This window comes from Ambystoma mexicanum, chromosome 4p (genome assembly GCF_040938575.1).
Source record: "Ambystoma mexicanum isolate Mex_15411 chromosome 4p, UKY_AmexF1_1, whole genome shotgun sequence".
In the NCBI taxonomy this organism is placed as follows: domain Eukaryota; kingdom Metazoa; phylum Chordata; class Amphibia; order Caudata; family Ambystomatidae; genus Ambystoma; species Ambystoma mexicanum.
This window is the reverse complement of record NC_090927.1, coordinates 1017112971-1017185059: the sequence shown is the minus strand read 5'-3', so window position 1 is coordinate 1017185059 and position 72089 is coordinate 1017112971.

Here is a 72089-nt window from a genome sequence, read left to right as displayed (position 1 = left end):
GACTAAAAAGAATAGTTTCCAACACAGACAATTTAGAAAGAGAATATGATACTATGGCAACGAGGTTCAAAGACCGTGGATGGAACATACTTGAGAGGGCAGTTGTAAGTATAAAAACACACAAAAGAGAAGACCTCCTGAAACCGGGACTTAGAGAGGATAAAACTCAGATTATATACACCTTATGTTTCTCAACGCAAAACCTTCAGGTCTGTAGAGTCATTAAGAAAAATTGGAATCTAATAAAACTTGATCCCACTCCTGTCCATTTCCAGCTCCACCAATGATGGGGTATTAAAGGGGAAGACATTTTAGAGTCTCTCTCATTAGAGCACAGTGACCCAAACATTCAACACAAAGGGTACTTCGAAAATAGAAGGTAGACACATATCCCTGTCTAAATTGCCAGCATTGTTCTAGCATTATTAAGGGGGAATATATCAGACACCCCAATACCGGAAAAAAGATTAAACTGCATGACTTTGCAACATGCAATAGCAAAAATGTCATCTATGTGCTATGATGTCCTTGCAGAAAATACTAGGTGGGACAGCCAATACGGAACGCAAAAGACAGATGGACGGAACACAAGCCCAATGTGAGAACGGCAAATGATAAATCACCAATATTTAGACATTTTCGAGACAACCATCATACCATTGTACAGATGAGATGGGTTGTCCTTGAACCCGCTTCCAAGAGGAGGACACATGGCAAATAAACTTGTACAGCATGAACTGCATTTGATTTATCATCTGGAGGCAATTCCATTTGGGTCCATACCTTTAGTCTTTAGTCTTCAAATATTGCCATAACTCATAGCCAGGTCTTTTGAATAGAGTTGCGCACTTTATAGTGACAATAGTTACACTATAGTTTATGCTTGGTTACTACTTATTATACACATTGAGGATGGCATTGAATGTTATATTGTACACTCTTTTGAGGTAGTTTGGTATCCTTTTATGGTACCATTTCGTTTGTCTGATGCATTATGAGACAGTGAGATGCCGGAATGAATACCCTTCATAATAAATGGTGATAGAACCCATTTTGTAATCTAAAGGATTGTCACTGATGTAGAGAACTAGACTGTACACTCTCCGGAGTAAGAAGTATTTTCTAGTTATCTCTAAAACAGGGATTGATGTTTTTAGATTCATGTAATTAGGGAGGTCATTTCCTCAGTACACCAATTTATAACATTATAATTCTACTCTTCTTTAAGTGGCTAATTTATTATCATTTTATGGATCAAAGGGCCATATGATATTCCCTGACATTCAGGGTGTTAGCTCAATGTGGCATTTCACAACATAGTTTTAGTTTTTTTCTGAGATGGTGAGGCACATATAATAGTCAATAGGATCAAAGCATGTGGTTTGTTACCAGATACATTCACATGTATTTCCCTTACTTTCATCCTTAGTTAGGGTAATATCTGCATATAAATAGCCCTTGAATATAACATCAAGCTCTTTCAAGTCGAACATTGGGGTTTCCCCCATAATTGGGCTTTCTATGGAATCGTACAGATTTTTCACATTTATTTCTCTTTTTCTGTAATGATTCATGTTGGACATGCATAAGCAGGTATTACACCTTATTATTAAGATCTGCGGTCCACACATCTAATGACCCGCGTGTTGTTTATTTGAATGACATCACTGCATCACAACGGCATGACATCATCACGGCCAAAAGATACACTGCGTTACTAAGCGGCCATTTTGTTTCATGAGGTAAACAGACGGCAGAGCATTCACTCGGCAGTCGTTCTACTACAGTGACTAGCGTTTCTGGCTACTCTTTTTTGGGAAGCTTTTAGTTCTTCCTTGAACTATCTTATTTTACGGGTATTGCACACAGCTCCTGTTTTAGGATCCTAGGAACACAATTAAGCCCGAATATCTATTTTTCACTCTCCAGGACACACATGAACTGAGTCCTTCAGGGGCATTTCTAGTATTTCTAGCATGGAACAACAGAATAGTCATTAAGCAATGAATGTTCTTGCCATGTCCAATCAGTACGTGAATGACATGGTTAGACCCAGGAAAAAAAACAAAAACATGTTGCACTTTTTATTTCATATATAGTCCTAAGGTCTACTCTGAGTTCCCTTGAGGCCATCAATTAATTCAATTATACACTTTGGATCTACAGTCTCCTTTCCATGAGGCACAATTAATATTTCCAACTTACTTAGTAGGGCATTTACATGCTGCTTTGAGTGAACTGACATTTCAGGATATTATCATCGTCATTTTTAGGTTGCCAGAATGGTATGCTAATAACACACGTCGTTTGGTACACTGTAAGATTCTTCTAGAAAACTGAGTCCATTGGGAACATGGACATTTTTAAGGTACATATCCAGATAAGGCTTGAAGGCAAGCCCCTGCTTATGCTCACACCAGAATGACTACAACCCTCTAGGGAAAGAAGCCAAGAGATAGCTTACAAGGATAACAAGGTTTAATTGTATAGAATACAAAATATCAGCAAAGGACTCTGCTGCTCAAGAACGTTCTGGTCTGACCTAGTACAAGCAGGGACTTAAAAGTCAGTAACGTATCATCAACATACAGAAGAAATTAGCGCCACTGATTGGCAAGACCCTATACATGGGCCTGCTCCATAGGGGATTACAGGCTGCAATTGGGTCAGCTGGGCTCGTCTCTCTGTGGAGTGAAGGTCAGGTTTTTCATAAGTTACATTTTCACAAAATTGCTATGATACACTAAGCCTTCTACTACATCACTGTGGCATGCACCTGCAAGGCTCAGGACTGGTGCCAGGGGGAAGAGAGGAAGAAATACATTCATACTGACCCACACATTCTGTGCTTTGTTGATACCGCTCCTCTCGCACCCAAGGCTTCCTCCCTCGTTTTGATGTATAATTTATCCCTCCCTGTACTTCATGAGGTTGTTCACTATCTTAGAATGCAGGGGTGTGGGGATCGGGTCAGTGGTGTGGCCATAGCTCTGGGTAGGCTGGGTGGGGGTTGAGGTCTGCTGGCAGTTTGGCTGTGATGAATGGGTACGAGAGGAGCGGTATATGAGAAGCCTGGTGTTGTCTCACGGACGTGCAGGGCACATTCCTCCCAGTGATACTGAGTAATTGCAACAATCGAGGGACAAGAGGCCGCTTCTGTGAAAATTGGTTATGCAGGCTCATCCCGTCTTAATGATCTAGGCCTAGTCGAGTCCTTCCATAGAGCTAAGAGTTGTGCCGCGCGACCCTGTCAGACTATGCATCCTCCATAATTACAAAATGGCATTTCTTTCTATGCATACGCTATGGTTATGCATCTATCATTCCCACTATATTATATGCATGCTGAATTTCATAGGATGGTCCTCTCCCCCCTTGTACACTACATGATTTCATATGGGATTTGCCTCACCTTAAAGCACATAGGGGGGTGGGATAGACTAATTTCCATCCCAACAGTCTAAATGCATAATTTCTGTAATATGCATACTATCATAACTATGTCATATTTGTTGTGTAATCTGTATTTACATTTACACGTTGATAGTAAGAGATACTAATCACATTTAATTAAGGTCTACTATCTGCTAGATATTTCTTAGAGCAATTTAAGTTGTTGTATTTGATCATGTTTTCACAAATACTGATTGAAGATAATTTTGTTCTTTATGACATGTAGATAAAACATCTAATCAAGACCCATGACGAAGAGAAGATTTTCTCGAAACGTGTTGTGTCACAACATGAATAAAGGCATATATTTTTGTAAAAAACACTTATGTCTACATATGAATTGATATTGAATGGTTAATAGTTACATAGTCTATTGAAGTCTATATGTTGGCAGCAGCGAAGGGCAGCACATAACCAACACTTGTTGATAGATTTGGGAGCAGTGTGGGAACAGCCTACACTGGGGTGAACACCCACCTCAGTATCTCAGGCATCTTGATTACAAACAGGTCATCAGGATCTAACAGTGGACCATCAGTTACACAGATGATTCATGGCTATCTGTGGAAGGCTATACCTGCTGAAAGGTATAACGACCCATCACCGCACTGAACAGCAAGCATTCTGTCCGACCAGTGGCAATTGTAAGAGCTGCAAGAGGTTCTGTAGAGTTGATAAACTGCCCCCCAGCAGGTCTTTTTCCCAGGAGAGTTTTTGGTGCAGCTGGGACTATTGTGTCTAACTATAGCAGAAGAATTATAGTGCTGCATGTAGAGCTGTTGACAATTATAAAAATGAATGAGTACTTGATAGCAGAAGGCTATAGGACACCTCAGAAGATGATGACGATTATTTGTTATTGGCCAGTAGCAAATGTCAGACACAGAAAACTTGAGTTCAGCTGTTTTGTGGGGTGTGTGGATGGAAATAGAGAGCTGCACTAGTGTGACTGAGTAACGTGGGATGACCAGTTGCTGCGTTACACATTCCATTGCATTTACTACACTGCAAGTAATGTTTCAAAATCCGGATCACATACTAGACAAACATTTTCACGTTCTACAGTGCGCAGCCACACCTCAATGTTCTTTGACATTTTCCAAGAGTGCAGCCATCCTCTAGGGGTCTCGAGTTTTTCTCCCAGGACACAGCCACCCACTAAGGTTCTTGGGTATTGTCACAGGGCGCAGCCACCTATTAAAGATCTCATGCTCTCTCACTGAGCATGTTCTCCAGCTTTTCCACAGACTGCTGCCACTCTCACAGGTGGGGGAAGTCTATTATGAAGCCTGTCCCTTCCCTATGACTCCTGTATTCCTTCTCCCTAACACAATGCCCTAGAGCACAGAAATGTAGTGGAGCTCCAAGTATTGCCTAATTCTTTCATCATTACTGTACAGTACAACACCATAGCACTCATTGACAGCCTGTAATAATGGCAGGAGGTGCTTCTATATGACATGAGCCTATTTAGGGGAATCTGTCCAAAGATGCATGCTTTCAGTGGTGGTGCACCACTGCCAACCATTTGTGGTGGTGTTACATGCTAAAAGGGCCAGCTGACCACAGTTTCCACTGCCACTGCCCATTGAACAGGCTGGATGGGTGCAGTGTTTGGCCAAGCATGGCAATGTTGCTTTCATGCTGCACCTTAGCCATGGGATTTTCTAGGATTCTTCTCCTCCTCCTCTCTTTTGGAGGGGGTGGTGGCAGTGACAGCATGGTCCATAGCCTCTGAGGGTATTTGCACTTGGTATTCCCTCCTGTGTCACAGGGACACATGGTTTGTCATTGACATGCTCCCTACAACCCGTCTCCTTTTAGACCCCCACTTTACCCACTTTTCACAGCCAAACATCATGCAGAAGATCTCATGTTCCTCTCCCCAGTTGGTCTTTCCAGTTAGCAGGGATAAATAGTCCCAAACCCAAAACCCTTTGTGTGTGGGGTGGGGGGAGGGTTGAGGACATAGCTCCCACCTGGCCTTTGCCCTCAGAAAGAGGCTCATCCATGCAAACCTTTTCCTCTGCCTGCCACTTCTCCTCATCCCCCCTCTCCAGTAGGTTCTCCCACTGCGGTGGTACCTCCACAGGCTGGTTTTACCCTGAGTACCCTCTAGACAGTCCTGCCTCTCCTCTGCAGCAACACACTCATTATGTTGGATTGGAGACAACTTCCTCCCCCATACCTAATACGGAATCAGGATGCAATCCAAATACCTCTCCAAAGGTGCCCGCTGTCATCCCTTCCTCCTGCGTGATGGACAAGCTGCCTACTCTTCCTCCGACTCACTGGGAGCATTCATTTAAGACCCTCGCTGACCTGCCTCTGTGCTTGTCTCTGCCAAGGTCTTCTCTCCCATTCCTAAAGCCTCTCTTAAGCCTCAATCTCCCCCCACTGGTACAGAGATGTGTACCAGTATCCACAAAGAACATGATTGTTCCCCTCCTCATATATCATGGGAGAATGATCCTCCACTTGCATGGAGCTCTGCAGCTCCTCTCATCTTCCTCCTCCCTCTTCTGTCCCCCAGACTTCTTCCGTTCCCCTCACAAGTTGCATATGGCATGCCACTGAAATAGCCACAAAGACGGAGAGAAATCTGAAACAAGAACAAGTCAACCTGGGAACCATGAACACCCTGAGAAAGAACTCTACAACCAAGTGGACAAACAAGTGGACACACCAGGCAACAAATGAGGGAACAAATAAAACAATCCTACAGCTACAAGCTAGAACTCAAATCTACAACTACAACCTACAATCTACAATTACAATCTACAACTGCATTCTACAACTACAGTGTTAGGCAGAATTACATGCAGTATCCTTTGGGAACACTACGCACAATTTAGACTACAGTTGTAAGTACAATCTCACCTTTGGTGCAAGCCTGTACTACACATTTATGTGGTGGTAGTGGCTCAGCAACCAGACTTTTCGCAAGTGGGATGTGAGCAGTACAAGATGTTACACAAAGGACCTGCAATCACAGTAGTTCAAACAAACACTTTTCAAGGCTTCTTGGTAAAAGAATATACATTTATTTACACAGTCAGTTGGAAAACATTCCACTAGTATGAAAGCAGCTCAATATCAAACTATGATACCCTACAGTACACAACCGTTCAGTTTCTGAACAAGTTAGGACCCCCTGAAGTGGGAGCAAAATTTCACTTCAGTAACTTTCAAAAGGGGTAGAAAGACAAAGGTTAAAAGAATGAAAGCACAATTACTTTCCTAGCCAGGCAAATAGTTTCAGTTCACTACAACAGGCAATTTGAGTCAATAGACTTGGGCCAAAGTCAATGGTTCAGTGTCTTGGGTAGGATAGCACATTTCTGGTAGTAAACGGTTAAATCTTTGCCAATGTTCGAAGAAGTAGTTTGCCAGAAAAAGAGTTATATGTCAGATTAGGAGCGAACAAGACTCCAAAGTTGGGAAAGTTTCACAATCTTTATCCACAGCAGAAAAGATTTCCACACTGCATTTGCACAGTACCTTAGGTACGAAGAAAAGCTGTAGCTGAGGCAGTTGTTCCTGGCAGTTCCTGCAGATCTCGCTGTTCCTGAGCTTCAGTCTTGGGGACAAGAAGGAGGACATCGGGAGCATCCTGCACTGCCCAGGGAAGAGGCCACAAGCTTGGCTAAACGTCGGTTTTAAGTGGTGAGTGCCTTAAAGTCTGTAAACTGGTATCCTTCTCACTGGCTATCCAGTTTTCGACAGCACTCTGATGACAATTCGACCAGTATGGAGATGGTGTCCAGGTGGCTTACGAGTTGGTTGTTCCCACCAGCTCAAGGAAAGAAGTCGTCCTTGAAGGGGCTTCTCTGTCGATGGAGTTTCAGGCAATTCAGACCTGCAGAAGGGTTTCACCGGGCAAACCAATGGTCCACAAGGCGCAGCAGTCGTCTTCCTTCAGCTTGTCTTCCATTCTTTCATTCCAGTGGTAGACTCTGCCTTCCAGTCCTGGATACCCGCTTTTTAAACAGTTTTCTCCCATTCATTACAGCCTAGCTATCACTCACCCAGCAGGTTGGCTGTCCTTGTCGGACAGTCAGCCCGCCAATCACACCAGAGTGGTTTCAGGTCTCCTAGGAGTCTACGCACAGGGAGTTGTGTGCACCTCCCTCACATCCTGTCAAACCCAGACACTCAGGCACCAGATGAGGGCTTCAGCACTGAAGCCCGCCAAAGGGAATCAAAGAAAGGGACGAAACCTGGTTTGGCGCGCAGAGTTAAACTCAAGAAGGACCTTTCCTAAAAGAAACGGCAATAAAAGATGACCGGAGTCTGTTTTTACTGAGGAGTCAGGGGCGCCATAGTGAAAAACATGGCTGACCCGATTTTTAGCTACCCGTGTTCGCGGTCGGGAAATATCATGGTAGTTAATTCTAAAACCACTGCCACCAGCCATTTCAAGAGGAAAGGGTAACATTTGACTGTTACATGAGTGTTTAGACACAGGGGATGCCAGGCAAACCCTCCAGCACTCTATAGGAAGATAGTGTATGCTGGGTCTATGAATTTAAAAAGACTAGCGAAGTCAATTTAACTTTACATGCTCTGGGAGACGGTAGTCAGTCCCAGAGAAGGTATTTAAACCTTGGAGAGTCTGAAAGACACCCATGTGGCACTTCACTGAAGGTGCTGTGTGACACACAAGAAAAAGATGATGCCTATGGAGTTGTTTAAAACTCCATATCCAAAGAACACAACAGTAAAACACATTGAAAATGAAAAGTTCAAAGTCCAAACATATAGCAAAAGAGCTGGAGGGCTCTAAGGTAGTGTGAATTTTGCACTTGGGTGAGCATTTTGCCTAACATACAGCATACAACTAAAACCTAAAAGTACTAGAATGCAAGACAATAAAACAATAAATGGCAAATAAACAGATTGGAAAGTGTGTTTTAGTATGTTTTTGTGTTTATGGGTCAACAAACAGATGAGAAAATGTTTTTTAATATTTTATACAGGGTTGCAAACGTAGAACGGCATAAGCAAAAAAGACAAACATAATCAATTTTTTGGAGTAAAGGGATGCCAACACAAGATGCTAACACACAGTGAACAAATACTTAGAGAAAGAGAAACATAAAAAAATATTCAAAACACACTAAATTACAAGATAATACAAAAAAGGCCCACAATAAATACAAAGCACCTCTTCAGATTCCCCAAAACTATCAAACGCTCTTTTTACATCATCAATGTGTGAGTGTACTCTGTGTTATTCCTTCTCTTATATCTTGGCAAAACCCACAAAGGAACAGGAAGTGAGCAGGGACTTATGTAATTGGAGGAACTCTAATTGGCTGAACAGCCTTGGAGAATCACCCAAAAATGGCCTTTATTGACTAGAAGAACTCAATGAATAAACCCATTATTCGTCACAAGATTGCACACTTGAGATTGCATGACGAATCATCACGTGAGACCTGCAAGCCTGCTATTACTTCATCGGGGATTCATCCACACCCACAAACTCACCCCATTCTCCCAGTAGCGCCAAATCTTTTCCAAAAGATTCATCTGCTTCTGCAGGGCAGATTTATAGAAGGTCTTCCAGGCATAGCCATAACATTTTAGATAAATTATGTTCCATAAAGAATCCCACCCAATCGATCCACCAAATCCAGTGCTTAGGAGAGGACTCTTTACTTCTAGTCTGGTGAGTGAGCGGTGGTTTTCAACACGTACTGACATTCCCCCACTTTCACTCCCCATCGCCCCCACCTGTGGGAAGCAGGAAAATGCTGGAGCCATTTGGTAGGATGTCCCACTCACAATCACTAAAGGGGACAGTGCGTGTACCAGGAACACCCCTTCATTTCCCATACAACTCCACACCTCCAGGATCCTACAACATTGTTACATCGCCAGACTTTTCTTCGTGGAGTTTTTTGCCAAATTGTTTTAGCAAAAAAGCCTTTTTGAAAAGTATGGGCGAATGCTTAAGGGGACATATTGGGTAGGGCTGCGTGGATAATAGGGACAAGACAGTAGGGAAGGTGTAGCTTGGGAGAAACCCCCCAAATAAAAAAATGCAAAATAAAACATGCCAATCAAAGAACCCCAGGATCACTTCGAGAGATGTTAACATTGGACTCCATCAGCTGAGGACAAACGTGTAATACGGCGACTAATGTAAGAGAAAGGGCACGCTACACGGCCATAGCTCAGGACAGTTCTACAGTGGCTGGAGAATCCTATTTACGGACTCCATGTCAATAACTATTATACAAAGCAAAATAATTGAATGCAACTATAGAGAATTTGCTACCGCTAAATATATGTAATTTAGTTAGTGGAAACCGTGTGAATTCAAAATGTATGTCACATAAGAACCTTGCTTTAGATACATACAAATACAACGCCAAAAAAATGTGCCAACACTAAAAAGAAGCAGTGGTGGTCAGAACATTTCAGAAACGTCTTTTCGACACATGGGGCCAGATTCCACTAGGGTAGAATTTGCCCTGAAATAATATGTTTTGGACTACAGCAATATTTGCCCTAGTGCTGATCACAATGATCCACGTGTATTATTCCACTAGATAACTTCTGTATCATGTCTTTTCCTAGCAGTTTTGTTTACAATACTAATACAATATTTCCATTGATCTTATTTCGGATTAGTAAAATACTGTTCTGTATTCCGTTCTGTTCACAACGGTTCGTGCATCACACACGGGGTACATGTAGTGTAGGCTTGCGGTGTGTAATGAAGGGCACTGCATGCCACCATGCTAACATCTTTTGAATGCATACACATACAGGTGTCAGTCCTGCACGAAATCACTGCCACTGGAAATAGAAACATTTAATAGAATTGCTATCTGAAGGTTTTCTGAACTGCATTTCTAGCAGTCCAGGAAGGCACCATTACTCCCCGAAATCTCCGCTCTGCCGCGCCTTTAATGCCAGGTGGCTCAGAGTCTCCTTTGAATGATGTGGAGCCGCAGAGACTGTGCAGAGGACGGAAAGTGGCACTTCCCCTGATAACGCCAACTGGGCTGCATGCTGGCATACTGCCCCCCTCCTCCACATTTTCGTCCTCTGCCAAGTTTGGAGCAAAATCCTATTGTAAATCATCAGTACCATGTAGCACACCCCACCAGCGCTCTTTCATGTCGGCTTTTAAATGCTTTATAACCCTTTAAGCTATTCCACAAGTGCTCATGATGTGACTGCAAACTCAGGCTTAGTGCAGAGCGTGCACTGAGGGGAATTACTGATTACTTTGGAGTGTCCAAACGAATAATGAGGACATCCACAAATGGAGGAGTGAGGGGGGTGCATGGGAGGTCAGAAGTAGCACAGGCTGCAGTAGGGTTAGCTGTGCAAGAGAGGCCCCCGCAGGGGAATGCAGGGTATGTGTGGGTGTGTGTGTACTACACGGTGAATGTGTGTGTGTGCATGTGTGTCAGTGTGCGAGTGTCTGCTTGTGTGCGTGCGTGCACGCATCATGCTGGGGCCTGTAGACAGCATGCATGTGTGGGCAGGATCACGGGGAGGTGCGAGGTAGTGAGGGAAATGTGCTAGTTAGTGAGGGCCACATGTGTTCGCTGGAAGTTGCATGAAGATGAGCAGGCAGTTACTATTGGGAATGTGTATGGTTGTCGAGGGATCCATCACACATTATGGCAAACATGAACATGTATTATCTGTTAATGGTCAGCACAAATATACACAACTATGTGCCCCCTACATTGCATCAAGCAATTGTGTGACACATAAAGAACGCTGTCCACCGTTGTCGGCCGCGAGTGGTGCGCAGGCTTATAACCCATGATGACTCATATTATCCTTAAAAGTATCTGATGGGTACACCCCTTACTCTATACAATACCCGAAAAGTAATGAGCTTTTTGCTTTTGAAGCAGATTAGAGGTGCTTCAAAGTTTGGAAAATGTCTTTTGTTAGCAAGTGACCCTCTCTTATAGTGAATGCACGTGTATATGTCTTTGGAGTGAATCCTGGGGCAAGATGAGCAGCAGCATCTCCCATGGACATTGCCTTCTATCACCTCTAGGCCACAGACATCACACCAGGGGTGTTACTAGGTCTAGAAAAGACCTGGGGCTATGCAACTGTCGGGACTCAGGGCGAGCTAGCCTTTCAGTTGTTGTAGCCCCTGAACTTCTATCCAGGGCTACAAGCAAAAAACCTGGGGAAATAGACTGCCTATCCCCCTGCCTAGCAACACCTCTTTATCACACACTTCCCAAAGATGATTATAATCTTGTCTACCAATTTTGCTCTTACACCAAGAGGATTCTAATGATGTATGTCTGTCCTTTTTGTGTTATATATGGGATACAGTAGCACCAATTGTACATTACAAGAATTTTGCAAATCACTGAAGAGTTCTGAGACCATATAGACACAAAGCCTCAGGCCCAGTGCCCATTTAAAGTGCCAGAAACTTAGAGTGACTAACACAATTTGTTTTACGTACAGTTTTGGGTACTTTGTTCCTTGATATACATACAGGGATGTCAGCCCCCATCCGATCGATATTCAGGTCTAATTTATTTATTTATTTGTTTTAATTTTTATAATGCACCACACGCCTGTAGGCCCCAGAGTGCACAAAGATGTACAGACAAAAGACAAGAGACAAGTGTGTCATCACTTTTTTACATTTTCTTTCTTTTATTTTTTTCTATTCAAACTTTTGCCCATACTGTCGTTCCACTTTGTATTTCCTTTCCCTTTTATTTCTATCTCAGCAATTTCTTCTCTATCCATTAACAATTTCTCTTATATTTTGCTACAATTTTCTCCTCTTTCCTTCCTCTTTCAAATTGTCTCTTTTTTCTCCCCTCCTTTAATTTTCTTGAGCACATGTTGTCTCTGCAGTTTTTAGCTTTTTAATTTATTTTATGTTCTCTACTTTCTACCCCTTTTTCAAGCTCAATGATTTTTCATACAGATCTTCCTTTCTGAATGCACTTTCTCCCTCCTTTTCACATTCTATTTACTTTTGGCGATTAGGTGCGTGCCACCTTCAAAGTCCAAACTATTTGCATAAGAGGACAGAAAGGAGGGAGATAAGATTTGAAGAAGAATCCAGCCTGTGGGTCTTCATTGAGTTTATAATTAACCCAGCTGTTCTTCCCATGAAATTCCAGGATTGTCAGTTGGAGCTATGTAGCCTGAACAGAATGTGACTTAAGAAGACGTACAATAAAGCTGCTTACAAGGAAACATACCATGGTGTGTCAAAAATGTTACTGCATAGTAATAACAGTACACAATCCTCTTACTACATTCAAGAGACACCAGAAACTTACCAAATGCATCAAGCAAAAGGCTTCCAAATGAGTGTATAGCAAAATGTTTAGAATCGTGCTGTTTCCACTACATTTCCTTACATGCTGCATCATTCTCTCAGAATGAACGCATAAGATTCAAGATACCATCAACACACTGAACACATTTTCCATTTCCATATTATATTTGAAAATTGAATCTGCAAGTATATGGGATGGAGTTGCTCATACACTAAAAGCTGGAAACCACTTTATCAATATGTCTAATGAACCTCTTAAAACATCAAAAGACAAAGATGAAATATTGGAGTCAAGCATTACAAATATCTTGGCAAGTATGCATGGCACAACAGAATACTGCTTCTAAGGTCACACGCACATTCACTGTATGCTTAGGAACCTAGATCCCCACATGGTTTCTTACCCTTAGTTGTGCAGAATACACATGGGAAGATTAACATGGCTTCCTATGCACTGCAAATTTTAAAAAAAGGGAATAGACTTTAAACAAAAGCACAGGAGAACAGTGTTCACTATATTTAGTAAATGTTTCACGTTACTTTCACCACTGTTGAATTACGAAGACGCATTTCATCAGCAACAAAATGTTTCCTCCACTTGGAGAGGTAGAACACTACTTTTGGAGAAAAGAATATCTGTCTAGAGGAGCACCACATATTCACACCCTTTTGTGAATAATAAACACACCCAAATTTGGCCATGACACTGATGACACTGTGCTAATGACCTACAAACACAATCTTGCATTTGTAATGATATACGTGCAGCACATATTGCCAATGGCAATATAGAAACAAAGGCAAATAAAATACTAAATTTCATTGTGGGTTCCATGCACCTTTTAACACCAAAAGTTAGGGAAATAGTTTCATGTCTGGTGTTAGACAGAGCATCAACAGCAAGTCTCTGAAAAATGCACATATAGCATTATAAAAGAGATGACGCCTCCAAGTACATGATTGATTGCAGTCCCATCATTGCATCCATATGGCATACTAATATAGACATTCAGCAATTTTCAGACAATTCAACTGTAGGCACAAGATATGGTGAGAAAACCTGAGCTAACAAATCTCTGAGATTATATTTCATAACCCTTTCTCAAAATGTTCTCACATATGTAATGCAGATTGGATGAAGCTTCAGACTGTTTATCAGGTACAACCTTGAATGGAAAATCTAAAAAGACACTGTGGCTAAACCTTTGTCCAGTTTAATCTTTAAAAGGAGTGCTTAAATCATACCAAGAAATGTAATCGCTTGTTGAAAATAAGCCCAACAGCTAAGAGAGCTTAGAAACTAATCTCATTGACACATAGGGGAAGACTCCCTAAACATTGTTTGGCCCAGGTAATGAGATATGCAGGGTGAGGCTCAAATCTTGACAGTGTAATTTCTCTCACATTAATTTGTCTTTAAGTGTGACAGTCGTGGTTTAAACCACAGTGTCACACTTGTATTTCCATATCCCAAACAAGGATGGCATTTTCCTTTAGAATTTCAGGGAGACCAGCCTTTAAGGACAAAACCACAACACCCAAAGCAACAATAGGGTCATAAAAAAGAGAACACAGGGCTTGCTCTGAAGCTGCACCCCAAGCTCTCTTTTCCTGAACATGATGTAACTAAGCCTACAGCGTGAACAGAGCCACAGATGATGGGCCAGGTATACTTTTTAGCCACAACCTGCTCATTTTCACTTTCAGCTCCCCTGCTTTCTGCTTCTATAGGCATAACCTATACCTATTAACTACCACCATTGGAGTGGGTAATAGTTTCCACATATTCAGTATGTATATATACATATAAATAAAACAAATACATTCTCTACAAAGGCCCCACCCTACTATGAGACACATATACAGATTTCCTGTGGAATGCAGACACTGGCTGTCCTGATTGTCCTGTCCAGACTGACACCTTCACTGCACCAAACATACATGAATTCCCCCCGCCCCCAACTACTATAGTGCCAGATGCTTCTCATGGTGGAGTGAGAGATCATCGGCAGAACAACATCTGAAGTTTCTTGGGCCACCTAAAGATCACATGTTTTCTTTCAGAACACAAACTATGGTGTTTCCCAAAGATCATGCACAGCTAGTTTTCGGTTAATTCAACATACATATCAATAATCAAATTAGAAAACATCAATACATACTTAGAAAAGCATGTATTCAATTCACAAACTCATATATTCTTTGTGAGCATTTAATGAAAAAATCAAGTCTGTGGTTAGACTGTTTGGAATGTATGACCAGTTGTTAGAATACAAGTATTCTTATGTACAGTTACTTCGGCTCAAGTTTGATACAAAATGTCATTTTCACAAATTGTTTATAATGTAGCCAACATGTCTTTTGACTGGTGTGTTTTTTTTCAAGGTTATTTAATTTCATATGCTCATTTTATGATGTCTTTATTTGAAATGTTGTGTATCCTTTTTTGTTTATAAGGCTTGGGTTGCTTGCATGATTCTCCTTGTAGATGAGTTGATTGTAGGTTCATCACATGTAAGAAAAACAATTTGAAGTCTTTTTAGCATGACACGTGGTACACCAATTAAGCAAATCACAGGAAGGATGGAACACCACCCAAACTAAACTTCAAATTTGCCTGATATCCAAACTCTGGCTGATATACTGGACATATACAAACCTCACAGAAAACGAAGGGGACTTTTCTAACTCCCCACTCATGGAGATGTGCATAAGCATGGAAAAAGAGATTGCTAGGCTAAACAGGGAACTGAAAATGGGAGTGTGTCGCCTCGCCGTTCTCCTCTCAATGAATTGGAACTAAGTAAAATTAATGCTGCATTAAAGGCTGGCAGGAAACCCTTGAATGGTAATTATACAACAATCAGGGTATTAAGCGGACTGGATCAAAACACTTTCCCCAAAATCTCTGAAGATCATACTTTTGGATGTGCTTTGATTGTGGCGTTAAATATGGAATGTATAGTGAGGCTCTATCAAAACCTAAGATATGAAGTTAGAGCTCACTCGATTCAATTTACGGTGATGCTTTCCTTTGTCAAAGTTGTGTCCCATCAACAATTACAGAAAAAAACCTCAGATATTATAACCAGGCTATCATATGGCTCACCATCGGAACTAATTACAAAGTTGGATAAAGGAATTGTTGGCCCCTCGAATCCCCATGGAATCACAATAGCAAGCCTAGATAAAAGACATAAGGAGAGGCAGAAAAAATGGAACCCTCAATGCCTCGTTCATCAATATGAAGAAATAAAAGAAATATCAAGCACATACAAAAAGGCAAGAAGAAAGCATTTTGTAAGGTTTTACGATCTTTGGTGCAAAGTATGAACGCTTAAGGGCCCCATAAGAGGCAATTCAGCAGTGAAGCGGGGAGCACCAGAGGAAGCCTCAAAACATAAATTCAAGAAAAAAAATCCCAATCAGGGACATTTTACTCTTTTTTGATCAAAAGAAAGAGCAACCACATAGCAATCTAGTTAATAATAGTGAGGGCATGGTAGAACTCGCAGATAGCCAAGAATTAAGGAGAGGAGTGGACTGTGAGGAGTCCACCCTCCATATACCATTAGGTGTGTAGACAAACGTGTACCCTGATATAGAAAACTTATCAGTGGATACTCTCACCATAGCATTTTGTACTTCCCTACGTGCATCTATGCATAACCAAGGAGAAGCTACCCTGAGAGAATGAATAATTTCGAACATATGTTTGATGATAGAGTCCACACGGAAGGAGGACGCAGATATCCCTCTTAATCAGAGTCACATTCTATCCCTTTTTTTCAGGGATTCCCACTCTGAAGATGATCATTTCAGTAGATATCAGGCAGGTGGGATTTGCATCAGACTCCAGAATCAATAAAGTGTTTTTAAACTTTTAATCCAGGATGTTCCCTCTTTTGGTATGGGATGCACGGGAGTTTCATGTTCATAGAGGAATATATGTTAATATAGCCCCAGCCATAATGGGAAATTAAATGAGATCCAGTTGTACAAATGCAATACCGATTATCAAAGCAAAGAGATACCCCAGGGCCAGGGACCTCTCCTATCCCCTGACATGACTGTCATAAAGAATCTGAGTAGGAGGGCTTGTTTGTGAAGAAAAGTATGGGTTCCAACATACAGACTAAAAAGATGACTTTTGGTCCTGCACCCACTCTCCACACTATCCCCACTTTGTCTTGCAGCCCAGTGCTAGAAAACATCCAGGTTTTGAAAACGGAGAACTTACAAATGATGAGCTAGATCACTAGGGGCTATAATAGGTTCTTGTCCACTAATATGATGGATCAACAGGCTAAAATGGATATTGTGCTATTTCAGGATTTCTGGTTGTGTGATCCGCCAGTAATAGATGGCCTCAATGTTCTATTAAAGAATGCCACAGAGTGGAAGTTGGGCAACCCTATGGGAGACATTCTGACGGCTGTCAAAAATACCATAAACAGAACATACATGGAATGTCCCCTGATTTATGCTATTGTGGTGTCTAACAAAAATGGAATGAAAGAAGGTGATCTTTTTTTATACATCTTTATTGTAACCCCAAAACACAATAAGAGGACTTATTGAAGGCCAGCTCGGTGGATGCTCTAACTTGGTAGCGGACCAAGGGGTGCTCATAAAATCTTATGCGCAGGGGACTATAATAGTTCTTGTCCCGAAATTCTATCAGATGGCTGCACCAGTTCCACCTCAAGAATGAGTAGTAATTTAAACAGTATGGCCAGCAAAAGCCTTCTGAAGGATATGAGCGGAATTATTTTCAAATTGGAATATAATTAACATGAATGGTAATCTATAGGGTAATACCCCTAGTCAGACAACTTGGTTTCAGGGCTTATCACATTTCTTGATTGATTACATCTATGTTTCTTCCACACTGTATGAAGCTTGTGTTTGAGTACAGATTAAAAAAGAAAATACTCAGTGATCATGCTGAATTGGTTCTCACCATGACAGACTCATCATTTCATTTGACCCACGCATCTAAGAGTCAGGTGCTCAATTTGATCTCAAACATTCAAGGCACTTGACTGAAATCTAAACATGGAATGCTGTTATACGAAACTCCACTATTAAAAGGTGTTGGGACACATGGGGCCTCATTACGACCCAGGCAGTAGAGGGTTAATGGCGTCGGTAGAGCTGCTGGTGCTGTTAACCCTCTACCACCTCATTACGAGGTCTGCTCGCGGGTCCCGCTAAGGACGTCTGCTAAAACCAGGCATCCATAGCGGGACCCGCTAGCATCCTCCCAATTCCCATTGAGCCCTAGGGGGGCTGAAATGGGAATGGGGATGTACTGGGTCCAGGTCCCGGGAAAGGGAATTACCGGGCCCTCCAAGGTCAGAATAGCCCAGTAATTCCCCATAACAGGAACCCGGACCCGGTACCCGGTACCCGGTATGGGGGTAGCCATGCCGCTACAAGCGGCATGGCTACTTCCATACTCGTAATGAGGTCCATAGTCACTGAAAACAAAGCGCAAAAAATGGCAGCCCACGCTATTTTAATTAAACTGTTTATGTGGCAGTGCAACATGTTGCCCAAAATCATAAGTAGAGTGCAACCTTTCATCGAAAAGCACAATGAATGCTTTCGATATTGTTATTGAGAACAAGAAATGAGATCTAAGAACTTCGAATATGGGCTAGATAATGTCAAAGGTGTAACCATTAGGAAATGCCTCAGTCAAAATTATAAGAACTAGCACAAAAGGTATAATATCCAGTTAATCATAGGAGATGGGCAACAACCATTCATGTGTGTGCAGAATAACTACTTGAAAGGTCTCTGGTGCTTTTCGCATGATGATCCAAAAAGCTCAAATTTAAAACAATCTAATTCCATCGATAGCAATACTTGGACAAGACATTTTAAAAACATGTATGCTGGCACTTAAACTGCAGATAAGCCTGCGTCTTACTATTCACTGCCTTCTTGGCAGCCAAACTTTGACAGAGAGGACTTACAACGTCTCTTAGCAAATCAAGTGCCTGTGGGACAGATGGACTCTCGAATTCCTCCCGAAAAGAGGACGTCGATCTGTGGTCCAATATCTTATAGATGTTCCTCAAACAGGTAATCACTTCCAGCATACTCCCAAACTCCCACAATTTACCCTTCAACCTGTGTTAGAATGCTACAAAGCAAAAGTTATCCCGGCTGTATTATATGGATTAGAAATTATTGAAACAAAGAATCTGTCATGACTGCTGATTTTGGAAGGTCGAATTTGGCAGAGAGTCCTGTGATTGCCACCTTCAATACCAATATCGGCTATTAGAGCAGAATTAAGACTGAGATCGCTCGTATCTATTGTTCAATGCAATAAGTTAAATTTGTATTAAAAATGTTAATAGCCTCAGCTTAATAGTAACAATTTCTTTGTAGAATCTGGAAGAATGGCTAAAGAAACCAAGATGTTGTTTATGAAATCTTTTATGACTTCATTTGAGAGATATCTTAAAGTGAATGATGTAGAACCAAACAATTTTTTATAGAATGTTATCACGGTAAAAAAATAAATGAAACAATGGGATGCAAGTGAGAACACAATGCCATTATGTTCATACGCTCACCTGATATAATTTAACAAATACCGCCCCATGAACCAACCCATGGCATATCTGAGAACATTTCTGTGTAATATTAATAGAAACTGGTATCGAAGATTCCGGTTAAACATCTTGAACATGCTTGAATTTACTGGTACTATAAAAAATATTGAAAAATCTCAGATGATGTGCTGGGTGTGCAAAATTAGCACCCGGCGAGGGACAATCAGATTGCTACAAACTATCTGATTGGCCCTCACTGGGTGGTTACTTGGACAGGTAAGACTTACCTGAAGCACTCCGTTCTTTTTATTTCTCCACCGGCCACCATGGAAAGGTAGAAGTGACTACATGTAGTCCCTTCTCCCTGATCCTTTGTGTCAATTTTCTTTTCTCGAGTTGAGAAACGGTTTCATTGCTGTTTCTCAACTTGAGAAAAAAAATGTGTTAGTACCCCGATATGACATGCTGGGGTACTAATAGTATTAGAACCCTCAAAGGGGGTATTACTGGTCTGTTAATGCACCCGGGGCTACATTAAAGCCCTCCCTATGCTCTTTATTTGTTTTGTTCATTCCAGAGTATCCCTGTATGTGAGCAAAGAGAACCCTGGACTGGGGTTTTTAGAGGACTGGTAATGCCCCTGGGGCTACGTTAAAACCCTTGCTATGCTCAGGCTTGTAACTATTGCCTCAGGGGCGCCTGTAATGCCCCCACTCCTCGGGTTCTATTGTTTTAGTAATACTAAATACAATTCTGGGCTAGGGGCCCGATTCATGGAATTAATTGCGCAGGAAATAGTGAGTTTGCATGCCAAATGCGCCCAAAATCGCATTTGCCAGTTCATGGAATAGAATGCGCAGGAATTTTCCATGACTTGCGTGAAGTTGGCGCAGACTTGGCACGTCTTGGCGAGCCGGCGAGTGCCTTGCGCGAGATACCATGAAGAGCATGGGCGTAGCTTGCGCAGAATGCTGGGAAGGGGGCGGAACACAGAAAATGGGGAAGAACATCCAAAAAAGTGGGCATTACAAGGGACGGACTGCAGGCAGTCGCTCCCATGCCCACAATTGTGCCAAATTACATGTATTCATGGAACCACAGGCGCAGCCTCTCGGCATAGAAATGGCCACGCAAATCCCTTGATCTGTATGCCACCCGAAGGCAGGCGTAATGACACTTGCACATAGGAATTGCAGTATGGAGGTGAGTTTGCATATCGGATTTAGGGGTGTGTGTAGGCCCACCGGGGTTCCCGTCTAACTTAGGCGTGTGCATACGCAGTGTAGCAAGGTGCAGAAATGGTTTACGGAGGTCTGCACGCAGATTGTTTGAGTTTAACCCAAGTTATGAAGTATCATATACATGTTGTTGGGGTGCTGGCAACAGTTACGGGTGACTCTGTGCATTGTCTCTGTGATGCATTCCTGCTTGCGGGGGACCCTGCACACTGTTTGCGGGGTGCGTATATTTGCGCCTGGGGGTGCATGCTAAGGTAGCTGTTCCGGATGTTTATGATTTGTGTGGGGCATGTTTGGGGCGTACCCAGCTGAACTTGCTAATATGGTTACTATGCGCTGTAAATTCCATGAATATGCGGACGTGCGTTTTTTATTCTGCCCGCAGGCCCGCGCAGTGTTGTTCGCGGCACGCGGCAATTGCGGGGGAAATGCGCACTTTCCCATGAATCAGGGCCCTAGATGTATGTAGGAAAAACAGTTTTCACTTACTCTTGCACTTACATGTTTTTTCCAATAAATATTCAGGACTCTGGGCAAACCCCCACTAGCCACTTAATTTGATCTTAGAGGCATTTGATACTTGGTTAGATGATTATGTATTATATTTCTTCATATATGGCTCCACTTTTATCATTGTACTCTAGGCACTTAGCACTTATTTAATCGACTTCCTATACAGAATACTAAGATATAAACAAGATTCTATTTTGTTATGAGGGTACCAGACAAACTAATAAATAAATGTAAATGTAAAATGGTAGTTTCTTTATATATATATATATATATATTTGTTGTGAATGAGTTGTATTATTATGTACTAATTATGCATTATTTATTCTACATTTTGACATTTTTTTCAATAATCCACTGGATAGATTAACACCAAAGTTGCAAAAGCAACATTTTAAGGACCAGGCCGCCACACCTGTGCAAGTTTGGTGAAAAACCATCCAACAGTTACGGCTGTAGATCCGACAGAAATGTTTTTCCTGTTTAAGTCAATCAGGATTTCAAACATGTTTGTGGACAGTTTTGTGCAGATTCGTTAAAAAATACCCAAAAAGTTAGCAGCCCCCAAAAAGTGCTCTTCCTATGGGAAAGCCAGCCTACCCATATCAACGTGGGAGTGATGACTGATCCCTTAAAAAGAACTTTAGAGTCAGATGAACAAACATGGCATTGGTTGTAGAGGGGATTCCAAAACCTGGGCACACTGACCCATGGAATGCTAACCTCTTGCTTCCAATTGAGGACACAGCCTTCTACAAAACTCATCAAACTACCAATTTATCAGTCTTATTGATGCCCGCAATGAACATCCTTTTTGACCTCATATTGTCTATGGATATTTTTGTACTATGTGTCAATGGGTAAATGAAAGGAACAAAACAAAATAAAATAAAATATTCACAGCCAATTGAAAAAGATATTGAACACAGTGCATCTGAAACACACTCACATGTCTGCTCTCTTCCTGGAGGGAAGCATCCTAACTTCTTTGCAAGACCAATGCCGTAAATAAACTGGGCAGTGCAGTTTCAATCTAATGCCACAGTGTGGAAAGAGTGGGGAGATGGTGATAGAGTTTCTTAAGACTTATTGGCAATGGAAAAAAGAAATACATTCAAAATGGGTCACTCGCCAAGACAAAGTGTCTTGTAACATGGCAAAGGGTGCATTGCACATCAAACAATATTACATATGCTGATGACAAGTATTTCATATCCCTTTCATACAAATGAAGGCAGCAAGGAATACCCACGCTTTTAGTATCTTTATAAGAGCCAGTACAATGGCACATGTTGATAGGCTAATAGAGATTTTCTTGCCAACAGGTAACCAAAATGCCCTTCTTCAGGACTCTGTCCCTACAATTTTATTATAGTTTATCTGAACAATAAATTAAGAAAATATAATGACAAAAGTACATTTAATTACACATTCCAAATTCTATATAACACAAACCAATTGGATCACACAATTTTCGAAAGGTTTTTAGAATACAAAGATAAGACTATAGGGTTCATCCAACTCTTAGTCTGTCATACATTTCTCAGCTCTTAAAAAATTTGTAACACACTCAAAACAACTCTTCACACTTAGTACAGCTTAGTAATTTTGAGTCCCCTTTTTGCCGACACGTTTCTGATAAATGTTATTGTCCATTTTCAGGGATTTAAAATTGTCCATCTCTGTGTGTTTCTAAACTAGAATTCTCTTCTGTGTACCTACACAAATAGTATTGTATTACTCTAATGTATTCTTCTCTGTTTCACAATTCCATGAAATAAAAATATATATCAGTAACCTCTTGTGTTTCACAAGAGTCACCCTTAACTTGTACCTAAAACAAGAAAGATTCTAGTGCTAAATCTAATCGCTATCTGAGATCTACTAATTGATCTTTTAATATGCAATTAATTCTGAGGAATTAAAGAAAAAAAGCTCACTTAGCTCTTCAGAGTCAAATTCCACTTGGTACTGTAGGGTTTTCACTCCACCTCAAGGAGATATAACCACCTCTGCAACTATATTAGAAAATATGATATCACCTTTCAGTTCCCCAATGGGTCAGGATTTCTCTAGTCACCTCTAGACCAGTAAGACAGATCTTCATCCAAAGGTGAGAAATTGCAGACAGCGTGGCAGCAGACCAATGTTACCGGTCGGGTGCCACACATCCACTAAGGTAGCGGGATAGTCACCCTCATGTTTACTGTACGCTCACCGTAAGAGTGTTAACACCCAAAATGGCATGCGTATTGAAATTGGATACTTGTTACGATGTCTGCAAATTCTCCGCTTTGGAGGAAGATATTCCAATGTTTTAACTTTCTCTTTCATCTGTTATCTGGAAATTGCATTGTTGTTTTCCCTATCTGCTTATGAAGCGAGAATGTTAAGAATTCTGTCAATACCAGTAGTTATTGACTGCACTGTAAACATTTTGATTGACTGAGAGGAGGTCAATAAGGATTTCCATGTGCAAATATCAAATATATTTCTACTTCTTCCATTGATGGAAACAGATTTTGGGCAAAGGATTAAGCACATACATTGTGTTAGGCAATATTTCAGGTCTATTGACTACATCATTTTGGTTGTTCCTTTTGTAATGTACACATGAGCATGCAAGCTTTCTGTCCACTATACGTGCTCATTTAAACATTGGACATTCTACTACAATCAATACCACTGGGTGCATCTGGAGAAATACCCTGCTGCTAAAAACAAACACTATTATAGTTCAGTAATAACTGAACATTTGAACAGACAGTAGATACTTGTTATATGTCGAGCTCATCTTGAATGTACAAGACCGAAAGTAGTATACCTGGACAGAGATTTCATGTTGTTCCTGTCCTAGTTCTTAGGCTCACATTATATTCTGTTCCAATACATGAAGTCCTCCTTTCATAATGTTTACAGGTACGCACACAACCACATAGGCTAATAACTCCAAAATGCATAACACATGAATTTAGAGCTTTTTTCAGCAATTGTTTTAGAAACAAGAGTGTGCGTCCAAAATCGCATTTGCCAGTTCATGGAATAGAATGCGCAGGAAATTTCCATGACTTGCGTGAAGTTGGCACAGACTTGGCACGTCTTGGCGAGCCGTCGAGTGCCTTGTGCGAGATACCATGAAGAGCATGGGCGTAGCTTGCGCAGAGTGTTGGGAAGGGGGCGGAACACAGAAAATGGGGAAGAACATGCAAAAAAGTGGGCATTACAAGGGACGGACTGCAGGCAGTCGCTCCCATGCCCACAATTGTGCCAAATTACATGTATTCATGGAACCACCCGCGCAGCCTCTCGGCATAGAAATGGCCACGCAAATCCCTTGATCTGTATGCCACCCGAAGGCAGGCGTAATGACACTTGCACATAGGAATTGCAGTATGGAGGTGAGTTTGCATGTCGGATTTAGGGGTGTGTGTACACCCACCGGGGTTCCCGTCTAACTTAGGGGTGTGCATACGCAGTGTAGCAAGGTGCAGAAATGGTTTACGGAGGTCTGCACGCAGATTGTTTGAGTTTAACCCAAGTTATGAAGTATCATATACATGTTGTTGGGGTGCTGGCAACAGTTACGGGTGACTCTGTGCATTGTCTCTGTGATGCATTCCTGCTTGCGGGGGACCCTGCACACTGTTTGCGGGGTGCGTTTATTTGCGCCTGGGGGTGCATGCTAAGGTAGCTGTTCCGGATGTTTATGCTTTGTGTGGGGCATGTTTGGGGCGTACCCAGCTCAACTTGCGAATATGGTTACTATGCGCTGTAAATTCCATGAATATGCGGACGTGCGTTTTTTATTCTGCCCGCAGGCCCGCGCAGTGTTGTTCGCGGCACGCGGCAATTGCGGGGGAAATGCGCACTTTCCCATGAATCAGCGCCCTAGATGTATGTAGGAAAAACAGTTTTCACTTACTCTTGCACTTACATGTTTTTTCCAATAAATATTCAGGACTCTGGGCAAACCCCCACTAGCCACTTAATTTGATCTTAGAGGCATTTGATACTTGGTTAGATGATTATGTATTATATTTCTTCATATATGGCTCCACTTTTATCATTGTACTCTAGGCACTTAGCACTTATTTAATCGACTTCCTATACAGAATACTAAGATATAAACAAGATTCTATTTTGTTATGAGTGTACCAGACAAACTAATAAATAAATGTAAATGTAAAATGGTAGTTTCTTTATATATATATATATATTTGTTGTGAATGAGTTGTATTATTATGTACTAATTATGCATTATTTATTCTACATGTTGGCATTTTTTCAATAATCCACTGGATAGATTAACACCAAAGTTGCAAAAGCAACATTTTAAGGACCAGGCTGCCACACCTGTGCAAGTTTGGTGAAAAACCATCCAACAGTCACGGCTGTAGATCCGACAGAAATGTTTTTCCTGTTTAAGTCAATCAGGATTTCAAACATGTTTGTGGACAGTTTTGTGCAGATTCGTTAAAAATACCCAAAAAGTTAGCAGCCCCCAAAAAGTGCTCTTCCTATGGGAAAGCCAGCCTAACCATATCAACGTGGGAGTGATGACTGATCCCTTAAAAAGAACTTTAGAGTCAGATGAACAAACATGGCATTGGTTGTAGAGGGGATTCCAAAACCTGGGCACACTGACCCATGGAATGGTAACCTCTTGCTTCCAATTGAGGACACAGCCTTCTACAAAACTCATCAAACTACCAATTTATCAGTCTTATTGATGCCCGCAATGAACATCCTTTTTGACCTCATATTGTCTATGGATATTTTTGTACTATGTGTCAATGGGTAAATGAAAGGAACAAAACAAAATAAAATAAAATATTCACAGCCAATTGAAAAAGATATTGAACACAGTGCATCTGAAACACACTCACATGTCTGCTCTCTTCCTGGAGGGAAGCATCCTAACTTCTTTGCAAGACCAATGCCGTAAATAAACTGGGCAGTGCAGTTTCAATCTAATGCCACAGTGTGGAAAGAGTGGGGAGATGCTGATAGAGTCTCTTTAGACTTATTGGCAATGGAAAAAAGAAATACATTCAAAATGGGTCACTCGCCAAGACAAAGTGTCTTGTAACATGGCAAAGGGTGCATTGCACATCAAACAATATTAAATATGCTGATGACAAGTATTTCATATCCCTTTCATACAAATGAAGGCAGCAAGGAATACCAACGCTTTTAGTATCTTTATAAGAGCCAGTACAATGTCACATGTTGATAGGCTAATAGAGATTTTCTTGCCAACAGGTAACCAAAATGCCCTTCTTCAGGACTCTGTCCCTACAATATTATTATAGTTTATCTGAACAATAAATTAAGAAAATATAATGACAAAAGTACATTTAATTACACATTCCAAATTCTATATAACACAAACCAATTGGATCACACAATTTTCGAAAGGTTTTTAGAATACAAAGATAAGACTATAGGGTTCATCCAACTCTTAGTCTGTCATACATTTCTCAGCTCTTAAAAAATTTGTAACACACTCAAAACAACTCTTCACACTTAGTACAGCTTAGTAATTTTGAGTCCCCTTTTTGCCGACACGTTTCTGATAAATGTTATTGTCCATTTTCAGGGATTTAAAATTGTCCATCTCTGTGTGTTTCTAAACTAGAATTCTCTTCAGTGTACCTACACAAATAGTATTGTATTACTCTAATGTATTCTTCTCTGTTTCACAATTCCATGAAATAAAAATATATATCACTAACCTCTTGTGTTTCACAAGAGTCACCCTTAATGTGTACCTAAAACAAGAAAGATTCTAGTGCTAAATCTAATCGCTATCTGAGATCTACTAATTGATCTTTTAATATGCAATTCATTCTGAGGAATTAAAGAAAAAAAGCTCACTTAGCTCTTCAGAGTCAAATTCCACTTGGTACTGTAGGGTTTTCACTCCACCTCAAGGAGATATAACCACCTCTGCAACTATATTAGAAAAGATGATATCACCTTTCAGTTCCCCAATGGGTCAGGATTTCTCTAGTCACCTCTAGACCAGTAAGACAGATCTCCATCCAAAGGTGAGAAATTGCAGACAGTGTGGCAGCAGACCAATGTTACCGGTCGGGTGCCACACATCCGCTAAGGTAACGGGAAAGTCGCCCTCATGTTTACTGTACGCTCACCGTAAGAGTGTTAACACCCAAAATGGCATGCATATTGAAATTGGATACTTGTTACGATGTCTGCAAATTCTCCGTTTTGGAGGAAGATATTCCAATGTTTTAACTTTCTCTTTCATCTGTTATCTGGAAATTGCATTGTTGTTTTCCCTATCTGCTTATGAAGCGAGAATGTTAAGAATTCTGTCAATACCAGTAGTTGTTGACTGCACTGTAAACATTTTGATTGACTGAGAGGAGGTCAATAAGGATTTCCATGTGCAAATATCAAATATATTTCCACTTCTTCCATTGATGGAAACAGATTTTGGGCAAAGGATTAAGCACATACATTGTGTTAGGCAATATTTCAGGTCTATTGACTACATCATTTTGGTTGTTCCTTTTGTAATGTACACATGAGCATGCAAGCTTTCTGTCCACTATAAGTGCTCTTTTAAACATTGGACATTCTACTACAAGCAATACCACTGGGTGCATCTGGAGAAATACCCTGCTGCTAAAAACAAACACTATTATAGTTCAGTAATAACTGAACATTTGAACAGACAGTAGATACTTGTTATATGTCGAGCTCATCTTGAATGTACAAGACCGAAAGTAGTATACCTGGACAGAGATTTCATGTTGTTCCTGTCCTGGTTCTTAGGCTCACATTATATTCTGTTCCAATACATGAAGTCCTCCTTTCATAATGTTTACAGGTACGCACACGACCACATAGGCTACTAACTTCAAAATGCATAACACATGAATTTAGAGCTTTTTTCAGCAATTGTTTTAGAAACAAGAGTGTGCATCAAGTAATTATGTTAATTGAGAAAAGTGGATAGTGACATTTTCAAGGTTGAAACACCCTGGCTTTTTTGATTTTTATTAGTATATGAAATAATTGCAGCACAGGGGTGACATTTATGATATGCCCCCTGCACCCAAACTACGCTGATTATGCGTACCCCATGCTGGTGGCAGAGTAAACACTAAGAATAAGCTATGCCTGAGTTTAGGCATAGTTCATGGCATTACTTGTGGTCATACCAGCCATGTCCCAATTGATATTGCATATGTCTCAGCTCCTGTGAGTCAGCTCTTCTGTGGAAGGGAAACTGTATTTGGGTGAGACTGTCTGATACTGCAACACAGCAGGACACAGACGCTGACGACCCAGCCTCTCTTTGATCCTCTTTGTGAAGGCCAGTAACCCAAACCCCAAAGACAGCCATAAAGCAGGCAGCTGACCTCTGGCAAAGTACCAAAAGAGCACACCCATTCAGGAGGAGTAGCCTTACACCAGGGAGCTGCTTATCTAAATTTATTTGTTGTGAGTAGGACGGGAAGAGGGTGCAAACAGGGTATTCAGGGGTGCTGTGGATACGGGAAGATGCCTTCCACCTTCTTGTTTCTCACTATCTCTCTTTTCTTTCCTTGTCTCCTCCACTTCCTCTGGAGTATAGCATTGTTGGTGCAAGATCAACAGGACAACGTCCACTCAAGCCAGGAGCAAGAATTGGCCCCCTAAAGCATGTCCAATACACCTGAGGACGTGTGCCTTTAAAAGAAGGGGTCTTGCACCCCTCCAGAAGAAGAATTCCCTTAGTTCCTAAAGGATCATTAAGGCATTTAAGGCTGAAGTAACATTTTGTACATTCTCATGTGAACTTTCTTAGAGTCAGGTGCACTGTCCAAAATCCTCTGCCAGAGGTCAAGAAGGAGCCGTCCAAGACAGAAGGAAGATATATCCCCTAACCTCTCCCAGGGAACATTGGGAGTGACCACTGCAGTGGACCAGGACCAAACCACTCTGCAACTTATCTTCTGTGCCAGAAGAGCAGACCTTGACCTGGAGCATCCTGTACTCAAGTCCTTTGCAAAGGCCTCATGGCAACCGTAGGGCCAGACCAGCCGAACTACTCGCTCTGTGTTCTCCACCTCTTGAACTATAGCAAAGGTGCAGGTGCTGATATGTGTGCTCCTCCAAACAGCCAAACTATTGCACTGCATCTAAACCAGCTGAAGACTATATTGTATCCTAGCGAAGCATGACACCTGCTAGCAGCTTTAGTCTCCTCAACGCCGGAACCCAAACCAAATTTCTGGAGGGTCACTTGTCAACTCTACCCTTGGGTTACAACCACAGCACAGCTAGCCTGAGAACTGCCGCCTCATTGATGCACCCTTGATCATCACTTCAACAACAGTCGCCCACCGACTCGAAACACTGGAATGTCACTCACCGACCTCTCCCAGCGGCCAAAGCCCGACTCGGCCTGGCCAACTGGAAAGCATTCTTGGGATTGCCCCAGCCTGTATGATTGAATGGCCACCGTTCAACAGCAGAAAGCCCCCACATTTGATTCTACTCAATACCCGCTCTTTGCCAGAGCCACCACAAAACTACGTGCCTGATCTGAGCCTCATCAGATTGCATCAACGTTCAAAAGCGGGTCGATGCATCAGCCCACTAAAAACTAAATCCTGGAACTGTGAAATTGAACTGCCCCTACGGTCTCCTGAGACCCCAGTGACTGGTTAGGCTATTATTATTATTATTATTATTATTATTATTATTATTATTATTATTATTATTATTATTATTATTATTATTATTATTATTATTATTATTATTATTATATGTATTGAGCGCACACCTTGGAACGGCACACTTTACAGAGGTATACAACAGTACAGATGCATAACAGAGTGCTTTTTAGAGGTAATGACAAAACAGATATACCACGGAGGTAGGATACAGAGGGGCACAGATGAGGGATACAGCTGTACAGAGTGGCAGGGAGGAGAGGGGCGGAAGGCGTCTAGCAAGTCAGGTGGCGTGGGTGCGACGTTATGGCCTAGGTGTTGAACAGTTGGGTTTTCAGTACTTTTCTGAATTGTAGGAGTGTGGGTCGAGTCTGGTGCTTACGGGGAGGATGTTCCACAGTCTACTTATGTTTTATCATCTGTACAATTATAAAACGTCTTGCATTTTCTTCAGTGCTCTCCGTAGGTGCAATCTCCATTCTGCACATGAAATGTTGCTCAATTCTTCACTTTGCCATCAGATTCTATAAGGTCTATTCACCTTCTTCCTTGTCATCTCTTCTTGGTGCGTCATTTCTGCTTCATGTGATGTCACCAGTCTTCTCTTTCATTCATCTTCACACTTCTTCAGGGACCTCCCCTAAGAGACTTTCATCTCTCTGTGGATACATTGTGTAGGGTATTCTCATTCGATACCCTGTTTCAAGGATTCTTCACAGTATAGGCATCATTACTGGCATCACACATTTTTGGGGGTAGGCAGAGAAAGCTTGTTTTCTGGTCCTTTCCTTTTTGCAGTGGTGGATTTCAATTCTGCATGTGTCCTGGCATCTAGTGGTGTGCTGTCTGTGACTTGAGGGGGGCTGCCTTATATTGGATGCAGCAAGACTTGAAGGTCAATGGTGCAGGCAGTGGGAGCTAGTGAAGGTCAATAAGGGCCAGGGTGATGTGGCTGTATCTGCATAGACCCGAGATGAGGTGTGTAGCCGAGTGTACAACACTTCTCAGGGGCACAAGGGAGGATGACGGGAGGCCATTGAGGAGGGCATTACCCCCACCCGGGGGGGGTAGAACCAGTGCTTGAATGGTGGATCTAAAGCAGTCCAAAGGGAGAAATGGGTTGACCTTTCACAGAAGGGAGATCTGATACCAAGCTATCTGAGTGTTCTTATCTATGTATGTCTTGAAGGAGAGGTTTTTGTCAATGTGGAACCCGAGGGACTTGGGGCAGGAGGTGAGCTTGGGCGTGAAGCCCTCAGGGTTCATGGTTGATATCCAGGTCTGTATGTCTGGGTGTTTGGTGTTGTTGGTGAGAAGTAGGAATTCAGTCTTGGAGGGTTTAAGCTTCAAGTATGCACTGGACATCAAAGACTGGATCAGAGAGAGGCAGGTTTTGAGCCGGAGGATGCCCTTAATGAAGTCGATCTTGAGGTATAGCTGTGTGTCATCTGCGTATTGGTGGATGTGGAAGTTGTGTGTGGTTGAAGGGCTCTCGGTAGCTCCATGTATAGATTGAATATCATTACTATATACTGTGAAGAATCCTTGAAACAGGGTATCGAATGAGAATACCCTACATAATGTATCCACAGAGAGATGGCAGTCTCTTAGGGGAGGTCCCTGAAGAAGTGTGAAGATGAGTGAAAGAGACGACTGGTGACGTCACATGAAGCAGAAATGACGCACCAAGAAGAGATGACAAGGAAGAAGGTGAGTAGACCTTATAGAATCTGATGGCAAAGTGAAGAATTGAGCAACATTTCATGTGCAGAATGGAGATTGCATGTATGGAGAGCACTGAAGAAAATGCAAGCCGTTTTATAATTGTTCAGATGCTAAAACACAAGTAGACTTAGTAATCATTAAGACTAGCTATACGTAGTGAATAGACTGCAGGCGGTGCTGCCAATATATATGTGTATATATATATATATATATATATATATATATATATATATATACATAGAATCTGGATGTTCCACATCACAATTTAACATACTAAGACCCAATCAGCGAGAGAGCTGAAAGTGTGGCACAGTAGACGAAAACAGCTGACGATGAGTGAAGAAATGAGAAAGCTTGTCTGGCCCGGCGTCAAGGGTTGGGGCAGCCAAGACACTGGTTATATATTCAAGAAGATACAATAAACGTGAAAAGCGAGGTGAGCTCCTGTTGAGGTGCAATGGAAAAACACTAGGAGTGCCAGGTTTTATTCATTTAATAGTGTTATATATGAAAGAAAGGGCTCAAACACGGTCTCCTGTCACATGACCTAGTCGAAAATAGACTTTGGGCAAGCTACATCGAGACTTAAAGATAAGACCATGCTCACACTCCCTTCTAGTCTCAGGAGTGGTGATACTTTGCAAGGGCGAGTTCAAAGTTCGAATGGCAGCCAGTAGGAGTGATGATGGATGATGGGCTAATTGGGTGTGGAGGCAAGATCAAGTCCAACCCACCAGGCCCTGGAGTACCAGCTTGCGTGCTGCTAGCGAGTGGAATATTCCAGAAGGGTACAAGTGTGCCAACCAATCATAGAGGGACACATAGCAAAAAGCCCTATAATTTGAGACCCAATGAAACATCCTGCATTTTTACTATATAACTGTGTTTTTTCATGTAACACATTGAGAGACATACTGTGAGATGTCTGTGATGTCAGTCATATTATTGGTGTAAGAGTAAATTCTGCATCCCCATCCATCCCATATAGCGCTAACTCACTTAAAGGGCCTGCGGGTTCACTGGTAGGGAGGATTGTTAAAAGACCCATCGAATAGTAGGTTTCCAGTGCTTTGGACAATCGAACACCCTCTGCCATCTAGCCGGAAGATCACAAGGTTTCCTGTAGAGAGTGGCCGACATAGAAAACTTGCACGAAGATTGATTTGGGTGGGACAGGTCCCTCTTTGACGAAATCCCTCCTGGTTTCCACAGGCACCGAGCAGACAGAAGGTGGCGGTGGTTGATTGGAGGAGGCGAGATGATACCGAAGGCCTTGAGCTGAAGAGCGAATGGTGAGTAGACTAAGGGGAATGGCAAAATAAGGGGATGGGATTGTGGTAACATAGAAAAGTAACGGGGGTTGTCTAATATAAATGAAGAGCATTTAGTATATAACGAGGAGCATTTAAATGAGGAGCATTTTGTAAGCCCGATTTCCTACCTGAAGACAGGTCTAGAAGGAGTAATTGCAAAACCCCAAGTGGGGAATAAAAATAGGCGGCACACAAACAGGTTTATGATAGGGAATGACTCAAACTCCAATCAGAGTACTTTAGGGGCTAGGAGAAAAGGAGTACCATGGTTTATATGTGAAAAGTTGACTAGTCTGTCTGTTTGTATTTTATAATTGAAAAGAGGTGTTAGCGACAAGAATAGGCTGTGAGATTAAAGAAGAGATAAAAAGTTGTTATCTATTTTCGAGTCATTGTCGGCACCGACTGAAAAAAGTAGATTGAGATAATTGAGAAGTAGCGGCTTTGAGTGGCGAAGGTCGGAGCGTGCTAATATTTGTTGTTTTTCTGTAACGTATCTGTGTAATCAACGGTAAGTATTGGCAGTCAATTGACACAATGGGGGATATTACTCCACTGATGCACCTGTTCAAAACACTGCCAAAACATATGCCTAAGCTCAAACAGTGTAGTGTGGAATGGGTAAAGGGCACAGCAGACAAAATGTTCATTCCATGGCCACAAGGGGGATCGCTATCACAAGCGGTATTGCAATACATGACCACATACTTGCACGCTTCGTACACAGGGAAGAAATTGGAGAAGAGGTTAGCTATTTTAGATCTCTGGAAAATATACCTTGAGAAGCAGGAGGACCCGCCGCCTGAGGAGTGGATGCTTACTCAGTGTAGGGAGGAAGGTGTTGAGCCTTCTGCTCCCCTTAACTCGCCCAAAGTGAATGATGGCAGTACAGAAGATGTAGGATTTTATCCGTTAAAGGAACTAAAAGCAGCGACAGGATAATAGTAATCCAATGTAGAAACCGCCTGGTTACAGCAGTTACGATAGTCCAGAAGGGACTAGAAGAAAGGAAGAGATCTTCAAGGTCTTACAGGACAAGGAGGAGAAAAGTAAATGATCGAATGTGACCACCGACATAGAACGAGAGATTAAGAGATGGAAAGGAGAAATGGATAGAGCTGATGAGGTAAGGCTCATAGAGAACGAATGGATGGGTGGACAGCTATTACTCAAGCTCAATGGGAAATGTACCGAGGAAGTTAGGCAAAGGGAAGATCAAGACAAACAGGATAAAAAAGACAGGGTACGAGAGAAAAGACTGAAAAAAGATGACCACAAGATAAAGAATAGACAAAAACGAGAACAGATGGATCGGAAGAACGGCAAAGAAAGGAATAAAGGGCAGAGGAGCAATGAAAGTATGACAACAGAGAGCAATCGAAGAATGAAATAGGCAAGAAAGGAAGAGAGAAGGGGAGAAAGCGCAGAAATTAAGGGATAAAGGAGGGAGAGCTACTTTTCAGCTAAATCTATAGAAGCTTTTGATGTTATTCCATATGAACACCGGTTATTCAATCAGACTTCGGCAGTATTCGCGACAATCTTCATGCTAGGGATACAGACGATGGTGAATGCGAAGTAGTTACAGATCACTCGCTGGGAGCTCCTGCAGACAATCAACACTACCATAAAGGGATTCAATGCTATCAAAGAAGAGTTGAGAGCCATAAGACTGATGACCCTGCAGAATAGATATGTTCTGGACATGATCAAGGCAAATGATGATGAGAATGGGACCTTAACAGAGGCCATAACACTGCTAACAAACTTGCATATCAAGATGGAAGATGAAACAGAAGATATTGCAGGTGATAGCTGTTTTGCATCAACCTTCTCATGGGTTCTGCAATGGATGGCGAATATTTTTAAGTTTCTTGCAGCATTGTTGATAATGATCATGTTTGGATTCTGTGTGATCAGAATAATAATCACACAGAGCAAGAAGACGGCAAAGAAAGCAGTAGGAATGAAGATCATGATCAATGTCTTGAGCAAGACGTAGATCCTCCTCATCGGCACACCTCCACCATCCTTTCTGCTCACTCTCTGGCCGGCCTCCCTTGGCCCTCCTGCTACCCCCATCTGTGAGGCTAAGAACCTTGAGTCATCTTTGACTCCACACTTTCCTTCTCCGCCCACATCTCTAAGGTCTCTCAAAAGTCAAACTTCCTATTGCACCTCCTCAGAGGTACTCGGCCTTTCCTCTCCCACCTCAGAAGCTCAATGTCTCCCAAGCTCGGGTTCTCTCTAGGCTGGACTATTGTAACAGCCTCTTTCTAAATCTACCTGTCTCTACTCTCCGCCCTCTGCAACTAATCCAAAACAGGACTGCGAGACGTGTCCTTGGCCTCAAGCCCTGGGATCGTATCTCTCCAGCTCTGAAATCTATCCATTGGCTCCGAGTGGATGCAAGGATTAAATTCAAAACCCTCTGCATTGTCCACAATGCTTTCTGGGGTCTGGGTCCAAAATACCTTCAGCTATCCCTCTGCAAATACCTCCCCTCTGGAGCTCTTCGCTCCTCTACCTCTAACTCCCTCAGGGTCAGTCATTTTTCAAAGAAACAAGCTGTGGGTAGATTTCTGTCTTCAGCTGGTGCCTCCCTCTGGAACAGCCTCCCTGCCACTCCAAAACTTGATGAGAACCATCTCTGGTTCTGGAAGCACCTCACGACTCTTCTCTTTGCTTCTGCCTTCTCTTCCCCTCTCCCCTGCTGATCTGCTCTCTCTTGGCACTGTGCACCTGGCCACCCTCTGTCCCGTGGGCCGAGGTACCTGCTCACCCTGCTACCCCCCTGCACTGCCTCCTGGCCACCCCTTGCACTGGAGACTTGTATCTGTACCCATACAGTCCCCCACACCCTATGTTTCTTCTTCTCTGCACTTATCAGACTTACCCAGTCTGCTGCCGTAAACACATCACTTGCCACATGCTCGCTGCACTACGACTGTTTATTGCCTCTATTATCTATTTATTTGTATTTATTTATTATTATGTATCTGTTCTCCACTGCTCCACACTTTAGACTCTCACCTTCCATGCACGTTTCCCCTTTCCCATGCACTTGCACGTTCTCAATGTCACTGGGCCTAGTAAGATTGTTGTTGTGTTCTCCCCTGTTCCTCTCCCTTGCCTTGTCACACTCTGAATCACTTGTTTACAAGTGTGATGCAAATAAAATATCATATCATATCAAAGAGCTGACAGATGAAGAAATCATAAGTATATAGAAGCAAGCATTCTAGCACCTGAGGGAATGAAGTTCCTGTATCCAAGAAACCATACGAGGTATGTGGGAAGATGGATCTACTGCAGCCCGAATGGACAATATAACCGTATGATCTGGAGTGTTGATGAACATGTAAAATCAGCAGGATCTCTGAAAGGAGTAATGAAGATATGGGGCCTCATTACGACTTTGGAGGCAGCCATGCCCTTACTAAGGGCATGGCTTCCTCCACAACCGTGTCCGGGTCTGGGTTCCCATTCCCATTCCCATTCGAGCCCCCATTCGTAATGGGCCCGTTGTTAGCTCGCTGGTCCCCTCACGGTAAAACCAGATGTCCAGAGCGGGTCGCGCGAGGGAACCTCTTAATATTGCGGAATGGGTTTAACGGCGCCGGCACCATTAGCGGCACCGTTAAACCCATTCCTCAATAGTTATAATGAGGCCCATGGACTCCAAAGAAGCACTTTTTCAGAAGAGGATGTCTAGATATGGAAACTGGTGAGAGAGTAGTCGATTGATCAACCGGAGGGGGGAGTGTATAGAAGGACCCAAGTGCCTCTATTGGAAGTCTCACCCCCATTTTGCCTATATGTTGCCAGCCAGAAAATGCGACATGCACAACGCCAGTAATGATGCCTATTCCACAAAGAATCCTTGAAACAAGGTATCCATTGAGAAAACCATACATAATGCATCCACGGAGAGATGGCAGTTTCTTACGGGAGGTCCCCAAAGAAGTGTGCTGATGAATGAAAGGGAAGACTGGTGATGTCAAATGAAGCAGAGATGATGCACCAAGAAGAGATGCCAAGGAAGAAGGTGAATAGACCTTATAGAATCCGATGGTGAAGTGAAGAATTGAGCAACATTTTATGTGCAGAATGAAGACTGCACATGCAGGGAACACTGAAGAAAATGCAAGCCGTTTTATAATTGTACAGATGCTGAAACACAAGTAGACTAAGTAATTATGAAGGCTGGCTATACGTAGTGAATAGACTGCAGGCGGTGCCGTCAAAAAACATTTAAAAAAAAAAATATATATATATTACGGCTGAGGAAACAGCTAAAATTCAAAAGAGACAGATTGGACTATGAGCAGGGAAGAATATACACCTTTGCGAGAAGGTTTGATGGCCCTATCAAAGCAAGATTGGAGCAAAAATTTCCCAACATAGAACAAACTGAAATGCAAGCGGAAGATCCGAGTAGTTCTGAAGTGGAGCTATCAGACACTGAAGGAGCATATTCAAAAAAATTGAATATTTTAGACGAGCTCAAACTACTCCACATGGACAGCAGAATGGACAAAAGAGGACGGGGCCAACAAGCCAGTCGAGGAAGAGGACGAAGAGGAAGAGCAGGAAAAGTACAACCAGGCGAGGTAGTCGTGCCAAATGGGGACGACCCAACTGGAAGGGCAACAAGATCTGGGACCAGACCACGAGGGAGACCAAGGGGCAAGAAAATGAACAGTTGAAAATGTATAACATTTCGACAAGGACCCTTACTCAAATTGAAGAGTCAGTCCTGCTACTAGGTCTGTCATACAGCCCCACCCATGCTTATGACTATACATCTGCCAGGATAGATCTTTTCAAATTTACACGCAAACTGAAATTGACCAAATTTTATGCCACACAAGTTGGGGATATCAGACATAAAAAGGATCAAGATAAAGAAACTGCATCAATTTTGTCAGAGAGAGATTTGGGTACCCTGCTATGTTTAGATGAACTACAAGGGAATACTGATATATGCACTGGATATACAGATACTGCAGACAATGATACATTGGCCGAACAGTTTGGAATCAACGCTAATGTGAGCTGTTTCAGCAACTTTAGACCCAAATCGGTCTTTTGTCCGAACATTGAATGTAGTCCAATTGATATCTTTGAAAAACTGGTAATTAAGGATTTGAAAGAATTGTCAACTCTCAATTCTGATGCCATGAAATTTAAGAATCTGAAAACATCACAAGTCAGCGCCTTGGAAACACTGCGTAAAGACCATAATATTGTTATTCGACCATCGGATAAAGGGGGTAGCATAGTTATCATGGACAGTATCAACTATAACAAGGAAGCCATCAGACAACTGAGCAATACATCATGCTATGAAAAAGTTGACAGATCTATCCTTAATACCACTAATCAGGAATTCCACACTCTGTTACATATTTGGAAAGAGCAGGATTTAATAAATGAGGATGAGTATTTCTATTTGAAGAACGTCCATCCCACTACTCCTCTCATTTATTTTAATCCCAAAATTCACAAGAGTCTTATAGATCCCCCTGGACGTCCTATTGTATCCTCGATAGGCACCCTTTTGGAGAACACCTTGAGATTTTTAGACCATTTTCTCCAACCTTTTGTATTGAGTTTGAACTCATATATTCGAGACACTTCTGACTTGCTAACAAAGCTTAATGATGTTAATTGGGAATCTAATTTTCTTTTGGTTTCCCTAGATGTAGTCTCTCTTTACACTTCGATACATCATCAGTATGGGTTAAATGCATGTAAGCACTTTTTAGCAAGTAGATCTGTGAGCTATCGCCAACACAATCTCATGCTATTAGACATGTTGAGATTCTGCTTGGAACACAATTACTTCCTGTATGATAATGCTATCTATAGACAAATACAAGGCACGGCCATGGGGTCATGCATGGCACCAACCTATGCAAATATGTATATGGGATGGTGGGAAACGACAGTGGCATGGAGTGAGGAGATGGAAGAATTCACCAAACACATAGTGATGTGGTATCGTTTCATTGATGATTTGTTTCTAATATGGGACGGTACTGAAAATGAATTAGAAAAATACATCTCTATTTTGAATTGCAACCCATATAATCTGGAATTGACTAGTACTGTCAGCAGAAAAGAATTGGTCTTCTTAGATGTATTGTTTAAAATAGAGGAAAACATGATAAAATCTACACTCTATTGAAAGGATACTAGTTCCAACTCTACCCTCCATGCCAACAGTCATCATCCCACATCACTCAAAAAATCCATACCATATGGAGAATTCTTGAGAGCCAAACGTGTCTGTAGTCAGGAGAAAGATTTCCAGGAAGAAGCCAAAAATATCGGCAGAAGGTTCGTAAGCAGAGGATACTCTAAAAATACAGTGACAGAATGCTTTGAAAAAGCAGACACACTTTCTAGAAGTATTCTGTTCAAACCCAAAATTAAACCTAAAGATGAGAAAATCAAGTTCATAACAGGCTTCAACCAACAAGCCCAACAAATAAGAGTCATAATGCAAAACATTGGAACATTCTGACCACTGATAGAGATCTGTGTAGAGTCTTAGAGATAAGACCGAGTGTTACTTTCCGCAGAGCCCCCACACTAAATAACATCTTGGCACCAAGTATGGTAGTGACTAAGAATGAATCGTCAAGTTGGCTCTTAGGAGAGAACAAAATGGGTTTCAGAAAATGTTGTAAATGTAAAATGTGTAATTTTGTATCTAAGAGACCATTTATTGGTGTTGATGGCAAACAATGGAAACACAAACATAGAATAACATGTCAAACGAAGTTCGTTGTGTATGCCATTACCTGTAGTTGTGGCCTGAATTATATAGGATCCACAATAGGCCCACTCAAACTGCGCATCTTGCAACATTATAGGGCTATAAAAAATGGAGATCAAACCTATCCACTGGCAACACATTTTGCTGAACAACACAGCAATAAGCTAAAAGAAATGGGTTTCCAGGGACTAGCCCATATACCACAACATAAAAGACTTGGCAATAGAGAACTCAAGTTACGTCAACTAGAAGCCAAGCTCATATGCAAATATGATACTCTGAAACCCAATGGTCTAAATATAGACTCAGAGATTTATGTGTTCCTATATGAATGAGGAATTAAACATTGATATCCAGGTGCTAATCTATATTAACCAACACACCTTGATATGTCCATTCATTCTGCATATATGATTATCACAAGTTTACAAACTATTATCTATAGTTATGATACCGATCTAGGTAGACCCTCCCTCTTATTGGCTGTGTGCATTAGATGAATCAACACACTTCGATATTCATTTAAATTTATGGATATCTGGATGTTTTACAGCCATACTTTTGCACTGAATAGGAACTCAGGTCTCAGCTTTTGTCTTATATTGTATTTTAATGCATTAGTCACTTTGTTCGATATGGTGACTTTTCACCAATCGTGATATTGTTTTAATTTGTCATTGAGAATCAGACTGTCTATACCACAGATGCTCGCCCCGTGTAGTGAACACCATTGTTGTTTTTATATGGCCATACACTGGTATTGCCATGTTGCATTTATAGTGTGCATATATAGGGGGCCTTCACTTGAAGGCTTATTTTACTATACGGAAGCGGGCATTGTGGTTTCAGGGCAGTAGCAGCACACATTCGTTTTAGGGCATTTTATGCCACTAGCGGGAAGAGAGCAGCACCGTGAAGACATTTTTTCTATCACGGTGCAGCATTAAATTAAATAGGCGCACTAGCGCTTTTACTTGTGGTCACTTCTATTAACATTGTAAAGCAAGTGAAGGTGAAGGGCTGTTATGGCTTATCGTCAGCTGGCATATACCCAGTATAGTAATGGGGAATTAGGCAACTCACAAATGTGGGCAACTATGTATTTACACACTGAACAATGGCGGATTTGTTGCAATCAGAACCATAGAGTTCTAAACAATTAACTGTTAAGGTTTTTTTTCATGTTATGTAACTGTCAACTTTTTTTACGTTATGTAAGCTGCACAGCTGTGCAGACCCAATCACCTTCAGTGCAAGGGTATAAAAACACAAGGAAACAAACGGTTGGAATCATACTAGCCTGAGGAAGCTCGCGAGTCGAGCGGAACGCGTGGCGTTTTCCACCCGCTGTGGGTGAGTGCTGCATGACACCTGGTCTGCTTAGGTATTGTTATGTATGCTTTTTATACTATGTTCACTCTTTTTGGATAAATAAAATGAAATTTTGAACACAATTTGAAGTCTTGTGTGCTTGGGCATTTTTTGGTAGGTGTTTGTGGGAGAGCTTTCTCCTCCCCAGCACCTTTACCCTTCTTTTTAACATATATATATATATGTATGACGAGCATACAGGACGCCTGGGTAGCAGCCCGGCTACTCCAAGCCAAGGATTTATTCTGTGAAGAGCAGGAATCTATCCCCACACCACCCGCTAGAGGGATAAATAAAAAAGCCAGCAGTAATGTGAGCAAGGAAGTGCTCCTGCTGAGGGAATACGAGAGACTCCGACGAAGGGAAATTTCTAAATGGTGGGAGGAGCACTCTCTTCAAAATTATTTAGACACTGAGAGAATACCACGAGGCCTACGCATTATGACTACAATGTCCTTTGATGACCAAAAAACAATAATTCTTGAGGAATGGGGAGAAGCAAGCAAAGGTTGTTCTGGCAAGTTTCTGACAATCTTAGTAAAGTATGCCAAATTGGATCGTGAACAAGCACTGAAAGAATTAGGTATTCTAGAGCTTGATCTTACTAAAGTCCCCACAACAGAGGAAGGCAAATCTTTACGCAAAAAAATTGATGAAGGTTTAATTGTATATGAAGATGAAATCAAACAGCGTAAACACAGGAAATTTTTACGAGATAAAACAGACTATGAGATGGGTCGTGTTTTTACATTTGCTAAACGTTTTGACTCTCTCCGCAAAACCAATGCTACACAGTCAATGTCTGTCCCATCGGGTGACCTGGCCGCGACCACCTCTGAATCAGATATCTCTGCATCTGAGACTGACGAACCCATTCCCAAAATGAATTTTCTAGATGAAATGAGACTTTTATGTCAGGATGGGAAAAATCAAAAAAGAGGTAGAGGCCGTGGTAAGCCTAAAGGACGAGGAAGAGGACAAAAATTGCAGGCAAAAAAGTAATTCGCCGAGGCCGACGTGGGAACCGGTCAAAAGGCGCAGCAACAGGGCAGAGCAACACGCTCTGGGGCCAGAAACCAACCATAGATAATATGAAGATTCACCAAATTATCAACCTGTCGTCTCATGTCCTCACAAAATCTCAGACCTCGTTATTATCATTGGGTCTTAATTTCTGTCCCACTGTGAACTATGATTACGCCCAAGTACGCATAGACTTTGACAAGTTTATGCGTAAAATCAAGCTAAAAAAATTCTTTGCCAACACTGATGCCCCCATGAAACGTTCAATACCTCGTATGGGTGGCACCGATCTTTTAATTTCAGACATTCCTTCACTCATGGATTTGGCATGTCTTGAAGATGATCAATATGATCCATCTAATATTGATTTTTCTGATTTTGACATCAATCCCAATTGGGATATACGGACCAAGCTAAAAAGTAAATCGAGATTCAACCCTCAATTTCCTGTGGGCGGCTGTATTGAGGCTTTCCATGACTTATGCATCGAGGATTTCAGAAAACTTCGTCATAAGGCTGGTACCAGCAAACAGAATCTCACTATTGCCCAACGCCAGGCCTTGAATGAACTCCAGTTGCTATCTAATATTGTTATCAAGCCAGCCGACAAGGGCTCAAATGTCGTCATCCAGGACAGAACTAAATATGTTATTGAAGCCAACCGACAATTACATGACCGCCAATGTTATACTAAAATGTTGAAAGACCCATCAGAAGAAATCAGGACAGATTTGATTGCTCTGTGTACCAGGTGGATGAATGAAGGTCTACTGGAGGATGATCTGGTTAAATTTCTTACTCCTACATGCTATACTATTCCTACCATTTATTTCCTCCCTAAAACGCACAAATGCCTTATTAATCCCCCAGGTAGGCCTATTGTTACTCTCTGTGGCTCATTATTGGAACATCTAGCCCAATTCATTGATGAAACATTGATCAAATTTGTCACGGGATTACCTTCCTATCTGAGGGATACTAAGGATTTTCTACAACATGTTACTAATACACCTTGGGAGGAAGGTATACTTTTGGCCACTTTAGATGTAGTTTCGTTGTACACATCTATCAGCCACACTGTTGGTATATCTGCATGTAAACACTTCTTGGACACTCGTTCTTTAAACTACCTTGGACATAGCACCATGATCTTGGATATGCTTTCATTCTGTCTACACAACAATGCGATGGGTAGCACCTTTGCACCATCCTATGCTAATCTCACAATGGGGTGGTGGGAGGCTACTTTCCTTTCTGACCTATTACTATCTTTCTTTCCGACACAGATTATTTCTTGGTGGCGGTTTATCGACGATGTCTTTATCATTTGGAAGGGCACCGAAACTGATTGGCTTTCATTTGTTAAAAGTATCAATAATAACCAGGTCAATCTCAGCTTTACTGAATGCCATAGCCGTACTAAAATTGTCTATCTGGATGTAACCGTTATGATGGATGACTCAGGTATTAGTACGGCATTACATAAGAAATCTACCAATACTGGCTTGCCACTCCATGCCAATAGCTGTCATCCTACACCTTGCAAAAAATCGATCCCTTATGGGGAATTTATTCGATATCGTCGCAATTGCTCCAACATTGCATGTTTTGATTATTATTGTGCACAAGCAGCTAGGGATTTTCTGAAGCAAGGTTACCAAAAAAGAACAATTGAAACGGCATATCTCCGAGCTCGTGGCATGTCTAGAGATGCCTTGATTTATGATACTGGTTCCAAAACTGTGTTAAATGATGATCCTAGACTCATCATTACATTTGATACTTCGTCCAATGACATTCGTAAAATCGTGGCAAGACATTGGCATGTTCTCACCCTTGATGTTGACTTGAAGCCCATTTTGGGCAAGCGTCCGACTATGACTTACAAACGTGCTCCTTCTTTAAGGGACAAACTTGTGTCTAGTTTTCTACCTCCTATGGGCAAGATCCAGCGTTTCAATACATGGCTTCCAGCCTCTCATACAGGATTCACTAAGTGTATGAAATGTAAAGCATGTGTCCATGCTATTGTCAAGAAATTCTTCCTGCATCCTATCACACAAATCCAGCAGATGATACGTCATTCTATTAATTGTGACACAAATTTTGTTGTTTATGTGCTTTCGTGCCCTTGTGGGCGTTGGTATGTGGGCAGTACTACCTGTAAACTAAAACTCAGAATTCTGCAGCATCTGAGAGCCATCAAGAATTCTGATCCGACATATCATATGGCCAAGCATTTTAAATCTGTACACAACAATGATGCTAACTTGTTAACATTTTTCGCTGTGGCACATGTACCCCCTCATCCGAGGGGCGGTGATCGTATTTTGAGGCTGAGACAACTCGAAACCAGATTCATCTTGGATCTTGACACTAAATTTCCCAGAGGTCACAATGTAGACGAGGAATTGTATACCTTTTTGGGAACCTAATTTTGTTCCTATGTGTATTTTTCATTTTCATTATTGCTTTTTCCTTGTCATTTATGCTTTGTTTTCCATTGTTGGGGTTATCTTGTTCTCTGGTTTATCACTTTTGTATTTCTGTATTCCTGCTCCATTTTCGATGGTTTATTCGCAGGTATTGACTGATCTTTTTCGGTTTTTGCACTTATGCTTATCATTTTGTCTTACCTGTCTGTTTTAGCTGATTATTTTGCAATAGGGGGAGCGCTTTCTCAACTATGTTTTGTTTATTTTGGGGACTTATATGCAGCCCTTTGTTTTAGTTATTTGTGTCATTTCCTTCATTTCCTGACATTGCTTTTTATTATCTTTCAATGTTTTGAAATTTATGTTCTAGTCTACTGTATGTTCTGGATCTGTAATATTGCGTTTGTGCCTTCAGCTTTAGATACTTTGACATCATGGTTTGCACTTGCACTTTGATGATTTAGCTGCTAATTTTTGCAATTTTGCACAGTTTATCAGATCAATGCACTAGCACTTTATTACATCCTCCACTTTGGAGGTTGGATAGGCATACTGTTGCCTTGCTGCTTTATTTTGCTCATTTGCACTATATAATCGACATTTGATGTTTTAGCTGCTATCTTTGCTGTTTGCTCCAAAAAATACTTTGCTGGCTGTATCATCCTGCTGCCAATTTTTAACATTTAGGTCCAGTTCTACTGTTTTTAACCTGATTTTACATCTAATCGTGGTTGACTAGTTTTATTGTCATTGTATTGCATTGTCTATTTTTAGTGTTGGGAATGACTTTTTTCACTAGGCTGACTATGCATTTATATGGGGTGGTTTTTTTTTAATGTTGGTTTATTTATTTTGAGCGTGGCTCATTATATCTTTCATGCTATGCGATCATCACACTGTTATTCCATACACTGTGTATTGATGTGTAGTCAAGTCCCCTTATATGTATTTACACATGTTTGAGGGCCCTTTCTGCTTAATTCAGAGACTGTGGTGTTGTATACTTCAATTTAAAACCCGGGTCAGCTTGAGATTTTCTCTACTGATCATTGATAAAAGCATCTGCAAAGCACTGTGCTCTAATCTTTTAAGCTTTAGCATATATGCACACTCCCTTCCAACATGGCCGCCCCTGTTCCCTTGGAGTTGGTAACAGCCGTTGCCATCGACATAGTTGAGGGACTATTATTGATGATGTATTCACACTGTCCAACCCTCTTCCCCTTACGTGATCAAGCGCTCAGTATAGCGCGAAACGCGTTGTTTGCAGGCTGCTGCCCCTAGGCGTCCTGTTGTTGTTCTGTCTTCTATGTGCTGCTATGTGTCGTGCATTTGTTTTTTGCACAATGCTTTTGTTTTTTAACTTATTAAAACATTAAAGACATCAGTAATTCCTATACTGTGTCTGTTTGTTTTTTCCGAACCTTTTTGAACCTGGCATTCATGTTTGTGCCTGCGGGAGTGCGATTCGTTCTTTCCTCGCTTTTTTATATATATATATATATATATATATATATATATATATATATATATATATATATATGTATAGAATATGGATGTTCCACATCGCATTTTAGCAAACTATGACCTCATGAGCGAGACAGATGAAAGTGTGGCACAGTAGAAGATAACAGCCGACAATGAGGGAAGAATCAAGAAAGCTTCTCTGGACCGGTGTCAAGGGTTGGGGCAGCCAAGAAACTGGTTAGCTATTCAAGAAGATACAATAAACATGAGAAGTGAGGCAAGCTCCTGTTGAGGTGAAATGGAAAAACACTAGGAGTGCCAGGTTTTATTAATTTAATAGTGTTAAAAATGTAAGAAGGAGCTCAAACACAGTCTCCTGTCACATGGTCTAGATGGAAATAGCTTTGGCAAGCTACATAGAGACTTAAAGGTAAGACCATACTCTCACTTTCTTCTATTCTTAGGTGCAGTGATACTTTTCAAGGTGGAGTTCAAAGACAATTTGAATGCAGACAGTAGGAGTGATGATGGATTATGGGCAAATTGGGTGGGAAGGCTTGACCAAGTCCAACCCACCAGCACCTGAGCTACCACCTTGCGTACTGCTAGCGAGTGGAATATTCCAGAAGGGTACAAGTGTGCCAACCAATCACAGAGGGCCACATAGCAAAGAGCCCTATAGTTTGAGACCCATTGAAACATTGTCTATTTCATGACAGAGAAGATGACTTGCACTAGGGGTGAGCATAGTTGTCCACCTGACCTTAGAGACCCAATCACAATCCTATCCCCCATAGAAAGTATACCGAGATGTTCCCCATGGACCAACCACAATCCCAAGTCGGTTTTCTTATTTTGCCACGTAGTATGATGTCAATGATGACAAATTTTTACTATATAACTGTGTTTTTTCATGTAACACGTTGAGAGACATACTGTGAGACGTCTGTGATGTCTGTTGTACTCCCTATTTAAAATAATTGTTTATAAAACAGCTAAAGTTTGCCAACTTCCTGAGACAGTGTTACTATTGGTGTATGAGTACATTCTGCATACCATCCATCACATATAGCGCTACCTCCCTTAAAGGGCCTATGGGTTCAATCTTCTCTGTCTTTCCTTTAAGTGGGTTTTTGTATCGTAATCTATTGTATAGTAATCTATAATCATTCTACTTGCAGATGATGTGTTTTATTAAAGTATTTACATTTTTATAGAACCTTGATTCGATATTCCCTTCATTTTGGACTGTAATACTGTGTTGTTTGGGTCACTAGCGGTTCACCTTCACACCCCTCTTGGGAGTACAGCCTTCCATCAGCCCGCGTTACCAGGTCCCTGTTTTACCTTTAAGAAGGTGTTGTGTTTTGGTTTGTAGAAATTTGAGGGTTGAGCTGGCCATTTTAACCCAACTCATCCTTATGCTCCTGCGAGGCACAATCCAATTTGTCACAAATCTCCCAACACAATACACAGAATCACAGTGCACTCCCCTTTGTTTTTAAAAATCGTAGTTTAGTTTCATAATTTTGGCTTGTGCAACATTAAAAAAACAGTTCGTTTTTTTTTATACACTACCATTTTTTTTGCATCATCCCACACAAGAAGCTCCAGGCCCGTGTCAGGAAATTACCTCAATCAAGTGTCCTTACAGCACAGTTTATTTGGGCCTTTGTGATACCTATTATTTTAAATATTAGGACATGGCTTGTACTCAGTCTAATGCAGGGAAGTGTATTGCTTGCGCCAGTTGCCGTTTTGATTGTTGTGGGGAAAGAGCTTGGGAGCACATGTTGATGGTTGTTTATACAGCAACAGACCCATATTGACATAGTTTGCTACCAGACTCCTGTGATTCTAGATACTCCTATGGAACAACCAACACACAAGAGGCCTTTGGCTCTTGAGACGACACAACGATGAGTGGAGAATGGATCATTTGTATGACAAGTGTGTGTGTGTGTGACATGTCTTTATGATGTGTTAACGTTAATATGATTCATAGTGCCTCGGTTGTGTCCTTAGAGCACTACCTTTAACATTATTTATTTTTAAATATTGCAATTTATTTACAATAGTGTCTGCGTGGACAACATATTAAAAAACGGGGCTTTTTTTATAGTCCTTGCATTATTTGCAACATCCCACACAAGCTGCATGCCTATCTAGTTAGAGAATGACTACAAGCAAGTGCCCTTCCAACACACTTTATTTTGTTGTATGCTGTGAAAACTCAGAGGAGATTATTTGTTTAGGCCTCCCATCAGTTGCAGTTCTGGTGTAATAGAAGATGCATTTTGTTGAATTGTGTTATGTAACTTTTTTGTTACAAAAAAAAGTACCAGTCTATAAAACTTAAACTTCAGTCTAGTGCGTGGGAACTTGTTAAAGAAATCACTCCAAATAAAGTGAGCTTTTTTAGTTTGCAGAACCTCTAACTTAGTCCCATGTGTTTTTGATGTGGGCCGATCCTGTCAAGAAATCTTGGCTGCACCACTGCCATCAAAAATTCCACTTGTGAATATTTCCTGAGCCCACTTTCCAAGCACTGACCAGAACAAACAGAAATCCCAATACCACTACCCTTTCACATGCCACTCGGTCTTAACTGGATAAAGAAACTGCTCTCTAGATAGTCCAGCTCTTACTTTTATGAGGTCTTACAAGCAGTGAGGTAACCGGGTGCTGCACATACAGCAAAGAATCATCAGCCTCAATAAACCACCGATGTTTCCACTAAGTTACCTTCTATGAGTATCCATTCCAAAATGGAGTCACACTGGTCGTCAGCATCTTTCATTCCCATAAGCTAACGGGATCTTGACTTGAAAAATCAAGCTGCTCTGGATTGTTCGGGTAAATCCTTCTATGACCTAGCACTTTTGCAATTTAGGCCCTCATATGATTCCCGTATGACCTTGTGTCACCTTTTACAAACATAACTGAAATGTAAAGATGGCCTCCAAGTCATAGAGAGCCACCCACAGGCCCCACAAGATATCAGGTAACTGGTAGGGTTAAATGACACTTTCTCACCTTGCGACATAACTACCTACTTCCATGGGGTGTTTGGTATGACCCTAGCTCTCCAAGTCATACAGTTCTATACAGTTCTATATGTATTCCAGGATATATAAAGGTAGTATATATCACATGACCTCTATGTAACATTGTGTTATCTGGAGGCTATTCCTGCATGCCAACCAAGGCCTTTTGGAATGCGTCCTCTAGCTTTTTCAGGGCCTCCAAATACACAAGCCACCACCTGCAAAAACATGAGATGATATTATATAACCCGGCTAACAAACCCCCAAAGCCCTGAGAGTCTCCTACCAAGCTGTGCAACAAAATATACCCGAAATACCTATGTGGGCAGCAAGTCAATCAGTGAAACGATCAGTGTTTCAGACTCGACGCGCTGGCCTCGACAGTGTTTTATTAACAGCAGGGTTTCCCGTGTCCTAATAGTTTTGGAGCTGCCATCCATGGCTAAAATGGCCGCATGTCACTCATTTCCCGCAAAATATGTGCTGAAAAAATACTAGCCGACCACATGCAGCTTTTAAACCCAAAACGAAGAAGTGCTGAAAAAAACAGCTAATGGTTTGTTAAATGCACTTGAACTGAAACGTCTTTAGAAAATGGGGAGAATACCATGTTTTCCCCCTTATTTTTATTAACGTGTATGTTTTGAGCTTGGCTGTGAGTCTGTGCTCACATTGCTCTGGCTGTGTGGTAGCCTAGAATGACTGTGTCTCTGACAGGGTGTCTAGATTCCAAAGCCTGTGCTAGTACATGCAAGGAGACACTGGACCTGATTAACAGAAGCACTTTATAATGGCGCAATCCATAGGAAAACGTTCTGTGAATCAGGCCCTCTGTATCTAATAACTATCGATTTATGGATGTCTGGATGTCAGGATAGTCATGGTTTTTTTCTCAGTGGAAAAATAATCATGTTTATTATGATACTGCATAAAAAGCGTCTAAACTACCTATCCATAAATTACACATATTTTAGACAAGAAGGTACGTCTATCGAACAAGAGCACGTACTCTTCAAATGTATGTAAATAGTGCATTTGTAACTGACTATAAAGTTAGGTATCTATGTACGCTAGAGTAGATAAAGCGAAGGGCGATGCAAACAAAAACATACCAAGCCATAACTTACACAGGTTGCACAAGCCGGGCCATCTTAAGCACTTTTGGGGGACCTGGGCAAGGACATCTTTGGGGCCCCCCTCCACAAAACCAAAGGAAGTAAGTGATCAAGAATAACTGGCCACAACACCCCCCCCACGGCTCCCACCTTGTTGCGATCACAACCTATAACGTATAGGTTGATATGCTGCCTCAAAGCATTCAAACTAAGCATGTTTACTCCCTTTAAGTCCCTTACCCTCTTCATTTTTGCTCTAATCAGAATGTTAAACAAGTAGCATTTGAAAGCCAACATTAGCAGTCTACGAAGAGGTTACTTCTGTTCGAGTATAGATACATGATACATTTTATCAATTGCATCCAGTAAGGTATGCAGCCTCTAGTATTAATGCAGGACCATATCTAAAATATACCTGTAACCCAGAATAAACAGAGAACTCACATTAGTTGCCTCATAGAATGCAAAAGTGCTCAAGCATGAATAGAGGAGACCATTTGGAAGGAAAGAGAAAGCTACCCATACTATAGCATGGAATGTGGATGCAGATTAGAAGCTACCTGGAGGGTATCTGTATCCAGGCAGACTGAGATTAGAAGTGGGAAATGGTGTTCAAATAGTGTTTATTTCATCAAAAGAAGGGACATATACATACTTAATGACACAACATGTTACCCTCAGGAATCTGAAACCCACCTCCAGCCACTCAACAAAAGTGGGCTGTGTGTAGTCTAATTAATAACATATACCAAAAATTTCACTAAAAAGTCATATTTTAATTCATTAACTTAATCGCACAAGTATCCAATTTTTTTTAAAAAAAATGCATTTATACCACATAAAAAATACAATGATAAAAGTAGTTATTCCACCACATAGAGTCAAGTTTTACAAACACTTGAAACACTACACAGTAGCAACTCAATTCGTCTTGCTTCCTACTGCGTACAAAAATTAGCCCAACTTATATAAGTTTCTGTCCTTGATGTTACTATTAACTGGACATTCTTCAGGGGCTTCCTGTGGACTTCTCTATTCTTTCATTTATGGTCCCGGTTCCTATTACTGAGGGTACATACAAACATAAACACATTACTACATGGACATGATTGGTTTAAACCTAGCCAAACCTAATCACCATTAGGATGCAACACGTATACAATTTGTAATATACTAGTGCTTCAAACTTGTAGAAATAAATATTCTCAAGTTTATTTAACAATTGCAATTTTTGTTCTTCACTTTCACAGTGGTGTGGAGAAATAGCCAAAACCTAACCATATACCCTAATGTCATTTAAAAAAAAGAAATTTGCCGTGCCTTGATGTGCACAGTATTACCATGAGCCTCTTTCATCAATACAAATGAACCGGGGGAGGACAACCTGAGCATATAAATTGGGTCCTCACCTCAGTACCATACACAGTTACTCTCTCTCTTGGGAAAGATTATAGAATCTATCTTGCAGCCAGACAAACGCAACCCAATGCGTGTACAATGCGAGTCATTTATTGGATCTAGTGGAAACAAAAGAAACTCCATAAGTTTATTTGAGTTTTTAAATTAGGGAGGGTAATTCAAAAAGTGTGTCAGATCTACCTACACACGGACAAAAGTCCAAACCCTTACCTTCATATAACTCATCTGTAGGGCATAGATAGTATCTGGGACCTGCAGTCTCCAGTAGGGAATCCCAATCCCTGGCTTTCTGTCCACTCAATGGATGGGTAAGCGTCTAATCTAAAATGAGGCAAACATACCCATCAACACCTAGAAAATAACTAAACTAAGTCTCACAAGCGTCCCTCACATTGGGAATCCCTTGCTTACCTCTTACAAGCATAACTCTGGCATGTGTCCAATCTGCCATACTATGCACCTAGAATGCCCGAGATGCAAGCATAGAAAACCATTAGGACGCCACGAATAGTGTTGCCATTAGAGATCAAAAGAACATGTGCCTGTGGTGTGCAATATATCAGTGCTCACTATTATAGTGGAAGCAACACTCTAGCCAGTGAACCAATGAGTGAGGCTTTTTTGAAGATCATACCCTGAGAAGGAAATCACTCTGAGGGCTGACAATTTTGAAAGGTTTAGGGACTGGCAATGTTCAGAGGTTGGCAATACAAGATTAAATGAGATGCCCAGGATCTCACATTGGTTATGGGGTGATGCTGGGGTTTGTGCCAACTCTGCAATTTCTGTATTTGAACAGTTTATTTTCCAGTTCTTACCATGAACTAAAATAATCGAATTTTATAAAACAGACTTGGAAAGTGCACAAATCCAATTTCCAAACATGACCATTTTTAAAAACAAAATATTATAGAAGTATGTTTTTCGCAAAATGGGAATTATTCTAGCTTTATTCTCTCCATCATCAAGGGAAGTATATAAGCACCATCATACCAACTGATGCGATTTAACATATTTAATCTGGGTTTGTCATTTTTATTTTAAAGCTTTCAATGCTTCAAAAACAATGGCTTGTGAAATTGCATAAAAACCTTTCACTTTTACGAAAAAACAAACCTTTTTTTGTGTCAAATGAGCATACCTTAAAATAGGCTTGTAACTGGTTGCCCTGGGTGCTGTGCCAAGATCACTGAAAATGAAGTATCATACTAGAAATGTCATATGGTGTCTTTATTAAAAGTGGGTACCCTTAGTCACATGTGTTTTGATCTGACATCGCTCTTTATCAAACTTGGGCACAAAGTAAACTGTTCTCACAACATAAGTTAAGTAGCACACACATTGATAACACAGTTTAATTGTTGTATAAACCATTAGTGCACCCTGAGTAGCGACAGACCAAAGCCTTGCTATTTGCCTAGACTGATGCAGAGAGGAACACAATTACCCCAAGCTCTTTCTGTACCTTAAAATACTCTTGCCCGAGGCCTTCAAAATCTGCTCTGCTCTCTTCTGTCTACCACCCCTTCCACTCAAATGGCCTACATAAGAAAAGAGATCAAGAAATTGGCTAAAGAAGTTACCAGAAAGAGAGAAGGCAAACCTCACAGAAGACAGCACAGTAATGTAAGAGATATTAGATGATTTGACCAGGATCATTGTATCATCTACTGGCAAAGCCAGGATACAAGCATGGACGCTTTGGTTCCACAGTCTTGGATTTGGATACTTAGTCAACTCTTGGACTAACAGCTTATGCTCATTGTTGGAAGTGTTTGCCTAGGTTTTACAACACCCCATCTGAACATACCAATTTCTAGACCTTCACTATATGGATTACATGTTCGTTTTTTATAGCAACCTCTATCTGGTGCAGGTACATTGCTGACAATAACACCTGTTGTACTGCAAAACCAAGTACATATGCAGACAGGTTTATACACTTCAGTCATAGGAAAGGCTCAGCCAGCCTTGCTGGAATATGCTGTTCTAACCTTGTATATGAACACATATCTCTGCAATGGGTGCTTAACACACTGAGCTAATTTCTGAACCATTGTGGCATTCAATTTATCAATATGAATTTCAGCTTTGGCTATTGTACATAATCAACATAATTCCCCCATGAAGAAAAAAATGCTACAGGAGTTGGGCATTAGTAAACACACAGACTATAGTGAACACAGAAAGCGTTACATGATGAATTGATCAAGGGAGAATGTACTTGTCAACAAACGGCAGGCAATAGGATTAGAGCCTCAGCAGCATGCCATAAAATATCCTAAGGTGTGCTATTTAAGTCTGGTGGACAATGGAATCTTACTTCTTTAGATTAGGCAGCCTTGTGGGGCTCCCTCCAAGGTAGGGGCCTGGGGCAAGTGCCCCTTTTGTCCTCCCATAAAAACGTCTCTGGTCACAAGTATTAACAAGGTCAATTCCGACAGTCATCGCACACCAAAATTAAATCAGAGTGAACGAGTTGCACATGATGCAGTAACTGTAGGAAAGTTCCCCAAATGCTGTGAAATTACTGGCATGTGTGTGAGAAGTGACAATGGCCCGAACATTATTTGCAGCAATAAAAAAAAAATGGGAACGTGAGAGATCATGAAATAAAGTTTTTTCACTTCCACCTCATGCAACTAATCAATTGCGTGCATGAAAACACATATTTCCAGGTGCCCATGGCTAGTCCATGTGAAGACAACCACATTGAAGTAAAGTTAAATACATGCTTTAGAAGTGCATTTCTTGGATAATGCCATGTTCAGACTTCAGTTATGACGACACACATACATGGTGAAATTAACACTTGTAACTGTCCACATTTGTGGAAAGATTCCCCACTGTGTTTACCAGAAGCACAGATCAATGTACTGGAACTGAGAGCAACATTCGAATATATTTCTATTGGGGGCCGTGGCCGAGCGCCGAGAAAGATGGCTGCCTAACTCAACTGCTCCGTCCCACCGCCACGCATTATATGCATTAAGTGAGCCCTTTTATAAATTTTACTGACCCGTTTCCTCCCGTGCCATCCTAAACTCGCTTTGCGAACAATCGCTGAAGCCCCGATGCTGTTTGGTCCTGGGAAAAGCCTGGTGGGCCGTTCGGTGTCTCTTCACCATCTGCTGCTCTTCGCCACGACCGCCGGCCGTGTGGAGATGCTCAGCGTCACTTCCACCGTGACGCGCTGGCTTGGGCCCTAGCAGCGGCTCCTCCTCTTTATTAACGCCACCTCAGGTGTCTTTTGAAGACTGCATGCCAAGGCAACCTAAGATTTTCCTTTTTTATCACTTTATCGACCATTCTAGGATAATTTGCGGATGCTCTGAGCATCTATTTATAATTGATTGGATCCTCGCTGTGACATTTCTTCTCACATTATTCCAAACAAAGAGGCAGCACTGCTTGCATCGGCAATACTCTCTTACATGTCTACAGACTTCTGCAGTTATTAAAGTTTAAGGAATCCTCTCAGAACTGACTGTGGCCAATTTAACTTTATTCTTATTCAACTGAAGAACTCTGTTTTTTCACGCAATGCTTCAAACAAATGCCAATTTAGCAGTATATTCAATTCAATTGATTGTGTTGTAGAATTCACTCAAAGTGTTGCTCTTTCTTATACTACTGTTTGGCAACCACTGAATCAGGAAACATTTTGGATTTTTTTGAACCGCTCTCAATCCAGTCATTGGAGCTCTGTAGTTCTACGTCTCACTGTAACTGGGAGCAGGTAATACAAGTAATTTGGACAAAATAATTACAGATCAGACAGTATTATTTTTGCAGCTGCTGACTACTCGGTAATCACTAATCTATGCAATCCTAATTGATGATCTTGACTCTGGATGACAGACCTACATTCATCTATACTTAACTCCGGGTTTTGAAGCCCTTCCTTATATGCTCTGTTTGGCTGTTTGAAGCCTTTGTTCCTCTGTGCAAGTGTATCTACGCTGATTACCACCCTATAACTAATTACTGCAAGTATGGCTACCAGCAAAAACATTCAAAAAAATACTCCAGTCACAAAAGATTCTAATACTTCTTCAATCAACCTTTAAAGAACCAAGAGCGACTCACCACCTCCGCTCAGCATCTCTGATCCAGCCATTGAAGCCATTTTGTCAGAAATTAGAGCTCTCAAACCATTCATTGAGACAAAAAATCAAAAATGACAACAATTGGATGAAAGATGGAGGGGCTTCAAAGACAGAATGAAGGAAGTGGAGAGAAGAGTGGGTCAAGTGGAAGACGTATCCCCTTGAGTGGCGCGGCTTGAAAAGTCCATCAAGGAGCCTCAAAAACAAAAAATAGGAACAGACGTAACAATCTTTGAATTTCTGGATTGTCTGAGGGGTTTGAGGGATCAGACCCCATTGCTTTCTTGCAAAAATGATTGCCAACCATGCTACCCCTGTCCATGGAAACTGCACTTAACATGCAACGGGCTCACCACATTGGGCAACCAAAATCCTCTGCGTCATCCCATACTCCTCCTAGAACACTCATATTGTATCTACTCGGATATACTCAGCTCGAACTTATCCTATCTACATCCAAGGAAAAAAAAAATCTCTTGCTTGGCATGGAAATAAACTCTACTTATCTCAAGATGTTGCAAGAAGCACTACTTTACGTAGGAAGGATTTCTTATCCCTATGCCCAGCGCTCAAACAGCTCAACATACAGTACGGTCTTTATCACCCATGTTCCTTATAGGTCACACATTATGTTCACTCTATCATGTTCAATGACCCAGCAGATCTAAGAGTCTTCATACGTACCATCAAGACAGATACCATGGATACTTCTCCTCCTGTGAATCCTTCGTCATCCTCCGGAACATGTAGTGTCCTCTCCATTTTGCTTTTTTATAGTTTCTCACTTAATGCAATTATTATCCTCTTATCATAATCTGGTGGGATGGGTGCTGTGATGGTGCCCCTCTTTCTCCATGTGTCGTCTTTGTCTTTTTGATGGGCCAGCGGGCGTTACTTGCCCCTGTAACACATTCTTCCTCTTCTTTCCCTTTTTCTGGTCTACTTTCCCTTTCTATAATACTAAAGTCCTTATCCTTTCTTATTTTGAGGTTTTTCCTATGTTCTCTACCTCAAATTATACTTCTCCTCATCAGACCCCCCTTCTCTCTTCCTTTCTCCTCATGTGTTTCCCTCATGCGATTATTTTTACATTTTGGCACTGCTGAAACCTGTTCCTTTGATTATACTAATTGCTTTCAGGTATTTATTTGTGCTCTGCTTACTATGGTCCTATATTGGGTCTTTAACACTAACTAATCTAGATTATGTTACTTAAATATGTCACATGGAACATTAAAGGTTGTAACAACCCCATTAAAAGATGCAAGGTCCTAATTCATCTGAATAAATTGAAACCATCTGTGGCATGCATCTAGGAGACCCATTTATCTAGTAAAGAGGCCATGAAACTCAAATCCTTATGGGTCAAAGATGTTATCACTAGCCCAGCAGTAGCCAAGAAGAATGGAGTTGCCATATTACTCATCAAAAAACTCCCATTTAAAATTGTGGATCAAGACGTTGATACAGAGGGGCGTTGGGTGTGGGTCAAGCTACTGGTTGATCCCAGCATGTTTCTATTATGAACGTTTACAGACCCACTCTACCCGACACTGGCTTTTGGAGATCTATTAAAGAGATGATCATTGAATGAATGGTTTCTCTAATCTTATTGTTTGCGGGGATGTCAATCAGATCCTTGACGCATTTATGGATTGGAAATCCATTTGTGTATTTAAAAGCACCAAAACACACAAGTCTTTTCTAGGTTGTCTGGCCGAGACTGGTTTAATTGACTCCTGAAGGCTTTCCCATCCCACTCAATTGGATTATACATTCCACGCATCTCCTCATAATACACTTTCTCACTTGGACTACATATTTTCCTCCAAATCTCTCACAGGTAGCATTGTCGACTCCACAATTTCGAACATTATCTCCGACCATGCCCCTATTAGAACCTCTTTTGATTTTGAAGACATTAGGAAACCCTCCTCCCGTTGGAAACTCAATAATCACTTATTACAAGACCAACAATTTATTGAATCTGTTCAATCATTCCTACAACAATACCATAGTGAAAACCAGGATAGTGATACCTCCATGACAAACAACTGGGATGCATTCATGTCTCAGATAAAAATACTTCTGGCACCTTACATAAGCATCCAAAACACATATTGAATTGTTTCAAATAATTTTATGAACACCTCTACACCCCTGAATCCTCTGTCCCTTTGGAGAACATAGAGTCATTTCTCAACAGAATTAATACATCCTCCAATCTTCAAACCAACCTCTCTCACTTAGACAACAATATTGCTCTTTCTGAAATTGCACATGCCATTAAGGGTCTGGATAGGGTTAAAGCTCCTGGCCCAGATGGGCTCTCTGCTGAATTTTATAATACTATTGTCCATTCCCTTACTCCTAAACTTAAATCTTTATTTTCCTACTTCATCTCTAAAAAATCCTCTTCTGGCTCCTTTTCTAAAGTTCTACTCATATTATTTCCTAAACCCAACAAAGACCCCACATTACCTGGTAACTATCGCCCCCTATCTTTTATAAACACGGAGAGTAAGATCTACGCCAACATTCTCACTGTTAGGCAGAATTACATGCAGTACCCTTTGGGAACACTACACACAATTAAGACTACAAGTGTAAGCACAATCTCACCTTTGGTACAAGCCTGTGCTGCACAGTTATGTGGTAGCAGTGGCTGAGCAGCCAGACTTATCTCAAGATTAATGTGAGTAGTACAAGAGGTTACACAAAGGACTTGCAATCACAGTAGTTCAAACAAACACTATTCACGAAAAGAATATACATTTGTTTACACAGTCAGTTGGAAAACATTCCACTAGTAAGAAGCAGCTCAAGATCACAATCTAATACACTACAGTACACAGCAAATACGTTTCTGAACAAGTTAGGCTCTGCTGAACAGGGAGCAAAATGACACTTCAGTAACTTTTAAAAGGGGTAGAAAGACAAAGGTTAAAAGAATGAAAGCACAATTACTTTCATAGGCAGGGCAAATAGTTTTAGTTCACTACAACTGGCAATTCAATTCAATAGGCCTGGGCCAAAGTCAATGGTTCAGAGTCTTGGACAGGATAGCACAGTTCTAGTAGTAAATGGTTAAGTCTTTGCCAATGTTCGAGGAAGTAGTTTGACAGAAAAAGAGTTAAATGTTTAATTAGGAGCGAACGAGACTCCAAAGTTGGGAAAGTTTCACAAACTTTCACTGCGGCAGAAAGGATTTCCACACCGCGTTTGCACAGTACCTTATTGATGAAGAAAAGCTGTAGCTGGGGCAGTTGTTCCTGGCAGTTCCTGCAGATCTCGCTGTTCCTGAGCTTCAGTCGTGGGGACAAGAAGGAGGACATCAGGAGGTTCCTGTACTGAACAGGAAAGAGGTCACAAGCTTGGCTAAGCGTCGGTTTTAAGGTGTGAGTGCCTAAAAGTCCACAAACTGGTATCTTTCTCACTGGCTATCTGGTTTTCAACAGCACTCTGATTAAAATTTGACCAGTATGAAGACGGTGTCCAGGTGGCTTACGAGCTGGTTGTTCCCACCAGCTCAAGGGAAGAAGTTGTCCTTGAAGGAGCTTCTCTGTCGATAGAGTTTCAGGCAATTCGGAACTGCAGCAGGGCTTCACCGGGCAAACCAACAGTCCAGGAGTTGCAGCAGTAGTCTTCCTTCAGCTCGTCTTCGGTTCTTTCATTCCAGTGGTCGACTCTGCCTTCCAAGTCCCAGAGACGTGCTTTTAAACAGTTTCTCCCATTAATTCCAGCCTAGTTGTCACTCACCCAGTGCATTCAGGTCTCCTAGGAGAATAAGCACAAGGAGTTTCAGGCACCTCCCTCACACTCTGTCCACCCCAGACACTCAGGCACCAGAGGTGGGCTTCAGCACTGAAGCCCGCAAAAGGGCATCAAACAAAGGGACCAAACCTGGTTTGGTGCACAGAGTTAAACACAAGAAGGACCTTTCCTAAAAGAAACAGGGAAAAAAAGATGAGTCTGTTTTTACAGAGGGGTCATGGGCGCCATATTGAAAAACATGGCTGACCCAATTTTTAGTTACCGGTGTTCGCGGTCGGGAAAAATCATGTCAGTTTGTCCTAAAACCACTGCCACCAGCCATTTCAAGAGTAAAGGGTAACATTTGACTGTTACATTAGTGTTTAGATACAGGGGATGCTAGGCAACCCCTCCAGTACTCTATTAGAAGATAGTGTGTGCTGGGTCTATGAATTTAAAAGGACTAGTAAAGTCAATTTAACTTCACATGCTCTGGGAGATGGTAGTCAGTCCGAGATAGGGTATTTAAACTGTGGGGAGTCTGAAAGACACCCCTGTGCCACTGCACTGAAGGTGCTGTGTCACACACAAGAAAAAGATGATGGCTATGGAGTTTGTCTAAAAACTCCCTATCCAAAGAACACAAAAGTAAAACACACATCAAAATACATGAAAGAGTGGGAAAAAAGACTCACACTCTTTCCAGGTAAAAACTCAAATCCTAGAAATCCAGCAAAGTTGTTGGGGGTCTGAAAAGGTAAGGGAAATTAGCACATTCTTCAGAATGTTCCCTAACACTTGCCAATAGAATAGAGTCCTCTCTCCCTGCTTTGATCAAAACTGTCCAAGTTGGCTATGTTAAAGGTTGTAATATCTACTCCAATGCAAGACTGTTACTCAGTGCTATTCATGTAGTTTCTAAAGACAAAAAACACAGACAGGGCTATGAGGCTATCTCATTGGATGCAGAAAATGCCTTCGACCGTGTCAATTGGGACTTTATGTTTCAATCTCTCCAATGGCATGGTTGTGGTAAAAAATTCATCTCCCTAGTTAAACTCCTCTACTTGTGTCCCAAATCCTGTGTCAAAATTAATGGTCAATCCTCATCCTTTTTTCCCTTACTTAGAGGTACCTTTAGAACCCCTGTTAGAGCTCATCAGATCTGATCGAAATGTACCAGGTATTCTTGGAGGTTCATCGCATATCTAAATTGCAGCTTATGCTGATGATGTCCTTATCTTCATCAAAAATTCCAAACTCCATGGTCCTCACTTACTCAACACTCTTCACCTATTTAGCTTAGTGTCAGGATATAAAATTAGCAAAGACAAATCCGAAATCCTTCCCCTCAATTCCTTCTGTTTCAAACACAATCTACATGTCTTTGGTTTCAAGTGGTGTAGTTATTCTATCAAATATCTTGGTATTCATTTTGCCTCTACTCTTCATGACACAATCAAACTTAACACGCAAATACTGATGGACAAACTTAAAGACCTAACTTCAAAGTGGTCACCTCTTTATCTCTGTTGGTGGGGTTGGCTGGACACGATCAAGATGATTATTAGCCCAATTGTACTATATTACCTGCAATTCATTCCAGTTCCACTTCAGGTCTCCCTTTTCAAATCCATTTATTCTGTTCTTCTTAATTTCCTATGGGCTCACAGAAGGTGCAAGAGAATCGCGGCAGCCAAGTGAAAGGCTCCATATGATATGGGAGGAGTTAGGTTTCCCGACTACAAACTGTATCACTTCGCATTCCTTCTCAAACAATCCCGCTGTTGGTTTACCTCCTCCCATGCTTTAGATTTTCCTTCTTGGCTTAATGTTGAAAAATGCCTGGTTTACCCATATGAATTACCTGACCTTATCTATTTATTCAACTATACCTCTGTTGCTATATCGGACCCCATTAAAGCCTCTATTTCTGCACTGAGGATTTTTCTGTTTCCGTACACTAAATCTCCCAATAAAAACCTTTCCCCACTATTGTGGCACAATAAAAATATTGTTATTAATAATAGGGCCCTGAATCGAAGAACTTTGTTAAAAAATAGCATCAGATTTATTCAACAAATTATTAACGGCCCTTCTATTATTTCCTTTTAACAATTGAGGCATCTATTCTCCATACCCAATTCGGATTTTTATTTTTTTCAGTAAATTGGTAAACTCATGTCTTGATGCTCTTGACATTTTCTCAAATAATATACTTTCACCTGACGTCATTAGGCTACTGCAGCTCACCATGCTCTCCGTCCTCAGGGCTTCTAAATTTTATGAAGCTCTAACCTCAAAGCAGGTTGATCAGCCTGTGCGCCTGCAGTGGGATACCCAGTTTGGTCATGCTTTAGATGATCACACTTGGGCCTCAGTATTCTCTAGAATAAGACGTGTCTCTGTCAACCAATATAAAGCAGCACTTCCTCTTCTTCAGTCATAGAGCATTCATTACTCCTGTAAAACTTTTAAAAACAAAGAATGTTAATTATAAAAAATGTTGGACATTTGGTCATTCTCTGGCCTCATATGAACATATGTTCTTTAAATGTCCTTTTGTTTTCTCATTTTGGCAAGATGTATGGACACACCATGAATATATATTTTAGTAGATGTCCTGCTATCCTTTATGAACATTGTTATAGGTAGTTTGGCTTTGACTTCATATAATTTGCATGCCTCTGCAAATCTTTATGATTTATTTATTATTATTGCTTTAAAACTCATTACTGCCAATTTGAAGGACTCACGCTCGCTTTCTATTAGAGGATGGTTAAATAACATCTGCCATATACAGCGATTGGAATTATGCATGGCTAACTATCAAGATTCTATTCCCAAATATAAAGCAAAATGGTCTTTTTATATTCGTTATTTGAACTGTTTCAATTCTTTCTCACATGGTACATGAAATAATCCTCTAATATCTCATATGTATGCTTCATTTAATGCTACCCTTTAGCATATCAATAATGTACTTATAAAAGTATATTGTTCTACATGTTCCCACTCCCCTCCCTCTCAGTCCTTTTATTCTCCTGTGTGCACCCTGTCTGTGTTCCTCTGTCTGTCTTTGCATGTCCTCATTGATTTTTACTTTGCAGATTTTATGGATTATGCATCTCTTCTTATGTTTAGCCATTAATTATTGATGCCAATGCACCCTTACTACTGTTTCTCACTCATAAGTTTCTTTTGCAGTGTCTTATTATGATGATTGGTCTGTTTCTCTTTTTTTTTTTCACCTTTGTATCACATTGTTCTCACAGACTTCTGCATTGTTGCTAATGGTACTTCTGTTATAATTCTAATATAAATGTATGAAACTAAAAAGAATATATTTCTATTATTATGTTAACAGGCAAAACGGCCATCTCAACCCCATATCTTGAAACGGTTTTCGCCCCAATGTATCTCCAATAAAGGCTAGATGCAGCCTTCCAAGAGGCTGTCATTCATTTCTGTAATCGGTATCTCCTTGTCATTCAATGGGGATCAAAGTTCTTGCACCTGCAACCGCGTCCACCAGCAGCACAGATGCACTGTGAGGAGGGCGTGACATAAAAGGAGTTTCAAGCACATAGACAATCAGGCACACGTTATTCTCTATAATGTTGGTGGACTAAATCTTAACCACTCTTCTGGTAATACCCGCAATCAATTGGCAAGAAGACTATGAACCATGGTATGAAGCTTTCAATAAACTGGGAGCTGGAGGTTCGATCTGCTCCAGCAAGTAAACAGTTAACACTTCTGCACGTATTTTTCCTTTGTTATGTATGTACTATGTTAGGTCATGTCGATAATATACCAGTCCTCCCCGTATAATGCCAAGTCAACAAAATGACACTGTATTTTTTTTAAGGAAATGTTCTTCAACATAGACCTAGCTCATCTGCTTATCCCGAACAGGATATAATCAGGGGATTTCCATCCAGTGGGTGTCCACTGCATTCAACATCTGAACTGCTGCTAAGTGTTTTTCCTGCTGTATGATGTTGAAGGACTGGCTTCGCATATGGTATAACACTGACATCCTCTCGGGAACACAGATGCCCAGGTGCCCATCATTCCAGTCTTGCTGCTAGGCCAGAGGTCAGAATCCACACCTGGAAACCCCTCAAATAACTGAGCTCACGGGATCTCAGCATGATTCCCCTTGCTAGCATTGACACTAGTATCATTTTTGGGGGTCCGGCATGAAGTTAGTGCAAACAGTTGTCTTTAATTCTAAATGTTTGTTCAGCCAGATATGGACACCGAGCTCGATTCCTATCAATGTGCATACGGGAATCGGAGCAGCTGAATTGGGCAAGGCCTCACTAGTTGAGGGAGACTGGCTAAGGCTTAAGATGCTTTAGCACACTTTCTAAATATTGCTGAGAGATACATGGCCCGATTCATGGAATTCTTTACACGGTTCAAAGTGACTTTGCACTGGTGAAAAGTGACTTTGCACTACTGACACACATCCTAATTCATGGAACTGTGCAAATTGTATTTTTGCAGTGCGAAGTACTGTGCAACCAGATGCAGCATTTCCACCTTCGAAGAAGCAACTGCTCTCGCCAATGAAAGTCATGCCAAACAGTATGCCACTGACTTTTTTTTTTAAGGTGCACTCAATTCATTTTGTACCTGACGGCCGCAGCAACAGCTTCTTTAAAAGAGTTTCTCACCTTTAAGCTCTAGTCTCCCACCAGACTGACTGCTGAGAGTTACAGTATTCATGTCATCCATCAAAGGTACTGTGCATTGCAAGGTATGACTGCCCCCCTACCACGGTAGCTATACATTAGTGCATTTCCCTTCCATGTTTTATTTTATTTTTATTTATATGTTTATATTGCGCTGCAGCCCGCAGGCATCAGAGCGCATTACATTAAGACAGGCTGGGATGTAGGAGACAGGACATGGCGAGGGCCACATAAAACAAAACATAAAGAAGATATGTTGGGTTCACTGAAGTACCTAAGGTAGGCTCCTATTTGAAGAGAAGTGTCTTTAGTTGTTTTCTGAAGAGTAGATGGTTGGTTTCCAGTCTTAGTGCGGGAGGGAGTTTGTTCCATTTAAGGACCGCTTTGGTCGTAAAAGCCCTACCTAATCCGTTTGCTTTTTTTGCTGGAATAACTTGGAGAAGGCCAGTCTTATTTGATCTCAGATTGCAGTATGATTCATACCATATGAATTGTTTTTTAGGTAGATTGGCGCTTTTCCATATAAACATCGGTGTACTAGGGTAATGGCTTTAAATGTAATGCGTTCCTCGATAGCCAGCCAGTGTAAATCCCTTCTGTCCTTTGTGACATGTTCACTCTTAGGTTTACCGGTGATTGTTCTAATAGCGTTGTTTTGGACCACTTGGCATTGTTTTAGACAGTAATAAAGAGTTTCCATAATCCAACCGGGAGTGAATTGTGGCTCTTGCTATTGTTGTGCTGTTTTGTAGGCTCAGCAAAGGTCTGATTGTTTTCAGTAGTTTCTGGTGATATTGGCAGTTCCTTTTAAGGTAGGCAGTGTGGGCTTCTGCTCCCAAGGATGCCTGTAGGTAAATGGCTAATGTTTTCACTTTTTCTGCTATAAAAATGTGTGTCTCTTTGATCTTGAATGTGGTGTATTGCAGACTTAATTTTTTTCTAGCATAAGGTGATCCGAAAATCATGAGCTCTGTTTTGTTGGCATTTAAGCACATCCAATTGTTCTTCATCCAACTTTCGATGATGCTATAAATTCTTGAGAGATTTTCGCTGTCCTGTTCATAGTTACCACTAAGTTCGAACACCTGGGTGTCGTCAGCGAAGTTGGCGAAAAATATACCGAGTTGGGTCAGCAGTGAGCATAGGCAGCGCATGTATAAATTGAACAGTAGGGGGGAGAAGCTTGCACCCTGAGGGACTCCACAGTCAACTGGTTTTGGTTTTGAGGAATGTTTCCCCCAGACAATCTTGGATTGCCTGTCCTGTAAGAAGGATGACACCCAGTCTATGACCACTTTAGAGCGATTTCCTGATTGATCTATGGCCTCTCTGAGCCTCTGACGATCCAGCAGATCAAAGGCTGCCGAGTGGTCCAATAGGATCAGCAAACCAGTTTTACCCTGGTCGAGGATGCTGAGCATTTCTGTTTGCAGATCCAATAGCGCGGATTCTGTGCTGTGGGCTGTCCTAAAGCCCGATTGTTGTGTATGTAGTAGATTGTTGTCATCCACAAACTCCTGGAGTTGTTCGGTGGCAATCCTGTCCAGTATTTTTAATAGGAAGTTGCAGTTGGTAATTGACCTTAGGTTTGCGGGGTCTTGTTGATTGAGTTCAGGTTTTTTTGGCAATGGTGTTACCGTAACAGTTTTGATAGCGGCAGGGACATTGCCGTCTCTGAAAGAAGCATTTACCATTCTTGTAAAAAACGGCGCAAAGATTGCAGCGTTGTCAAGAATTAGTTTGGCGGCAGTACATTTTCAGTGGATGAGGTAGATTTAATACTTGAGAGGGTTTTATTCATATCTTCCAGTGAGATCGGTTTAAAATGGAATTTTGGACTTTGTGAGTCGGTCTTGTTTTTCCCTGTATTGTCTGGGATGGAAATGTTAGTTGCCTTACAATTGGAGATTGTCTCTTTTGCCTTAATAATTGTATTGTGAAATGCAGTTGGACTGCTTCACAGTCCTTTTCAGTGGGCTGAAATGGATGGGATAGTGCTATAGGTTTTTCAATGTTTTTGAGTATCTGGAAAAGTTTCCCAGTCGAGTTAGATGCAGTAGCAATCTGTTCGTTATAATGATTTTTCTTTAAGTCAGTTATTTTAGTCCTGTAAATAGTGTCTGCAATTTGCCAGTTCTTTTTGTTACCTTCTGTGGGGTTTTTAGCCATTTCCTTTCTAGTTTCCGTTTTTCCTTTTTAAGGTTCAAAGCTTCTGAATTGAACCATTTTTGGTGGTTTATTTTGGGTCGAACTTGCTTGTTTTTTAGGGGAGCATGTTGGTTTAGTAGATCATTCATGTGTTTGTTGTATGTGGATATGATATCCTCACAGGGATCCGCATCCTTAGTTTCACGCATGATTTGCATAATACCTTCTGAAAGGATGGTTGTCGTGATTTTTTTTAGATTTCTATCTAGGACCATTTTCGGGGAATTGTTTGGCTTAGCTGCTTTAGATTTAAGCACTAAATTGGATTCAATTTTGTAGTGGTCTGACCATATGCAGGGATATGTTCCTAGTACTGTCATGTCCGTATTATTTGTAACTATCCAGTCTAGCTGGTTGCCCGTGGCAGCTGTGGGATCCTTATTTATTATGGTGTATGAGCAGTTAGATAGATCTTCTTCTAGGCCTATGGCATCAGGGTCTTTGATATTACCCCTCCATCGATTTCTATCTCCTAATAGTATTGTCCCTGTGTTAGATGTTTTCAGATTATTCAGTAAATGGGTTAACTCATCATTGAAATCTGATACAAGTGATGGGGGCCTATAAATGACTATCAGATTGATACAGTCATTTGGGGTGTGGGACAATTTGAGATTCAGGATCTCGCATCCTGTGCATTGTGTAGGAGCAGAGAAAAATGTGAGGTCTTGTTTGGCGATTATGGCTACACCTCCGCCTTTTCCTGTCACTCTGTTATTGGTGTAGATGGTATAGTTACTAGGCACAGCGATGTCGACCGTGGGCCCCATTGGTTCCTGAAGCCAGGTCTCAGTAAGACACAGGACATCGAGGTCCTCTTCCAAAATGTAGTCATGAATATCCTGTGCGTGTTTATTAAGAGATCTAGTATTAAGGAGTGCTATTTTGATGGCACGTGTTGTGGTTTCATTTGAGGAAAGTTCCTCCTTATGGGATTTTGTATTTAGAGCTTCAGTAAGGTTATTGCAGGCCCTTTCTGAGGCGGGGGTTCTCATGGAGTCTAGTCTGGTGTTTACATGTGTTTGTACTAGCTTTTGGTTTTGTAGTGTTATAGATTTGGCTAATAGTCTCATAACTCTGGGTAGCCCATACCTGCGTTTTTGGGTCAAAACTTCTCCTAGAGGAATTTGAGCAGAGTTTTAGGCCATACGCCGTGGACCGGTGTAGACCGGCTTTATCGCAGAAGCGCCGGCGCTGAAGCGCCTGACGTTTCTTTTTGTGCGACTTTAGGGGTTATGGGAGATGTAGTTCTCCCAAGGCAGCAGCGTTCAGTCCTGAACGAGCTGAAAAGCCTTTCTGAGCAATGCGGTGCGAAGTAAATACAGTTACAAGTAAGTGCGCAGCGTATAAGTTACTGGCACACTTCTGATGCAAATTCAAAAGTTAAAGGTGAATCAAAGTACATTCAGTTCCGTTCCTTTATAAACAAATTTTCTTGCAAATCACAGTGCTTTCGTGTCTGAGATGGCAAACAAATCAAGTCAAGTAAATTAAATGCAAACTGAGATTGTTAGCCGACTATGCAGTTGAGGTTTACAATTTATGTAGCAACGTTCTAAGTTCTTCCTACTATCTTGCTTAAGGTGGAGTCAACTGTCTATGCTAATTAAAACACTATTCACAAAGTAATGCAATATGGCGAGCCAGCAACAGCAACGCCTACTAGTATGCAGCAGCTAACCTTCTATATATGTTCTATAATATAGGCCCCATAAAGGTTTGATATGGGGTTATAGTGATGTGTATTGTGTTCTTTTCATTTATAAAGGGGTCATTCCTTTCCTATTGGCATTTGTCGTGCTGTGTTCTTGCGTCTTCCCATTTGTGAGGAGCAATGACATTATAATGCCGTATTGTCATTTACTTTACTCCCAAGACCTCAGCTCATACCATTAAAACAGCCCAGCACCTGCTGGGTTGCACCTTTACCCTATGTGCAGGGTAATTTCCAATGGACGGTGTGGCCATAAGTGAAATATATGGCTCCTAAGAAACAATGTGGCCTTCACAAAAATACCCTTCCATGTTAGCTTTTTTGCCCCTCCTGCAACCACCACAGCAAAGGCAAATTCAGTTTCACTATGTGTAGCATAAACGTCTAGCGAATATGCAGCTTTATTATGTTGGCCTAGTCTTTATGTATCAATTCTTCGTCGGCTGCAATTGAAAACATCAAGTTGTTCCATTTCAGCAGAGATGGTCTAGCGATGGCATATGGCACTGGCTGCACGGTTCATTTAGTTGCTTGTTAAAGAACTTGAGGAGGAATGCCAGTGCTCCTTCTACTGCTCCAACCTACACACTTTTAGCCATAATCCCAGGGCCAACCTGCTTCCCCGTCACACCATAACTATGACTTAAACCGTACCGCAAATAGAAAAGGTGGCATTCATCTTGCAGCAATATATATTTCAATAACACCCAAAAGAAAAAGTTAAAGTGTGTGTGCATGTGCATGTGTGTGGTGTGTGTGAGGGTTTGTGTGTGTTTTGTGTGAGTGTTTTTGTGTGGTGTGTGTGTGTGAGTGTTTGTGTGTGGTGGGTGGTGTGTGTGAGTGTTTGTGTCTGGTGTGTTGTGTGTGTGTGTGTGTGTGTGTGTGTAACTGCCTGGCAGTGGTGGAAGACCCTTGTAGTTTGTCATGTTTATGATCTCCTGGTTAATATTATTGTATTGTTATTCTTTATTTCCCCATACAGTCAGAGCAACCTGTCCTCTGTTCAACCCCCACTTGCACCCCCCACCTTTCCAGCATGATGTTTGGGGAAACAAACCATGCACCCCTACTCTGACCCCATACTCCATTCCTTTCCCTCAAAACAGCTCCACAGTGTGAAAGATATACTGGCATTCTGATACAGGATAATATATTTGTATTATTCCATCAATGTTGCAGGTCTGAAAACCCAAAATAGTTTCATTAAACATGTTTTAAAGTACACACATCATATAGTCATTGCTGCCCTTTTCTTTTTAGCAACAACTGGTAGCACCTGTTTAACACCTGCAAGCATCTCACAAAAGTACCTTTAGCTCAGATTTACTCATTTTATGATGTGTGGCATTTGCATCACGCCTACTCCCATTGGTATGGCCTTGAAACACTGTGAGGGTGAAAGCCCATTGGAAGACCGTAGTCAGAGGATTGAGAAGTGATAAGAGGAGTTGGGAAACTTGAGTGTGCATTAATAGCTGTAACAAAGATAGTTATGTAGTGTCCAGGTCCCCAACATCAGCCCAATAGCATCAGGTGAGGGGACGAGTGCAGTGATAATTGTCACAAAGAATCAGAGAAGTCATAAGAGTCAAGAGTCAAGCTTTGTGAATGCCTATATTCTATTGGATGTGTCAGTCGGGAGGAGGGTGATGAATGTACAAGCTGGGTGTAGTCAAACAGCACGTGTCGCATAAGAGTGAGGTTGAGCAGACTGAACTCCTGGTGGGAGACAGCTGTGTTCCCTGGGATGCAGTGCATGAGGGCTTGGTGAAAATGGACTGAAGGAATATGTTACTTACCTATAAATCCTGTTCTCCAGCATTGGTATCCCCCATGGACCCACACACTCATGGGTGTATGCAAACTCACTTCAAATATCCCTTGTGATGAGCTCATAACATTTATATTGGATTTATGTTGGGGCACTCAGTCAGGGTTAGTCCTGACAGTTGCACGCCCTTGGCTGGTAATGAAGTTTGCAGTGAAGGATTATTTGTCAGTGTTTTAGACATAAAACCTTTTCAAATGCAGTATCAGCACATCACAGACAATTTGCTCCTTGAAGAAGACCATCTTCTCCTGACCAGTCAAGCAGATGTTCCCCAGACATGGACTTTCACTGGATGATTCAGTTTTGGTTTTGTAAACAGGTTCCGTCCATTCCGAAAAGCCATCTTGTTGGACTGACCTTGTGTGATGGTTGTCTTGTCCGCAAACATCATGTCTTAAAGTCTTTGCATGTCTCAATCCACTGTTTTGCTTGCAGCACCAGCTTTTCATTGTTCATGTCATAGATCATGGGTGACGGCCTATAAAAAAAATACAAAAATAAGTTATTACCATACTGTGCGCAAACATTGCATATGAACACTGGACAATGTTGTTGTTTTTTAGCCCATTAGGGTACAACGGTACTGATAAGAGGGTCACAAAAGCCAAATTGCCCTTTAACTGGTATTTGTCAAAAAAGAGACAGCACAGAGTGGTTGTGGTATGCCAAATGCAAGGTAACCAGTTTATTGCATAGGCTGGGGAACAACAACAAGATTAAAAGCCAAGCTCTCACTCCAGAATTCTGCAACATTTTAACAGAAAACAGGAGTTTATATAGTACAAGTGAGTCATTGTGATGTCACAGTTATGAAAACCTATCACTCCTGGCAATTGACTTCTTCTACTAGGCTACATATGGAATCCATATGTGTACAACTACGGATTGGACAATCGTTATTTAAAATCCCACCCATGTACCATCCCCTAAAAAGTGCTCCCTCATCACATCTGGAAATTAATTGGTAGGCCCTAAATTACTTCTGCAGTGAAAAAAGGCATGTGCTCATTGGGTACAATGCGGGCACACTATCCATTAACTGGCTGCATGATGACATGTTTATACAGGTAAGTGAGAGAGAGAGAGAGACAAGTGTGTCACTGTATTTTAATTAAATCAAATACCCCATGTTATCTCCCATGCCATGATTCTTCGAGGCTCAAGGTCTTGTTCGTAATCCATGATCGCCATCCTGCTCTTGACATATTTATGAATAATAATTTTGTGAGTCATTCTGCTTGGTTTACCCTGCTAAGATGTCATCGCTGCAATTAGTTGTTTTTTCTTTTAGTCACTTCTTGCTCCTCCTGTCACAACTAGCCGGGTTGCAGAAACATTAATCTGCCAACTGCTTCTGATTTCTTGGAATGTTATACACTTGAAACGGTTTGCCATGTCCTTGTCTGCAACTGACAGCACACAATAATATCTTGTACTGCCATGTGCACATTCCCCGCAAAACCTTGGCCTTGGCATTCCTTGAGATATCTACCATCTAGCCGGCTACAGCATTTTCCCTGATTTGTACAAGCATGCTTAACTGGGCTTTTCTTAAAGGAGAAAGCTGAATTCTCTGCTGGTGCTATTTTAAAATGGCACGTTATGTTTCTTCTGCAGAACATATTTGTTCTGGATTTATTTGCTGCCTAGCGAGCCTGGTGCATGCCTGGCACATAACATTTCTACCTATAGGTAAGCTGCAACCTCATGCCTACCCATGGAAATACTGCCCTACTAGTGTTGGGAGTCCCTCATCCTTGGTACAAGCTTACCCGCAATCTAGTCTATTCTATTTAAAAAGACACACTAATTGTGCAAGCTAATGCCTCCTCTGTCCCAACTTGTGTAGCGAAACTATCTATTCTTTGTGCCAGATGCATTTCCAGGAGGATTTAAAGTACAGTTTCAAATGGGTCCTTTTGAATTTTGTAATTCCGTTTTTTCTGGGGAAGGCAGGGGCACCTGCTCTCTAGCCAACAATTGCCCCACTATATTCACCCCTCTGCTAGAGTCATCGACCATACTTTCATTTTCTCTCATCATATTATAGACATCCTTTGACAGCCACACTCTGGTGACCCCCCTCACGTTACCTCCTTGTGCTATGTATACTACTGGACTGCATGTCATAAGCCAGCACTCGCCATTGTCATCACATTTCATCCAGTACTCATTGTAGTTATGGGCATCTTTTGGGCACGAGAACACTGATCCAGGTTGTCTAGCTGGCGGCCCCAATGGGTACATAGCAAAGTAAACTACCTCATCAGTTTGAGTGCACTGATGCACAGTGTCAGCCACATTA